The sequence below is a fragment of the Spinacia oleracea genome, chromosome 3 (genome assembly GCF_020520425.1).
Source record: "Spinacia oleracea cultivar Varoflay chromosome 3, BTI_SOV_V1, whole genome shotgun sequence".
In the NCBI taxonomy this organism is placed as follows: domain Eukaryota; kingdom Viridiplantae; phylum Streptophyta; class Magnoliopsida; order Caryophyllales; family Amaranthaceae; genus Spinacia; species Spinacia oleracea.
The window spans coordinates 114,905,544-114,977,632 of record NC_079489.1 but is presented as its reverse complement, the minus strand read 5'-3'; the positions used below and the strand labels follow the sequence as shown (position 1 = coordinate 114,977,632).

At 37.6% G+C, this 72,089-nt stretch overlaps 2 protein-coding genes across 6 annotated transcripts; one reads left to right on the top strand and one right to left on the bottom strand.

The window, feature by feature from the left end:
- Positions 1 to 20,435: 20,435 nt before the first annotated feature.
- On the bottom strand, positions 20,436 to 22,499 carry LOC130469982 (uncharacterized). The gene is made up of 2 exons (XM_056839535.1): positions 21,612 to 22,499; positions 20,436 to 21,545 (listed from the first exon to the last, which is right to left on the bottom strand). The coding sequence occupies exons 1-2, from the start codon at positions 22,497 to 22,499 to the stop codon at positions 20,436 to 20,438; spliced, it is 1,998 nt and encodes a 665-aa protein (XP_056695513.1).
- Positions 22,500 to 27,941: 5,442 nt separating this feature from the next.
- On the top strand, positions 27,942 to 56,791 carry LOC110785675 (2-methoxy-6-polyprenyl-1,4-benzoquinol methylase, mitochondrial). 5 transcript variants are annotated; one of them, XR_008930910.1, is made up of 10 exons: positions 27,946 to 28,127; positions 29,021 to 29,147; positions 29,536 to 29,597; positions 33,005 to 33,154; positions 33,890 to 34,034; positions 41,926 to 41,997; positions 53,576 to 53,684; positions 53,920 to 53,981; positions 56,056 to 56,157; positions 56,318 to 56,791. XR_008930910.1 is itself a non-coding variant. In XM_021990157.2 (9 exons), the coding sequence occupies exons 1-8, from the start codon at positions 28,034 to 28,036 to the stop codon at positions 56,155 to 56,157; spliced, it is 861 nt and encodes a 286-aa protein (XP_021845849.2). In that variant the 5' UTR covers positions 27,942 to 28,033; the 3' UTR covers positions 56,250 to 56,791. The 5 variants fall into 5 exon arrangements, 3 of the variants coding, with proteins under 3 accessions (XP_021845849.2, XP_021845852.2, XP_021845850.2); XM_021990157.2 differs by lacking the exon at positions 53,920 to 53,981 and having other exon boundaries at positions 27,942 to 28,127; positions 56,250 to 56,791; XR_008930911.1 differs by lacking the exon at positions 41,926 to 41,997 and having other exon boundaries at positions 27,943 to 28,127.
- The last annotated feature ends 15,298 nt before the right edge of the window (positions 56,792 to 72,089 follow it).

Below are 72,089 nucleotides of genomic sequence, written 5' to 3'. Positions count from 1 at the left end.
TTCTTCGAGGTCTACTTTTCTCCCACTTGTCATTTTGGAAATGTGATCCTTCTCCAAAAAGACACCATCTCGAGCAACAAACACTTTGTTCTCAGATGTATTGTAGAAGTAATACCCCTTTGTTTCCTTTGGATAGCCCACAAGGATACATTTGTCAGATTTTGGATGAAGTTTGTCTGAAATTAATCGTTTGACGTATACTTCACATCCCCAAATCTTAAGAAAAGACACATTTGGAGGTTTTCCAAACCATAATTCGTATGGAGTCTTTTCGACAGCTTTAGACGGAGCTCTATTTACAGTGAGTGCAGCTGTATTTAGTGCATGTCCCCAAAATTCTAATGGAAGTTCGGCCTGACCCATCATTGACCTGACCATGTCTAGCAAGGTTCTGTTCCTCCGTTCTGACACACCGTTCCATTGTGGTGTTCCAGGAGGAGTCAATTCTGATAGAATTCCACATTCTTTCAGATGGTCATCAAATTCATAGCTCAGATATTCACCGCCTCTATCAGACCGCAGTGCCTTAATCTTCTTGCCTAATTGATTCTCTACTTCACTCTGAAATTCCTTGAATTTGTCAAAGGATTCAGACTTATGCTTCATTAGGTAGACATAACCATACCTACTGAAGTCATCAGTGAAAGTGATAAAGTAGCTGAAACCACCTCTAGCATTTGTACTCATTGGTCCACATACATCTGTATGGATTAAACCCAATAGTTCATTTGCTCTTTCTCCAACTTTAGAGAAAGGTTGCTTTGTCATTTTGCCAAGTAAACATGATTCGCATTTACCATAATCCTCTAAGTCAAATGGTTCTAGAATTCCTTCCCTTTGAAGTCTTTCTAAGCGTTTCAAGTTTATATGGCCTAATCGACAATGCCACAGATAGGTGAGATCTGAATCATCCTTTTTGGCCTTTTTGGTATTTATGTTATATACTTGTTTGTCGTGATCTAATAAATAAAGTCCATTGACTAATCTAGCAGATCCATAAAACATCTCTTTAAAATAAAACGAACAACTATTGTCTTTTATTATAAAGGAAAATCCCTTAGCATCTAAGCAAGAAACTGAAATGATGTTTTTAGTAAGACTTGGAACATGGAAACATTCTTCCAGTTCCAAAACTAGCCCGGAGGGCAACGACAAATAGTAAGTTCCTACGGCTAATGCAGCAATCCGTGCTCCATTTCCCACTCGTAGGTCGACTTCACCCTTGCTTAACTTTCTACTTCTTCTTAGTCCCTGTGGATTGGAACATAAGTGTGAGCCACAACCTGTATCTAATACCCAAGAAGTTGAATTAGCAAGTATACAGTCTATAACGAAAATACCTGAAGATGGAACGACTGTTCCGTTCTTCTGATCTTCCTTTAGCTTTGGACATTCTCTTTTGTAATGGCCTATTCCATCACAATAAAGACAGCTTGATGTGGACTTGTCCTGCTTTGATTTAGCATTGCCCTTGGACTTTCCACCTTTCTTGAATGGTCTCTTTCTAGCCTTGAGTAAATCTTTGGCTTCACAGTCCAGTACTATTTCAGCCTTTCTGACAAGGTGAATAAATTCTGCAACTGTTTCTTCTCTTGGTTCACTTAGGTATTGTTGCTTGAAGCGACCAAACCCACCGTGTAGTGAATTGAGCAAGACAGAGACTGCCATCCTTTCGCTTATTGGTGTTCCTAGTAGACTTAGGCGATCAAAATATGAACACATAAGATCCACATGGAACCTCAGTGGGACGCCTACCCTCTGTTTAGTGCGAAGGAGCTGAACATGTGTTTCTTGGACCTCCATCCTATAACACCTGTTGGGAGAACTAACCTTTAGCCCAGACATTGATTCAATCAACTCATGGACGTTCAGGTCCCTGTCCTCCGTACTTCCACGACAGATATCCCTCAGATTCTTGATGAGCGTAAAAGGTTCATAGGCTACAAACCTTCTAGCCCAATCATCAGGGATATTGTTCAGCATGAGACTCATAACCTTTTTGAGATCCGCATCCCAGGCGTAAAATCTCTCAGGGGTCATGTCTCTGGCATAGTAGCTTGGCATGGGATGTGATAGTACATACTCAAGTCCATTGAGTTTGACTATTTCAACTAGCTTAGCTTCCCATTCAAGAAAATTTGTCAGGTTCAGCTTGACCATAAGCTCAGAACCCAAGATGATGTTTTGATTGTTGTTTGCCATATTAAAACTACAATTGAAAAGAATAAACAAATAAATAACCATTCACAGTTTCTCTTAATAAACTTAAATTCTAGCATACATGCATAATTCAATGTTTATTAAGCATTTTATTCAAGTTATGTGTTCCGGCAGGTGTGAATAAAATGATTCCAAGATCCTAAAATCATTGAAGAACTAAGCACAGTTTGTCGACTTAATCCTAGAACATCTTAGGTAAGCAAAAGCCTTTTGCTAATAGTCTAGAAACTATTCTTGGTTGATAGGTACGTCTAAGAACTTATTAGGTAAACCTATCGAATTTGCCACGACATAAAAGGACTCCTTACTTATATCGTTGAGTTTCACCAAAACTAACATGTACTCACAATTATTTGTGTACCTTGCCCCTTTAGGACCAATAAGTAACACCTCGCTGAGCGAAAACTATTACTAGATTGATGTAAAGGATATCCAAGCAAGTGTATATTTTGGCATGGCACCTTTTAACTCAATTTTTAAGTTTGGAACTAAAGGCTCTTACTATGTTGGTTAGATTTTAAGTGAACTAAAATCCTTAATCATGCAACATAATCAAGCTTTTGATCTCATGCATTTTAAGACATATTTAAAGCAATAAATAACTTAAAACATGCATAAGATATTTGTGATCTAGTATGGCCCGACTTCATCTTGAAGCTTTGACTTCAAAGTCCGTCTTGAAAATCTCCGTGGGAGGCACCATTTTCTTCAAATAGGATAAGCTATAACTAATTACAACTATTTGATGGTACGCAGACCATATTTGAATTGAAAAACAACTTTGGTACTTTAGACCAATTACATTCAAATTAATGGTACGCAGACCATATTTTCTATCCTATTTGGGCCATACTAGTCACTTCATAACCTGCAAAACAGTACATATACAATATATACCATTCACCCATTCATTATCATGAATGGCCCACATAGCTGGTTAGTAAAACACATTATGCATCACGTAAACATTTGCAGCAATTAATCAAGGTCACCAATAATCTACCAATTATTCAGTCCTTATTAATTCTAATCGAGTTGTTTTAACCTTAAGGATTTGTAGACCTAATCAAGAGTTTATGACTAAAAAGCGCTCCCACTCAAACCAATAAATTCATATGCTTTACTAATTTTAAACATAAAATTGTATTTCTAGTCTAACCGGAAACATACAAATTTAATTAAAATTTAAAGCTCATATAAATTTATAATTGAATCCAAAAATTTAATTTAATTTCAGTCGCATTTAAATTAATTCATGATTTTAATTTTAGTAAAATAATTAGAATAAATTCCATTTATTATAATTATAATATTCAAAATTAAAATCCAAGAAATTAATTCAAATTATTAATTTTAAAATTAATTAAAATTACGTGAACTGAAATTTTCAAATTAAACATTCAAAACGATCTAATCGAAACGCAAACACCCTACGCGTTGCACGTCCATGGGCTGTACGCACACAGCCATTGCTGGCCATGTGCGCGCAGCCCATGCGCTCGTTGCATAGCTGCTGCTGTCCCATACGCAAGCCTCCGCACAGCGCCCACCGCACGCGAGCTATCGCTCGCAGCGCGCGCGCGTTACCGCGCTCGCTGGTGCGCGAGATCGCTCGCTGGTGCGCGCGAGCCATCGCTCGCTGGGGCGCTGCATCGCTCGCTGGTGCGCGCGAGCCATCGCTCGCTGGTGCGCGCGAGCCATCGCTCGCTGGCGCGCGAGATGCTCGCTGGTGCGCGCGAGTGATGCTGTGCGCAGCGCTCGTGGCACGCGAGCTTGCGCTCGCTGCGCACGAGGCTGCGCGCTGTTATGCGAGGCAGTGCGCGCTGTGGCGCAGCTCGCTTGCTGCCCACACGCGACTGCCTTGGCTCGCCTCTCGCCCATGCCCATCCGTTCATTGCTCGTGGCACACGACACAAGGCAGGGCTGTTGCCTTGCGCTCGTGCACTACGCCCTTGCTCATTGCATTCGTGCCGCACGGGCGACGAGCTCCCTTGCTCGTTGTCGCATGCCCGCATTATACAACACCCCTTAAGGGTAACACGAAGCGTCCATTGCTTCGTGCGTGCAAGTTATTTGAACGAATCGCATAAAAATTTAAAATTTATATTTAAAATTAATGACAAATTAATAAATAATATTAATTTCATAATTTTAGGGCGAAAAATCGAAAATTTATTATCCAATTGATTTCCGATTGATATGGATTCAAGTCTAGGTCATAAAAATTTAAAATTTATCGTAAATTTACAATTTTTATGGTGGTTTTTAATCATAGGTTTCTAATTAAATTACAATTAATTATGAAAATCAAATTAGTTCTAAATTATTCTAATTTTCAACAAATTAATCATAATTACAAATTAGATTGCATAATTAACAAGACTAGGCATTCAAACTTGTTAAACATATGCAGTAGGTCAATCAAAAATTCAAGATTTATCAACAAGAATCGCAAATATTTAATTTAACATCTTAAATTTACGAAATTTTGCATCCGAAAAACTAAAACCTTCGAAAAGTCATAGTTAGGCTTCGAATTTGAGAATTCTGGGTTCGGCAGAAAAATACTATTTTTGTCAAAATTTTAGAATGCCTTTTACATGCGGAATTGACACAAAAATCACTCAATTCGGATGAGTAATGAAGAAACTGCCGAAAAACTGCGTACATATAATTAAATAAACGCAATTTGCAATTAATTAACAATTACGAAAATTAATCACCCCTTTTAATTCTTGCAAATTTGTAATATTTAACCATGTTCATGCAATTTAGATTATGAAAATAATAAGGGGCTCTGATACCACTGTTAGGTTATGATACATATGACATTACATAGATCATGCGGAAACAACCATTAACCCAGGAAACATATTATTTACACATAATCATTTAGCATAGTTTAGATGCATACTCTTTGTTGCGTGCCTTCCCTAGCTGCGCCCGAACCGAACAAGAACAAGTCTTTTAGGACTCCAAGTGTCGTCCCTCCGTAGAAAGTCCACAGCACGTCCGGATCCGCCTTAAGATTGACCAACTAGAATCGCCCTTAAGGTACTCAGAAAATTCGGCACTTTTGGGGCAAGATGGGTGTTTGAATTTTCTCTCAAAAAACTCACTTTTGAATACTTTGAAACTTGTATATAAATTATGACCCCTAGGCCTTTATTTATAGAGTTATGGAAAAGGAATCGTAATCCTAGTAGGATGCGAATTAATTGGAATTAGAATTCTACATGAATTCTACTTAATCAATTTATCCAATAGGAATAGACATTTAATCATACACTGACTCTTGCAGATTCAGGAATCTCGCATGAGCTCAAACTCACACACACACGGCAGCCACAAGGGCTGCCCATGCGCGTGCGAGCAGCCCACGCAGCAAGGCCCACGCATCCGTGGCCCTTGGCGCGCGCTGGGCTTGTGGCGTGCGTGCTTGCTGGGCGATGGCCTGGCTTCGTGCTGGGCCTTCGTCCGGCAGGCCTCGTCCGATGCTAATTCGTACGATACGCTTCCGATTAAATTTCCATTTCCGGAATCTATTTCCGATACGAACAATATTCAATATTTCCGATTCCGGAATTAATTTCCGTTTCGAACAAATATTTAATATTTCCGTTTCCGGAATTATTTTCCGATTCCGGTAATATTTCCGATTCTGACAATATTTCCGTTTCCGGCAATATTTCCGATTCTGGTAATATTTCCATTTCCAACAATATTTTCCGATACGTACCATGTTTCCGTTTCCGGCAACATCTACGACTTGGATAATATTCATATTTCCGATACGATCCATATTTCCGTTTCCGGCAATATCATCGTTTCCGGAGTATTCATTTCTTGCCTGTGACGATCTTAGCTCCCACTGAAACCAAGATCCGTCGGTTCCGAATATTCATAGATGGAGTATTTAATGCCATTAAATACTTGATCCGTTTACGTACTATTTGTGTGACCCTACGGGTTCAGTCAAGAGTAAGCTGTGGATTAATATCATTAATTCCACTTGAACTGAAGCGGCCTCTAGCTAGGCATTCAGCTCACTTGATCTCACTGAATTATTAACTTGTTAATTAATACTGAACCGCATTTATTAGACTTTAACATAGAATGCATACTTGGACCAAGGGCATTATTTCCTTCAAGAATCTCATAGTTTTAGTGACTTGAATTCTATGCCTACTTGGGTATAGAACATCAAACAATAGAATATCAATAGCCACTTGAAAGTCCTTTGAATATTCTGTTCTCCTTGAAGCACTTGTAAAGTCTTCTAAGAGATGTCTATTCTTTAAAGCCACTTTCTAAAGTCCTTAAAGAATACATGATCGGATTTTCTAAAGAACTTCGAAAAGCCTCCTGAATGTCCGTTTATGTTTGTTGTTCGCCTCGAAGACTTTCGAGGTCTATTTTCTCCCACTTGTCATTTTGGAAACGAATCTCCAAAAGGACATCATTTCGAGCAAACAAACATTATGTTCTCAAAAATTCGTGGTAGAAACAATACCCTTGTGTCTCATTTGAATAAATCACAATGAAACATATATCTATACTTGGGCCTTAGTTTGTCGAATGACAAACACTAAGCTCCCACTGAGTTTTGCAACTCTCTAGATATATTTTATGAAAAGTTATTCTGAAATTACTTTTCAATAGCTTTGACGAATTTGGTTTAGTTTGGTGGTAGTTGAGCATTTTGTTTTAGAAATTATAGGAAAATCCTTTATGATTCATCATTGATCGAATCAAGTGCTAATTGACTTCGATTATTCCAACTAAGATATGCCATATCTTATGGACCTAGATTGTGAAATTACAACACACAATCATTGATGATCATATTTGGTCTCAAGTAATCATCAACATGATCTAACCTAGATCTTTATGATTTCTTGCCAAGTGGATTTTATACTTCTGAATCTTTGAACTAGCCAAACAGATTCAACTTATATCACATTTGAGTAAATAAACCTATATTCACTCAAATCCATGTGAAATAATAAAGTCATAAAACCTTTCTTTAGCTTTGAACTCTATCGTCTAGGCGTTCTAACAATAGTTCATATTCTTTGTTACTTTCAACAAGTAAGACTAGCTTGTCTTAAGTTGATCTAGAAATCAACCAACTTTCAAAAGTCCATTAAAATAGAGCTTGTGAATGTTAACTTGTTGATATGGTCTAAGCAACAATGCCAAAGATTAGTGGAACTCAAATCAAGGGGTTGATTTGAACCTAGTAAAGTTCTTTAAAGAGTTGTTTGTTTTAATCAAGCATATTGACTCAACCTGTAATTGACCATTTCATTCAAATAAACAAACAAACATTGTTTTTGTTTTTCTTGAATGTGAGTCTTTCTGTGTTTGAAGCAGAAATTTAGGTATGCTGATTATGGAACAAAATAGCCATTAAGTTCCAGCCTTTGAAAGGACTTAAAACAAACTTAGATGACCCTACAATTAATGTAGCAATGCCATGCTTCATTTCCCACTTGTAGGTCATTAGTGTATCCTAGCTTCCATTGTTTGAGTTATTACCGAAGTAAGAACCTCAAGCGGTATATGATACCAAGGAAGTTTGATTGCTAGGTCACTTCTCTTTAAACATAAACTTATAGGTAGAAACGGAATCGTAATTCATTTCATTTGTTCCTCGTTTTCCTATTTCTTGTACCCTTTCTTATAGTCTTAAGAATTGAATTCTTTAGTGTTGACTTTTATACTTTGTTAGACATGTCCAATGTCACCCCAACAAGGTTCTTTACCATTTTAATTTATGTTGAATATTTTGCTTCAACTAGATGATCTTACCAGAAGCTTCTAAAGTTCTCTAAGCATCGATCTATTCGAATGTCTAGGGACTAGACTCATTCGAGAATTAAATGGACAAAGATATTAGGTTGTTAACCATTGGTAAAGCTGAGCGTTTTAAGCTCAATGCTTTATGATCTCAAAACTACATTGTATTTTGAATTCACAAGCACCAATTGGTTTGCCATTCGACTTTGATGTTCGAAAACAACCATAAAAGTCGCTATAAGAAACGTACATTTTAAATTGCTCACTTTCTCTCATTTCCGTGAATCGTTCTTGGATTCACTACCAATCGAGGAAATTTACTGTTACCTTTCTAAAAGGATTTACTGCAGTGCAAGATATTTAATTATAAACAATAATTAAAACATACATTGAAGCATGCAAAGTCTAAACATTTATCATGAATAATAACTTGAAAATGAAAGCAATCATGCAATTTAAACAAGTCATTAGCATTTTATTCGAATTATGTGTTCCGGCAGGTGTGAATAAAATGATTCCAAGATCCTAAAATCATTGAAGAACTAAGCACAGTTTGTCGACTTAATCCTAGAACATCTTAGGTAAGCAAAAGCCTTTTGCTAATAGTCTAGAAACTATTCTTGGTTGATAGGTACGTCTAAGAACTTATTAGGTAAACCTATCGATTTTGCCACGACATAAAAGGACTCCTTACTTATATCGTTGAGTTTCACCAAAACTAACATGTACTCACAATTATTTGTGTACCTTGCCCCTTTAGGACCAATAAGTAACACCTCGCTGAGCGAAAACTATTACTAGATTGATGTAAAGGATATCCAAGCAAGTGTATATTTTGGCATGGCACCTTTTAACTCAATTTTTAAGTTTGGAACTTAAGGCTCTTACTATGATGGTTAGATTTTAAGTGAACTAAAATCCTTAATCATGCAACATAATCAAGCCACAATCTTATGCATAATTAAGACATATTTAAAGCAATAAATAACTTAAAGCATGCATAAGATAAATGTGATCTAGTATGGCCCGACTTCATCTTGAAGCTTTGACTTCAAAGTCCGTCTTGAAAATCTCCGTGGGAGGCACCATTTTCTTCAAATAGGATAAGCTATAATTAAAACTAATTACAACTATTTGATGGTACGCAGACCATATTTGAATTTGAAAAACAACTTTGGTACTTTAGACCAATTACATTCAAATTAATGGTACGCAGACCATATTTTCTATCCTATTTGGGCCATACTAGTCACTTCATAACCTGCAAAACAGTACATATACTATATATACCATTCACCCATTCATAATCATGAATGGCCCACATAGCTGGTTAGTAAACACATTATGCATCACGTAAACATTTGCAGCAATTAATCAAGGGTACCAATAATCTACCAATTATTCAGTCCTTATTAATTCTAATCAAGTTGTTTTAACCTTAAGGATTTGTAGACCTAATCAAGAGTTTTATGACTAAAAGGGCTCCCACTTAAACCAATAAATTCATATGCTTTACTAATTTTAAACATAGAAATGTATTTCAAGTCTAACCGGAAACATACAAATTTAATTAAAATTTAAAGCTCATATAAATTTATAATTGAATCCAAAAGTTTAATTTAATTTCAGTCGTATTTAAATTAATTCATGATTTTAATTTTAGTAAAATAATTAGAATAAATAAAATTTATTATAATTACAATATTCAAAATTAAAATCCAAGAAAATAATTTAAATTATTAATTTTAAAATTAATTAAAATTACGTAAACTGAAAATTTCAAATTAAACATTCAAAACGATCTAATCGCAACGCAAACACCCTACGCATCGCACGCCCATGGGCCGCACGCACACAGCCATCGCTGGCCATGTGCGCGCAGCCCATGCGCTCGTCGCATAGCTGCTGCATCTACCATCGCAAGCCATCGCACGCTTGGTGCTCGCTGCGCGCGCTCCATCGCTCGCTGTGCGCGCGAGCCATTGCTCGTTGTGCGCGCGACATCGCTCGTTGTGCGCGCGAGCCATTGCTCGCTGTGCGCGCGACATCGCTCGCTGTGCGCGCGAGCCATTGCTCGCTTTGCGCGCGACATCGCTCGCTGTGCGCGCGAGCCATTGCTTGCTGTGCGCGCGACATCGCTCGCTGTGCGCGCGAGCCATCGCGCGCGATCAACGCTGGGCGCAGCGCTCGTGGCACGCGAGCTTGCGCTCGCTGCGCGCGAGGCTGCGCGCTCTTGCGCGAGGCAGTGCGCGTCGTGGCGCAGCTCGCTTGCTGCCCACACGCGACTGCCATGGCTCGCCTTTCGCCCATGCCCATTCGTCCATAGCTCGTGGCCCACGGCACAAGGCAGGGCGCTGCCTTGTGCTCGTGCACCATGCCTTGCTCATTGCATTCGTGCCGCACGGGCGACGAGCTCCCTTGCTCGTCGTCGCATGCCCGCACTATACAACACCCCTTAAGGGTAACACGAAGCGTCCATTGCTTTGTGCGTGCAAGTTATATGAACGAATCGCATAAAAATTTAAAATTTATATTTAAAATTAATGACAAATTAATAAATAATATTAATTTCATAATTTTAGGGCGAAAAATCGAAAATTTATTATTCAATTGATTTCCGATTGTCTTGGATTCAAGTCTAGGTCATAAAAATTTAAAATTTATCATAAATTTACAATTTTTATGGTGGTTTTTAATAATAGGTTTCTAATTAAATTATAATTAATTATGAAAATCAAATTAATTCTAAATTATTCTAATTTTCAACAAATTAATCATAATTACAAATTAGATTGCATAATTAACAAGGCTAGGCATTCAAACTTGTTAAACATATACAGTAGGTCAATCAAAAATTCAAGATTTATCAACAAGAATCGCAAATATTTAATTTAACATCTTAAATTTACGAAATTTTGCATTCGAAAAACTAAAACCTTCGAAAAGTCATAGTTAGGCTTCGAATTTGAGAATTCTGGGTTCGGAAGAAAAATACTCTTTTTGTCAAAATTTTAGAATGCCTTTTACATGCGTAATTGACACAAAAATCACTCGATTTGGATGAGTAACGAAGAAACTGCCGAAAAATTGCGTACGTATAATTAAATAAACGCAATTTGCAATTAATTAACAATTACGAAAATTAATCACCCCTTTTAATTCATGCAAATTTGTAATATTTAACCATGTTCATGCAATTTAGATTATGAAAATAATAAGGGGCTCGTGATACCACTGTTAGGTTATGATACATATGACAATTCATAAATCATGCGGAAACAACCATTTAGCCAGGAATACATATTATTTACACATAATCATTTAGCATAGTTTAGATGCATACTCTTTGTTGCGTGCCTTCCCTAGCTGCGCCCGAACCGAACAAGAACAAGTCTTTAGGACTCCAAGTGTCGTCCCTCCGTAGATAGTCCACAGCACGTCCGGATCCGCCTTAAGATTGACCAACTAGAATCGCCCTTAAGGTACTAGAATTTTCGGCACTATTGAGCAAGGAATGTGGCTGAATTTTTCTCTTAAAACTCACTTTTAATACTTGAATTAATCTATGAAAATATGTGACCCTAGGCACGTATTTATAGAGTTATGGAAAGAGAATTAGAATCCTAGTAGGATACGAATTAATTAAACTTAGAATCCTATAAGAACTCTAATTAATTAATTTATCCTTTTAGGAATAGGAATTTAATCATATACTAATTCTAATAGTTTTAGGAATCGTGCATGAACACAAACTCACACACACACACGGCAGCCACGAGGGCCGCCCATGCGTGCGTGCGAGCAGCAGCCCACGCAGCGAGGCCCATGGCCTTAGGCGCGCGCTGGGCCTGCCTTGCGGTGGGCCTGGGCGCTGCCTTGGCTGGGCGCGCGTTTGGCTTGCTGGGCGATGGCCCGACTTCGTGCTGGGCCTTCGTCCGGTAGGCCTCGTCCGATGCTAATTCGTACGATACGCTTCCGATTAAATTCTCGGTTCCGGAATTCATTTCCGATACGAACAATATTTAATATTTCCGATTCCGGAATCATTTTCCGTTTTGAACAAATATTTAATATTTCCGTTTCCGGAATTATTTTCCGATTTCAATAATATTTCCGATTCTGACAATATTTCCGTTTCCGGCAATATTTCCGATTCTGGTAATATTTCCATTTCCGATAATATTTTCCGATACGTACCATGTTTACGTTTCCGGCAACATCTACGACTTGGATAATATTTATATTTCCGATACGATCCATATTTCCGTTTCCGGCAATATCATCGTTTTCCGGAGTATTCATTTCTTGCCTGTGACGATCTCAGCTCCCACTGAAACCAAGATCCGTCGATTCCGAATATCCATAGATGGAGTATCTAATGCCATTAAATACTTGATCCGTTTACGTACTATTTGTGTGACCCTACGGGTTCAGTCAAGAGTAAGCTGTGGATTAATATTATTAATTCCACTTGAACTGAAGCGGCCTCTAGCTAGGCATTCAGCTCACTTCATCTCACTGAATTATTAACTTGTTAATTAATACTGAACCGCATTTATTAGACTTAACATAGAATGCATACTTGGACCAAGGGCATTATTTCCTTCATATCTAATACCCAAGAAGTTGAATTAGCAAGTATACAGTCTATAACGAAAATACCTGAAGATGGAACGACTGTTCCGTTCTTCTGATCTTCCTTTAGCTTCAAGCAATCTCTTTTCCAATGCCCCTTCTTCTTGCAGTAGAAGCATTCGGATTCAGAAGTGGGTTGACTGACCTTCCTCTTTACAGATTTGGCGCCAGTTTGCTTAATTGGGCTGGCCTTGTTGCCACCTTTCTTAGCATTCCTCTTCTTTCCAGATTTCTTGAACTTGCCCCCACGCACCATAAGCACATCCTGCTTATCACTTTTGAGCGTCTTTTCAGCGGTCTTCAGCATACCGTGAAGCTCAGTGAGCGTTTTGTCCAGACTATTCATACTGTAGTTCAGTTTGAACTGATCATACCCGCTATGAAGAGAATGGAGGATGGTGTCTATAGCCATTTCCTGAGAAAATTGCTGATCCAGCCGACTCATATTCTCAATGAGTCCAATCATTTTGAGAACATGTGGACTTACGGGCTCGCCTTTCTTAAGCTTGGTCTCAAGAATTTGCCTATGAGTCTCGAATCTTTCGACTCGAGCCAGATCTTGGAACATGTTCTTCAACTCACTGATGATTGTGAAAGCATCTGAGTTGATGAACGTTTTCTGCAGATCCGTACTCATGGTGGCGAGCATTAGACATTTCACATCCTTGTTGGCATCAATCCAACGATTGAGGGCTGCCTGAGTGACCCCGTCGCCTGCAGCTTCGGGCATCGCCTCATCTAGGACATACTCCTTTTCTTCCTGCATAAGAACTATTTGCAAGTTCCTTTGCCAGTCAAGGAAGTTTTTCCCGTTCAACTTCTCCTTTTCGAGAATTGATCGAATGTTGAATGAATTGTTGTTTGCCATATTAAAAACTACAATTGAAAAGAATAAAAAATAAATAACCATTCACAGTTTCTCTTAATAAACTTAAATTCTAGCATACATGCATAATTCAATGTTTATTAAGCATTTTATTCAAGTTATGTGTTCCGGCAGGTGTGAATAAAATGATTCCAAGATCCTAAAATCATTGAAGAACTAAGCACAGTTTGTCGAATTAATCCTAGAACATCTTAGGTAAGCAAAAGCCTTTTGCTAATAGTCTAGAAACTATTCTTGGTTGATAGGTACGTCTAAGAACTTATTAGGTAAACCTATCGATTTTGCCACGACATAAAAGGACTCCTTACTTATATCGTTGAGTTTCACCAAAACTAACATGTACTCACAATTATTTGTGTACCTTGCCCCTTTAGGACAAATAAGTAACACCTCGCTGAGCGAAAACTATTACTAGATTGATGTAAAGGATATCCAAGCAAGTGTATATTTTGGCATGGCACCTTTTAACTCAATTTTTAAGTTTGGAACTTAAGGCTCTTACTATGTTGGTTAGATTTTAAGTGAACTAAAATCCTTAATCATGCAACGTAATCAAGCCACAATCTTACGCATAATTAAGACATATTTAAAGCAATAAATAACTTAAAGCATGCATAAGATAAATGTGATCTAGTATGGCCCGACTTCATCTTGAAGCTTTGACTTCAAAGTCCGTCTTGAAAATTTCCGTGGGAGGCACCATTTTCTTCAAATAGGATAAGCTATAACTAATTACAACTATTTGATGGTTCGCAGACCATATTTGAATTGAAAAATAACTTTGGTACTTTAGACCAATTACATTCAAATTAATGGTACGCAGACCATATTTTCTATCCTATTTGGGCCATACTAGTCACTTCATAACCTGCAAAACAGTACATATACAATATATACCATTCACCCATTCATTATCATGAATGGCCCACATAGCTGGTTAGTAAAAAACATTATGCATCACGTAAACATTTGCAGCAATTAATCAAGGGCACCAATAATCTACCAATTATTCAGTCCTTATTAATTCTAATCAAGTTGTTTTAACCTTAAGGATTTGTAGACCTAATCAAGAGTTTTATGACTAAAAGGGCTCCCACTTAAACCAATAAATTCATATGCTTTACTAATTTTAAACATAAAAATGTATTTCAAGTCTAACCGGAAACATAAAAATTTAATTAAAATTTAAAGCTCATATAAATTTATAATTGAATCCAAAAAGTTTTTAATTTAATTTCAGTCGTATTTAAATTAATTCATGATTTTAATTTTAGTAAAATAATTAGAATAAATAAAATTTATTATAATTACAATATTCAAAATTAAAATCCTAGAAAATAATTTAAATTATTAATTTTAAAATTAATTAAAATTACGTAAACTGAAAATTTTCAAATTAAACATTCAAAACGATCTAATCGTAACGCAAACACCCTACGCATCGCACGCCCATGGGCCGCACGCACACATCCATCGCTGGCCATGTGCGCGCAGCCCATGCGCTCGTCGCATAGCTGCTGCGTCTACCATCGCAAGCCATCGCACGCTTTGGTGCTCGCTGCGCGCGCTCCATCGCTCGCTGAGCGCGCGAGCCATTGCTCGCTGTGCGCGCGACATCGCTCGCTGTGCGCGCGACATCGCTCGCTGTGCGCGCGACATCGCTCGCTGTGCGCGCGAGCCATTGCTCGCTGTGCGCGCGAGCCATTGCTCGCTGTGCGCGCGACATCGCTCGCTGTGCGCGCGAGCCATTGCTCGCTGTGCGCGCGACATCGCTCGCTGTGCGCGCGAGCCATTGCTCGCTGTGCGCGCGACATCGCTCGCTGTGCGCGCGAGCCATTGCTCGCGATCAACGCTGGGTGCAGCGCTCGTGGCACGCGAGCTTGCGCTCGCTGCGCGCGAGGCTGCGCGCTCTTGCGCGAGGCAGTGCGCGTCGTGGCGCAGCTCGCTTGCTGCCCACACGCGACTGCCATGGCTCGCCTTTCGCCCATGCCCATTCGTCCATAGCTCGTGGCCCACGACACAAGGCAGGGCTGCTGCCTTGTGCTCGTGCACCATGCCTTGCTCATTGCATTCGTGCCGCACGGGCGACGAGCTCCCTTGCTCGTCGTCGCATGCCCGCACTATACAACACCCCTTAAGGGTAACACGAAGCGTCCATTGCTTTGTGCGTGCAAGTTATATGAACGAATCGCATAAAAATTTAAAATTTATATTTAAAATTAATGACAAATTAATAAATAATATTAATTTCATAATTTTAGGGCGAAAAATCAAAAATTTATTATTCAATTGATTTCCGATTATCATGGATTCAAGTCTAGGTCATAAAAAATTTAAAATTTATCATAAATTTACAATTTTTATGGTGGTTTTTAATCATAGGTTTCTAATTAAATTATAATTAATTATGAAAATCAATTAATTCTAAATTATTCTAATTTTCAACAAATTAATCATAATTACAAATTAGATTGCATAATTAACAAGGCTAGGCATTCAAACTTGTTAAACATATATAGTAGGTCAATCAAAAATTCAAGATTTATCAACAAGAATCGCAAATATTTAATTTAACATCTTAAATTTACGAAATTTTGCATTCGAAAAACTAAAACCTTCGAAAAGTCATAGTTAGGCTTCGAATTTGAGAATTCTGGGTTCGGCAGAAAAATACTCTTTTTGGTCAAAATTTTAGAACGCCTTTTACATGCGGAATTGACACAAAAATCACTCAATTTGGATGAGTAACGAAGAAACTGCCGAAGAACTGCGTACGTATAATTAAATAAACGCAATTTGCAATTAATTAACAATTACGAAAATTAATCACCCCTTCTAATTCATGCAAATTTGTAATATTTAACCATGTTCATGCAATTTAGATTATGAAAATAATAAGGGGCTCGTGATACCACTGTTAGGTTATGATACATATGACAATTCATAAATCATGCGGAAACAACCATTTAGCCAGGAATACATATTATTTACACATAATCATTTAGCATAGTTTAGATGCATACTCTTTGTTGCGTGCCTTCCCTAGCTGCGCCCGAACCGAACAAGAACAAGTCTTTAGGACTCCAAGTGTCGTCCCTCCGTAGATAGTCCACAGCACGTCCGGATCCGCCTTAAGATTGACCAACTAGAATCGCCCTTAAGGTACTAGAACTTTCGGCACTATTGAGCAAGGAATGTGGCTGAATTTTTCTCTCAAAACTCACTTTGAATACTTGAATTAATCTCAGAAAATATGTGACCCTAGGCACGTATTTATAGAGTTATGGAAAGGGAATTGGAATCCTAGTAGGATACGAATTAATTAAACTTAGAATCCTATAAGAACTCTAATTAATTAATTTATCCTTTTAGGAATAGGAATTTAATCATATACTAATTCTAATAGTTTTAGGAATCGTGCATGAACACAAACTCACACACACACACGGCAGCCACGAGGGTCGCCCATGCGTGCGTGCGAGCAGCAGCCCACGCAGCGAGGCCCATGGCCTTAGGCGCGCGCTGGGCCTGCCTTGCGGTGGGCCTGGGCGCTGCCTTGGCTGGGCGCGTGTTTGGCTTGCTGGGCGATGGCCCGACTTCGTGCTGGGCCTTCGTCCGGTAGGCCTCGTCCGATGCTAATTCGTACGATACGCTTCCGATTAAATTCCCGGTTCCGGAATTCATTTCCGATACGAACAATATTTAATATTTCCGATTCCGGAATCATTTTCCGTTTCGAACAAATATTTAATATTTCCGTTTCCGGAATTATTTTCCGATTCCGATAATATTTCCGATTCTGACAATATTTCCGTTTCCGGCAATATTTCCGATTCTGGTAATATTTCCATTTCCGATAATATTTTCCGATACGTACCATGTTTCCGTTTCCGGCAACATCTACGACTTGGATAATATTTATATTTCCGATACGATCCATATTTCCGTTTCCGGCAATATCATCGTTTTCCGGAGTATTCATTTCTTGCCTGTGACGATCTCAGCTCCCACTGAAACCAAGATCCGTCGATTCCGAATATCCATAGATGGAGTATCTAATGCCATTAAATACTTGATTCGTTTACGTACTATTTGTGTGACCCTACGGGTTCAGTCAAGAGTAAGTTGTGGATTAATATTATTAATTCCACTTGAACTGAAGCGACCTCTAGCTAGGCATTCAGCTCACTTGATCTCACTGAATTATTAACTTGTTAATTAATACTGAACCGCATTTATTAGACTTAACATAGAATGCATACTTGGACCAAGGGCATTATTTCCTTCACGAATCTGCATATAATGTTAGTCCATATGAACGAACGAACCTCTTTGTCTCTTACCTGTTGGAACGCACCTGCTTCTATCCACTTAGAAAAATAATCTGTTAGAGCTAGCATGAAGACCTTTTGTCCTGGGGCGACGGGTAATTTACCGACGATGTCCATTCCCCATTTCATGAAAGGCCACGGAGTTAAGGTGGGGTGTAAGAATTCAGATGGTTTATGTGTCATACCTGCGTGTCGTTGACATTTGTCGCACTTAGCTACGTACCTCATTGCGTCTTTGAGCATCGTTGGCCAATAGTATCCGTTTCTTTTGATTCTGGTTGACAGGCTTCGTCCTCCTTCATGTCCGCCACATTCTCCTTCGTGGTATTGCTTTTGTAGTCTTTCCCATTCTGTTTTTTCTGCGCATCGCATCAACATTCCGTTCGCTGATCTTTTAAATAGTATACCCTGCAAAATAACATATCGTGAAGCTTTGAAAAGTATTTTCCTGGCCTCGAGCTTGTCGTCGGGTAGGGTTTCATGTGTTAGGTAGTCGAGGATGGGCTTGGTCCAGCTGTCAGTGTTTGTGGCTGATAGGACGAGGCTGGCATCTTGTGGTATGTCTTTTTCAATAGCGGGTGACAATAGGTGTACTAGAGGTATGGTCGAGAATGGTGACTTTCTGAGTGCGGATCCTAGATTGGCAAGGGCGTCGGCTTGCGTGTTCAAGTCTCGTGGCACTTGTTTAATGGAGAGGGGTTTGAATTTGGAGGCTAGCTTTTTTGCTTTTTCGAGGTATAAGGTCATTTTCAGGTCTTTAGCCTCATAGTCGCCGTTGATCTGGTTGACGATTAATTGTGAGTCGCTAAAGATGTTGAGTCCGCTTGCCCCCAATTCTTCAGCTAGCGTCAATCCGGCGATTAACGCCTCGTATTCTGCTTCGTTGTTTGTCGCTTTGAAATCGCAGCATATGGCTTGTGCTATCATGTCCCCTTGTGGTGACTTTAGCACGACGCCTAGACCTGCACCGCGAAAGTTAGACGAACCGTCGACGAAGAGTGTCCATACCTCTTCTACGTTATTGATGAGTTTGACTTCGTCGTCCGCTATTTTCTCCAAGTCGGGGCTAAAGTCTGCCACAAAGTCTGCTAGGGCCTGCGATTTCACCGCCGTTCTTGGTTGGTATTTGATGTCGAAGCTTCCTAGCGCCATCGTCCATTTCTCCATTCGACCTGTTAGTTCTGGTCTACGCATCACAGACTTGATTGGATAATTAGTCATCACCACTATTTGGTGAGTTTCGAAATAATGCCTTAGTTTTCTAGCTGCAGTAACGAGTGCTAAAACGAGTTTTTCAAGGGAGGAATACCTGGTTTCCGCTTCTAGTAGCGACTTACTTATGGAGTAAATAGGTAGCTGTTGCGTTTTGTCTTCTCGAGCTAGGACCGCGCTGACTGCTGTGGAGCTGACGGCAAGGTACAGTTGTAGGACTTCGCCTTCTTTGGGCTTGGACAAGAGGGTGGCGACATCATGTATTTTTTGAGGTTTTGCAAGGCTGTTTCATGGTCGTCGGACCAGCTAAAACCTTTGTTTTTGCGCTAGACGTCGTAGAATAGACGACACTTGTCCGACGACCGCGAGATAAAACGATTTAGCGCCGCCACTCTTCCTGTCAAGCGCTGTACCTCTTTTATGTTCCTGGGGGATTGAATGTTGATGATTGCGCGCACCTGGTCGAGGCTGGCCTCGATTCCTCTTTGGGTGACGATGTAACCTAAGAATTTCCCTGCAGACACTCCGAAAGAACATTTAGTTGGGTTAAGTTTCATACTGTATTTCCTTAATATGTCGAAGGATTGTCGTAGGTGTTCGACATGGTCGTCAGCTTTCCTTGATTTTACGAGCATATCGTCGATGTAGACCTCCATCGTGTCTCCAAGTTGGTCTTTGAACATTTTGTTGACCAATCGTTGGTACGTCGCACCTGCATTTTTAAGACCAAAAGGCATGACTTTATAACAATAAATTCCTCTGTCTGTTACAAAAGATGTTTTCTCCTGGTCGTCTGGGTGCATAAGGATCTGGTTGTATCCGGAGTAGGCGTCCATAAATGTTAGTAGCTCGTGTCCAGCAGTGGCGTCGACCAGGGCGTCGATGTGCGGCAGTGGGAATGGGTCTTTAGGGCATGCTTTGTTGATGTCTATGAAATCGATACAGACTCTCCACTTTCCATTCTTTTTACTGACGACGACGACGTTTGCTAACCAATCTGGATACTTGACTTCTCTGACTTTCCCGGAGTCTATCAGTTTTTGGACCTCTTCGTCTATGATTTTATTTCTCTCAGGTGCGAATTTTCGTCGTTTCTGCTTCACTGGCTTAAAGTTGGGGTCGACATTGAGTTTGTGGGTGATGACGTCCGGACTGATTCCTGTCATGTCCTCGTGCGACCAAGCAAAGCAGTCCGAGTTTTCTCTTAGGAATAACACTATCTGACTTTTGATGTTGTCAGGCAGCGACGCTCCGATCCTTACTACTTGGTCTGGCTTTATCTGATCTAGTATTATCTCATCGATCTGTTGGTCGTCGGGGTCGTCTACCGTCGACCCTGGCTGTAATTGCTAGATGGATGACTTTGATGGTTTCAGCGCCGTTTCATAACATTTCTTTGCGTCCCTTTGTTGTCCTTTGATTTCCATGACTCCCCATTTGGTTGGGAACTTGATTGACTGGTGGTATGTCGACGGCACCGCCTTCATTTTGTGGATCCATGGTCGTCCCAAAATGACGTTGTATGCTGATGGGCAGTCGACGACGTTGAACTTGGTCAACACATTAGTACCTTCTGCGTATGTAGGCAGTGATATCTCTCCTACTGTTCGTAGCGATTCTCCACTGAATCCTACTAGGACTGTCGACCTTCTGATTATACTCTTTTCGTCTAGTCCCATTTCTTGCAGAGCCTCTAGGAACAATACGTTTGCTGAACTGCCGTTGTCGATCAATATCCTTTTGATGAGAGCGTTGCCTATTGGGAGCGATATGACTAGACCGTCATGATGTTCCTGTTGTGTGTCGGTTGAATCTGAGTCGTCGAAGGTTATTATCATCGCTGCTAATGACTTGTCGAGTGCTACTTCGTCTTCTGTCTGCCCCTCTTTGACGGCTTCAGATTCGCCTCTGTTGATTTTTTTAGCTGCAGAAGAAGTTAGTCCACATATATCTGAACCACCAGAAATAACGTTTACCACTTTTTCGAACGTGGGCGGGGCCGGTCGGTCGCCGCTTGGTGCTGGGTTGGGTTGGGAGTTGCTATCCTTGTTGTACGTCTCCTTTCCTTTGTCGCTCAGTAGGTCCTTCAGGTGGCCTCTTTTCAGTAGATACGCTACCTCCTTTTTGAGGGAGATGCATTCCTCGGTTGTGTGGCCATTGTCGCGGTGGAAGTCGCACCACCTGCTCATGTCCTTCGTAGAGTCTGGTATGTCTCTCTTCTTAGGCCATCTGACGGTACCACCTACACTTTGAAGGTCGTTCACCACGCCTCCGATGTCGACGTTGAAGCCATACTCAGAGATGGGGAGATAAACGACCCGTTCATTCCTGTAAACACTGTTAGTATCATCATATTGATTGACATTTTGTACTTGATTCTGGCGGTTGTATGGTTGGTGTCTCCAGCTGTTGTTCCTTGGGGTGTACGACCTCCTGTCGCTGCTGCCCCCTGTTGGTCGCTAAGAAGCCATTCGTGTAATCTCGTCGTCTTCAATCCGCATCTGGGCAGTAGCCCTCGATCTGACCTCTTCGAAGGTTGCACAGGGATATTTGGTTAGTTCCCGGTACAGCTCCGAGTTGGGGACGAGACCTCTCTTGAATGCTTCGATGGCTGTCCTCACATCACAGTTTTTTATACTAATTTTCTCACAATTAAAACGGTTAAAATAATCGCGTACCGACTCGGTAGGTCCTTGGACCAACCAATAGAGGTCACTTGTTTGTTTCTCCAACTGGCGACTGCTGGCGAATTGTTGGTAGAAGGCGTTGATGAGGTCGGACAGGCAGAAGATGGATCCAGGTGTTATGTTCATGAGCCATTCCAGGGCTGCTCCGTCGAGGGTTCCTCCGAAGGATTTGCACATGACCGGCTCGACCAGGTCGTAGGGGATCCCGATCTGCCACATTCGCTGCTTGTAGAAGTTGACGTGTCTGTATGGATCAGACGTTCCATCGTACAGGGTGGTCCAGGTAGGGAGTCGGAGCTGGTGTGGTACCGTCACCCTAGCAATCGCTTCACAGAACGGCGACGCTGCATATCCATCGGTCGGTTCGGTTTCCACGGGCGTGGGTGCCCCTGGCAGTTTGGTCATCAGCTTCATCATCAACGAGCATCGCTTCTTCATGTGATTTTCCATCTTATTTAGGCGCTTGGTGACGGGATCCAGTGTTGCTTCATCCTCTTCCCCCTGTGGCTCCTCGCCGTCGGTCAGGTCCTCGGAGTCGTCGGTCATCTCGAATATCAACTTCTTCGGTTTTGCACCTGGCTTGTAACGTGATTGATACTTGGTGCTTTTCACAGATTCGAGCTCCTTCTGGAGGTTTTCAATGGAGGCCCTTTCTTGGGCCAGCTCTGCTTGGGCCTTCTCGTAGGCCGCTTTCATCTCTGCGAGCGTCATCTCTTCAGTAGTCATGGTGTGTAGGGTGATTTTGTGTGAAACCTAGTTAATGTCCCCACAGACGGCGCCAAACTGTTTATGCCAAATTTTGTCTAGGGGCGACCTTTGGCTTGGGTCGACACTAACTAAGCAAGAATCAAATAAAGGAAGACAATAGAGACACGACACAGAGAAGTGTTGACGCGGAAAACCCAGGAATAAGGTAAAAAACCGCGGATAGCTATGAGGCTATCAATCCACTAAGTTTCCTATATGATTGTTTATGTATTATTCTAGAAATCAACGTAGAAAAACTAAAGAACGAATACAAGAGTAATATGAATGCTTAAATGGCTTGAGAGTATGAGAGCTTGAGTTAACGTCCTCCTCGCTTGTCTTCGTCTTCGTCCTTTTATAGGAAATTTCCAACGGTCTAGTTGGTTGAGAGAATCCCACAAAGATAGGGATATCTTTGTCACACGTCTCTTTGGTCTTCAACTACCTCCACGTTTCTTGCGCATGTCTTGGACTCGTTCCTGCTATCATGACGGCGCTGCCCATCATGGGCTTTAGGTTAACTTATCTTTATCGGCCTGCTCAGAGATGACGCGTCTCTGTTGCTTGCGCGTTGTCGCCTGTCCTTCGTCGTCTATGCCTCGTCATACGACGCTACGTCGGACGTATCTCCCTGGAACGATGTTTACCTGCGACACGACAGAACCTGGTTGACACGACATGATCAAACGTTAGTGCAGTTATGTCGTTAGTCCAAAAAGTGGGATAACAACCTTCTTGGAGACGGTCGCTCAATCCCCAGACCAGGTCCTTCTTTCAGGAGAATGTCCCCAAGATTGGTGTTGTAAACGAACAAGCTACTATACGATGGCCGCCTTCGCTTTATCTGAATTCTGGGGTCAGTGGTGCCATTGCAGGTTTCCTTGTAAGAAAGCTCTATATTGGACTCTTTAGGTGCAGGCATGATGGTGGCATAGGACGAGAAGGGACGACCTTGGTGCTTGGACAGGGACCCTTGTTGTGCTGAGTTCATCCGCCGCCTGGGGCATTCTTCCCTGATGTGGTAGCTTAGTATCTTCTGTGGACGGGCTTCCTTGGGTGTGCCGCTTTCTCCTACCATATCACCTGCGGTCTAATTCCCCTTTGGTGTGGCCGTCTTGCCTTGCTCCTTCACCGGGATGACTTCGTTGAAGGACTTTGTGATTTCTTTTTGAAAGGTATGTTGAAGTTGTTCCTGCCATCCGGCTGCAATGTCCTGATGGAGACCATGTAACATGCGCCGTAGAGATCTTGCGGAGGCCAGTTGGCTTGCTGATGCGTCGAAAGGCACCTCAACTTCTTGCCTTATGGAAAATGTCCCTACTTTGGTGGTAGGTCGTCTTCTGGCATCATCCTTATGTTCCTCAGATTGCGGTTCCGCCATGATATTATACCTCCCCACAGACGGCGGTGGGAACTTTGTTGGTGCTGACGTGTCACCCTTTCCTCGGAGGTATCAAGTATGCGCTGACACGATCTTCCTGCAACCTGCAAAACAAGAATATTCCCGTAGGAATATTCCCTCCGATGCCTAAGTAAGTATTGGCTAGAGAGAGAAGTGATTTGTAGAGAGAAGGCAGAGCAGAATAGTTGAAGGTAGGTGAGAATGAATTGAATGCCCCTTTACCTTGGGATCTGAACTATTTATAGGGCTAGGGCTTTTGGGAATTGGTCCCAAACCCTAGCTATATGATTGGCTGACCTCAGAGATAAGGACATGTGTCCTTATCTGGCATGTTTGGAATAAAGGGCTTAGGGTGCCTTTTTAGGATTTGGGCCAGTCCAAACAAGTTGGGCCTCTTTTTTCTAAACAACAAGGAGAGATGCGTTCGAGCATTTTGTGTTAGGTTATGAATAATACAACAATATAGTTCATGCGAAAAAACAATAAAGCCAGAATCCAAATTAATTGCCACATAGTCAATTAGCATAATTTAGGTGACATACAATGTGATGCGTGCCTGATATGTGTGTTTTATATAGTGTTTCACCCCCGTCCCTTAGTACTTTTATGCGTCAAATGAGCTCTTACGAGCCATTTTTAGTACTAATATGTGTTATTAAGTGTGCCTTGAGTTTCAGGTTTGATTTTGAGAAATTGATCTTTTTAGACCAGTTTCATGTTGAATTAGGCCACTACACGAGCCCGAGGAAGTTCGGGACCTTTATCGTCGACTTTCGGGAGCCTTAGATGCTTATGGTTGAGCCACGAGAGTTAGACTCGGTGATATGGGCGAAGGATATTGAGGATTGCAAATCGCCCTGTGAGCTGAGGGCGAAGTGCGACCATCGGGCGGAATTAAAAGAGAATTGAAGCCATCTACACGCGCCCGATCGGGCGCAGTTCGCCCGGTCCGGATCGGGCGCCCATCAGAAGGCAAATATTGACTCTTCGCAAACCGCCCCATCGGGCGGAATTTGGCCCGATCGGGCCGACTTTCGAGCACATCGCCCGATCGGGCGACGCCAACCTCTGCAGCTTTTTCGCGTGGCTTCTTTTCCGTTTTTTAGTTTTATTTTAGGCAAACTATATAAACCAGCCTTTATTATTTTGAAGGACATCTATTATTCTAGTTTCTAATTACTTAGTTTATTTTAGTTCTCTCTATTTTCTCCAAACACTTAGTTTTAAGTTTAATCAAAGATTCAAGCTTTATTATTCCATTGTCCTTTAATTCGGTATTATTTCTTACTCTAATTTAATTCATTGCTTTAATCATGTTTTCCGTTATGTTAATTGCGTTGTTATTTATTATCATGAGTGAGTAGTTTAATTTCTAGGGTTTAGGGGATCCATGAATGCATGATTGAGATTATATGTGGACTTGATTATTGATTGATTGATTATAATTTCTATAGCTTATTATTATTGCTCGTCAATTCTGTTCGGCCGGACTATTTTGATTTGAGTTTGATTAACCTTAGATTATGCGCCGAGAGGTATAAGTCTGATGTTTTTGGTCTGTGGCTATTTGATAGGAATTATTTCTAGTACGTAGCGAGAGCCAGCTAGTTGTTCTATCCTAAGGAATTCATAAGATTCGAGAGATGCATGTTTTCCTAGTTATGACTGTTAATTGATTGTTATTGTCCGTTGTCCAATCCCGGTCTGCATTTATGGTGAACCGCTGCCCTAGATTCCTTTAATATTGTTATTTTCCGATTTGATTATTTGCTTTAGTTTAATATACAAACCAATCCAATTCTTGTTACCAGTAGTCTAGATTAGTCTATTAATAGTAGAAGAACACTGTTTCCCTGTGGATACGATCCCTGCTTCCCTTGCTATATTTTTAGTTGGTGAACGTTAGGTTTATCTTTGATAGGAGTGCGATTCAGCCTGTCAGTGCCTTCCCTAGCTGCTCCCGAACCGAACAAGAACAAGTCTTTAGAGCACCAAACGTTGCCCATCCGTAGAAAGTCCACAGCACGTTCAGATCCGCCTTAGGTTCAACCAACTAGGATTTTACTTAAGGTTTTATGTATTCGGGTTAGGCTTGTATTATGTTCTCCCTTGAACACAATGAGAATAAAGAATATGATTTTCAATCCAATTGATGTGTATTGATGTGTATAATTATGAGGGCCTAGCCTCATATTTATAGTGTAGGAAATAAGGAATTTGATCTTGTTAGAATTACCAACCCTACTAGGATTGAAATTCTTATTCAATTAGAATTGCAACATTAATTAAACTCTTAATTATTTGAATTCTAGTAACACTATGAATACTTAATTTAAGGTTACTTGGGAATTAAGCAATCGGATATTTCTTGGAGCCCAAGACAAAACAACCCAACGCAGCCACAACGGGCCACGTTTGTTTGCGTGCTGCCTCGGCCCAGTGCGTTGTGGCCCTCGCCTCGGCAGGCCTTGCACTCGCTGCTCGCTGGCTGGGCGCAGCCCATGAGCTGCTGCCTTGCCACAGGCTTGGCACGGCCCATGAGCTGCTGCCTTGCTTGCAGCTTGGCGCGGCCCATGAGGCTGCTGCCTTGCTTGTAGCTTGGCGCGGCCCACGGCTGCTGCCTTGCTCGCAGGGCGCGGCCCATGGTGCTGCCTTGCTTGTCGAGCGATGGGTCGGCTCGCTTGCCGACTTGTCGCTCGTCGAGCTTCCGATTCGTTTTCCGATTCCGGAATTCATTTCCGTTTCGAACAAATATTTACGTTTCCGTTAATATTTCCGATTCCGGGAATAATTTCCTTTTCAGACAATATTTCTGATTCCGATAATATTTCCGTTTCCGGCTATATTTCCGATCCAGCAATATTTCCGATTCCTGCAATATTTCTATTTCCGATAATATTTTCCGATGCGAGCCATGTTTCCGTTTCCGGCAACATCTACGACTTGGATAATATTTATATTTCCGTTTCCGGCAATATCATCATTTCCAGAGTATTATTTATTTTGCCTTTTGACGATTTCAGCTCCCACTGGAACCGAGATCCGTCATTTCCGAATGTTCATAAATGGAGTACTTAATGAATAATATATTCACTTAAATACTTGATCCGTTCACGTACTCTTTGTGTGACCCTACGGGTTCAGTCAAGAGTAAGTTGTGGATTAATATTATTAATTCCACCTGAACTGAAGCGACCTCTAGCTAGGCATTCAGTTCACTTGATCTCATTGAATTATTAACTTGTTAATTAATACTGAACCGCATTTATTAGACTTAGTATTAAATGTATACTTGGAACAAGGGCATTATTTCCTTCATTTTGTATACCTGGTGGAGCGAGTTTGGAGATGCCACGTGTCATTCTGCGAGAGGTCCATGGTGGATTCCAACAAGGCCACACCACTGAGTATTTACAAAATAAAATTAAATACTTTTTTTTTTATCATTTATTCAAAAGATAAAAGCAATACTCCCTCTGTCCCTTAATACTTGCACCGCTTTCCTTTTCGGGCCGTCCCTTAATACTTGCACCGCTTCTATAAATGGAAATTTATACCAATATTATATTATTTCTCACACTTACTTACTAACCCCACTACACCCCTATTCCCTAAAAAATCATTTAAAAATTCTCACCCCACTCACCACTTTCCACCTCTTACACATTTCCCACTAACTATATTAAAAAATACCCCACTATCAACTAACACCCATTAAATTAATAAGTCAATTCAAATGTCTTAAACTCCGCACCGGTCAAACCGGTGCGAGTATTAAGGGACGGAGGGAGTATATGTTAATAGAACTTCATATCCAATTTATGCCAACATAATGCATTAGCTCCAATAAAAAACATCTGAAACAATGAAAGTTTGGATTATAAATTTAGATGGTTATAGGCTAATAATGGATGGATAAAAAAGGTGAAAAATCAAATAATAGTGTAACATATGTAAACTCGTGCATTACACGGGCTTCAATATAGTATTACGTATTGGTACTAAATTTTCTGTATACTCACTCATGTCGATATCGCCACTTGAGACCAACACTTTCTCTGCATATTAGCGGCATTTGAACATCCAACTGAACGCCTGGCAACACACCAACATGGCGTCGCTAGCTTTTGTCAGGGCGTCACGCTCTAAGCTTTTGCCCCTCCTCTCTTCCCCTTCTCGCCTGCATTCTCATGCCACTAGCTTCGGTATTTTCTATCATTTCATGTCCAACCAACGTCAATTTCATGTTTTTCTTAATTATTCTTTTTTTCCCCGATCAATTGTGCGTTAATTTTCCATTTCTGTTTTTTTTTTTTGATTGATCTCGGTGTTGGCTAATTGCTAAATACAGGTTATAAGGGCAAATAAATCGAATTATAGTGATGTTAATTTGGAATCAGTAGCTTCTGTTGACGTTAGTTATCAATTTTCGCTCGTATGCCGCTATCGTTCGTTGGACAGGCATTGAATATACATATGTACAACTTACCGATAATCCCCCATCCGGAATTAATACTTTAAATTTGGACAGGGTTTATTTAAATAAATAGTGGTATTTTCTTTCTACAGGAGTTAGTTTCTCTATTGAATGTGATTGAATTTTTGGATTGGAATTGTTTTAAAGGGGAGTTGTTACTTATTGGTTAATTATGTTCTATCACTGGGTTGTTTGAAATTTGTGGATTCCTGCTTAAAAGATGTCTTGACTAAAGAGGCATGCAAGTGTGATTTGCAAGTAAGTTTAAGTTGTCGCTTTTGTGATGATCTTTTATTCGACTGCAGTCTTTCTATGCTTTCTCGAAATTACTAGTAGCGCAGCCTTATCAAATTGGTATTTCAAACATTATGAAATTTTAGGGGACACTATATTTCATAGTGCATCCTTTTATTTCTGTGCATTTTTCATAGGGGATGAAGAGTTTTTAGTGGTGCATTGTCTTTCTAGGGTGCCTGCAGTGGTAGCTGCATGGTTCTCTACAGGGAGAGCTTCATGTGTTCGATTATTGTTGTTGTTCACTTTGTAGTTTGTACAGCCTACACTTAGGTGATGCTGCATTCACATTAGTACGCCAAACCATATTGTGTCTCTTATTTTCAGGTTTTAAGGAGGTGCGGGAAGAGGAAAAAAGTCAGATGGTTGGAAATGTCTTTTCAAGTGTGGCTTCAAATTATGATGTGATGAATGATGTAATGAGCGCTGGTCTGCACAGATTATGGAAGGATAGGTTTGTTTCTGTTTTAAGTGGACTAGTCACTTAAGTTTCTTATTTTGTTTACATTGTGATTGAAATATTGAATTAACGAATATAGAGGGCAGGGTCATTAACGGGTTCATTTTCCCTGGTTTGGGTGTGGAATGGGGAACGAAGGGAAACAGCGGGATTAATCCCCCTTCTCCCCTTCCCTGCCCTAATGGTGGAATTAATAAATCAAATCTTCTAATGTTGTAATGATTTGGAAGAAAAGTACGAGTCAACCTTTCCCTTCCTCCCTTCCCTTTCCTTCCCTCTTACCCTCACCCACCTTTCCTCTATGATTGCTGACGAGACACATTATTAACTGTCATAGTTTTCTTTTCATTCGTATACATCATGCTGTGTCTTATGCTGTCAGATTGGTAGAAGAACTGAATCCATTCCCTGGAATGAAGCATCTGGATGTGGCTGGTGGAACAGGTTGATGGTCTGACTTTGAGCTACTTTTGTATACAGTACTTCCTCCATTTTTTTTTAATTGCACCATCTGTGATTTCACGCTTGCCAATGCACTATTTTAACTACTAATATCTCTCATTATACATTTTAAAAAATTATAACAATTTGATAATTTGAAAGTATATTTCGAGACGAATCTAACAAGATCCCACATGAGTATATTTTTCCTTACATATAAATCACAAAAAATAACTATATAAGAATAAGCGAATAGTGCTAAAACCAAGATGGTGCAATTATAAAAAAATGGAGGAAGTATATTGTAATTCAATGCAAGTGTTGTAAAAGGCATGAGAGAAAGTATGATGATAAATGTCGAGCATGTATAAATTAAAGAGAATAATTCTCCAAGAATCCGTTTTGTGGAATTAGGAACTTTTTGAACTGCTGACTTCCTAACTGGTTAGATTATCTCATAGCTTTCTTCCTGGTATGTTCAAAAGGTATAAACTTGGACAATACAAATATACGAAATACCTTACTCAATTCTTTTGGTATGTTTTCATGAAGACATTTTTGTTTTCGTCTATTGATCATAAAAAACACCGTCTTCTGCATATCTTGTCACTTAAAAGAATCAGATTAAGATTTAGGCTGTTTTCTTTTCAACTGACTATATATTCTAGATTATTATTAGCATTTTTTTCGAAAGTAAGTGCCACTTTAGTACTCCCAACTCTGTATTCCATATTAGTGATAAATAATTGTCTTATTTAATCATTCAGTCTTGTATGTGAAGAATACCTCTGTATTATCTTTCTTTTGTTCAAAATCTTGGTTGCTCTTGCACATACAACTGACTACTTAGAGTTTGATGTGGGTTTTCTTATGGTGTATTTGGAGGAGGTACAGAAGGCTCTGATAGAGTATAAAACTAATCTTGGGGCTTCAACCATCAGCTTAAGCTTTTGGTTGAGGTGGTCCTTTGACATGGTATCAGAGCCAACGTGACGCAAAGGTCACGGGTTCGAATCTCATCCACCCCTCATTTCAAAGTGGAATATTTCGCGCTAGGTATGAGGAGGCCTACGCTGCATCCACACTTTAAGCCCAAAGGGCTTTCATGTTAGGGGGCGTGATAGAGTATAAAACTAATCTTGGGGCTTCAACCATCAGCTTAAGCTTTTGGTTGAGTTGGTCCTTTGACAGGCTCATCTTGAAAATTGGGATTTTCCGATTTTGTGTTTTGTTCAAAGATAGAAGGTGGCTTGGGGTTCAATTGGGTGATCTAATAAAATATTGCTTTGATAGAGAAGTGGTGATGAAGGTTTCCTCTTGAGCGGTCATTGTGGTATAATGCCGTTAACATGAGATTCTAAAGATAGGCGACTCACATTTTTCCAGTGTAAAGTTATTTGATTTATTTCACATGTTTCTTCATTAGTTAGCCTGTAAGTGATGTTCAAGATAGGGGATAAGTAAAAGAATTCTAATTTTGGGAAGACATTTGGACAAGGGAGCAACCACTTTGTGCCCGATACCCACATTTGCTGTTTATCTACTCTACATTCCAGATTACCAGTACCGGCTTTTTATTGCAGAAATGTGCGGGACTTGCACTTTAGGTGTCCCCCCCTTGACCGAGAGAAAGATGTGCTCATTTCTATGTGTGGCAGTTTGGATATTCAGTTAAAGAATGTGGAGGATTCTAGAGTGTATGTGAGATTCTCTAGTTCTAGGGATTTTCTTGCTAATCATTACTTGATCATTAGAATCACTCCCTTAAATATGATGATTTCCCTGTAGCAAACTTTATATGGAAGGCAAGGGTTCCTTTAAAGGTGAGATCTTTTTTGTGGACGTTAGCTTTGGGAAGAATCAATACAAATCACATGCTTCAAAAGCGGAGGCCGGGGATGACAATCTCACCTGACATTTGCTTGCTTTGCCAAGCTAATAGTGAGTCACGTTTACATGATTTCCTTCATTGTGATATGGCTTAAGTCATTCCTTCGAATAAACAGGAGTGGTTTAGGATTTGTTTGGTGGGGTCTGGTAGGAAGAAAGAGAAGAACTTGCTTTAGCAAAATGCACCGATGGCTATTTTGTGGGTCTTTTTTTTGAGCAGAGTCCATGTACTATTGACGGCATAGCCACCGAATTTGATATACTATGGCATAAAGTCACTTTGTGAGCTTCTCTATGGGCTAATGGCATTGTTGTCCAGCTTGATATACATTGAAAGATACAAAGGACTAGACTAATTTGTAGCTGTATTTTACTGTTATAAGGAGACATTGTCATCATGTTATACATTTATGCATACGGTTTTAATTAAAAATTCTTATATAAATAAAGTTGTATAGTAATTGCAAATAAATGTGAAGCTTTGCTTTTCTGAACTCAACTGATTTGTGTCTGACTAAAGTGTTCTGATGAACTCAGCTGAAAGCTGTAACCACAACTTATCACATATTTAGTTTGTTATCTCCTAGTCTTTCAACATGCAATGTTTACATGATTTACCCCTTGCAAATTAGCTTTGCTGCCTATACTTGATGTATGTAATGTGGTTGATAAGATGATAACATCTAATAACAAAAGAAAACACGCTAGCTTAACTTAGCCACCTGTATTGGGAAGTTGAAGGCCCCCAAGACACCTGGGGTCTTCCTTAACAAAGTGTCTCAAAAGGATTAATATTTCCAGGAATCCAGGTTAAGTGAGCCTATAATGTGTTTTCCTGGATGTTTATATCCTGTGCTTAGCACATTGTGACTTGTGAGACTAACTTCTTGGGCACTATGAGGTGTCTAGAGCTCTCTGGATGAAGTGCTTTGAAATTGTGGGCTGGATGAGAGACATGTAATGAATGTGCACACCAGGAACCAAACTACGAATAATTTTTGCGTGCTGAGGTTAGTGGAAGAATTCCATTTGTTTTCTTTAGCTTGAGGTCTCTGTTAACACTTGTACTTTAGTAATCAGATGAGGTGGCTAGAGCCTAGATTAAAGTTAGTAAGTGGTCTACTTTTTTCTTATCTAAAAAATTGCGATTAGGAATCTCAAAGGAGACCTAGGAGTGGCATCTAAATTGTTATTTGAATTCATGTAACTTGATGCCATGAATGGGTATTTGTTTCTCATCCCAATTAAAACTGGTTTAAGAACGATTTCTGTTGTAAGCTACCTGAAATAAAGCCTAGATTAAAGTCTAGTAAGAGGTCTGCTTTTTCTTATTATCTAAACAAATTTGTGACTAGGGTATGCAAAAAGGAGGCCTGGGAGTGGCATCTAAATTGTTATTTTTGAATTTATGTAATTTGATGCCATGAATGGGTATTTGTTTCTCATCCTGAAGAAAACTAGTTTAAGAACGATTTCTGTTGTAAGCTATCTGAAATAGTGGCCTTTTCTTATTATTACAGGCGATGTTGCTTTCAGGGTTCTGGATTCAATTAAGCGCAGAGCATTGCGAGATGCACCTGAACATTATCTACAGGAAGAAACTACTATTTATGTTTGTGACATCAATCCAAAGATGCTAGATGTTGGTAAAAAGAGGGCTTCAGAAAGAGGTAAAATAATGATCTCCGTGAAAAGTTTGTCATATGTTTCTATCTGTTTCTTCTCTTTCGAAATTATACTTCTTTTCTACTCAAACTGCTGGGAATATCGGACAGTCTTGAATGTTTTCTTATCGTTGAACACGTCATATCTGGTTCGACCAAGTAATTGTTGAAGCTTATAAGTGCAATGGACATGTGCTGTATCAAAGAGCTGCGTGGACAAACGTGCTTTTAAGTTATGCTTGCTTAGGGAGATCCATGTACCCGAGCGTTAGTCCTGTTCAATTTTAACTAATTTGAAAATTTTAGTGAAACTGGCATTCAGCATCCTTGGTGAGCTAGCCTTGCGTAAATCACAGCTTTTCTATTTACAAAGATGTTTCATATGGCTTATTTCTTGTTTATTGTTATTTTGAGTATCAGTGTTTTAATATACATGAAGTCATGAACTGGGTATTTTTAATATACATGAACTTGCACCTGGGTATGTCCAGCTTATTTATCAACAAAATTGGAAGACCTATCAAGATCGGGAATCTTGGATCTTTTCTAAATAAACTAACATATAATGTAGCTATGCTCAAACCCAATTTTTAAAAGTTGTCTACTATTGCACTTACATGGTTCCACCCTATTATGGGGTTGTCTGGTTTCTTCCTTGTTACTCTCTAACTTTTCCTCTCTGCCCCGTTTTTTCCTTAAGAGTTTCTATGCTTACTGATGTAATTTTTGCCAATGGTATAGGTCTTGGAGGAGACAGGTCTCTAATATGGGTGGAAGGAGATGCAGAAGCTTTGACGTTTGAAGATAATTCAATGGATGGCTACACTATTGCATTTGGGATCAGGAATGTTACGCACATCGAAAAAGCTCTGGCAGAAGCCTACAGGTAAGTGATGAAAATGAACGCGTATGAATGTTAGTAGACTAAAAATGTCTGTAGTAGCCCATTGATTTATTGAAGAAATTGACTTCATGTACTATTTATATTTGGTTGTACGATTCCATTTTAAGGGTCATGAGCATAAAGAACATAGGTAGTTTTGGCCAAGCTCCGCAAAATGTTTCTCAACTTGAGAAACTGAAATTTGGCCAAACAAGGTGTTTTATAGAAGTAGAAACACTTTTTATAGAAGCTAAAATTGTCCCAAAATAGCTCTTAGAGGGTGTAGAAGTAGAAGCTCCTATTGTAGCTTCTGAAGACAGCTTGTCGTGGAGCTTATTTTGCTCATTTAATGAATTTTCTTTTGGATACAATTATACAAATACCCTGACATATAGAAAAATGACCCCCTCGTCCTACCTAATTCACCCACCCTTCTCGTTCAACCCCTTTCTCTCTCTCCATCATCATGATGTCTCCTCTTTCTTGGTCATTTTTTTTAGTTTCTCTTTGGGTTTGATTTTTCGATTTTTTTATGTTAAATAAATTAATTACAAAAATTCAGTATAGATCTCCTTTTAGAAGACGAGGTTATTGGAGTTATTAAAAGAAATTCGAAAATTTTCCATCTGGGTAACTTTAATTACATAATCACGATTTTATAAAAGATGTGGATTTTGGGAGTAATTGGTAAAATATCAAATTTGGAGAATAGTACGAATGCATTCAAGCTTCATCTGCTGTGTCTCCTTCATCAATACTTGTAACTCGATTACTCAGAAGGTTTGTCTGGTTTTTGTTGGGTTCAATAACCTGCACCTAGTAGTAGTATTTGCTAAATTCCAATTCAAGTATTTTATTTTTGGTTTCTAGAATATGTGCTACTTAAATTAGAAATGGGCCAAACAACGTAAAATCGTTTCGGTTTCTCAAAAGTATTTCTCGAATTTTTCGGCCAACCAATTTTGTTTCTCACAAGTGTTCCTCTAGAAACAACTTCTGCAGAAGTACTTCTAAGAAACATAAGTTGTTTTCTAAAAGTTTGGCCAAACAGACCCTTAGGCCCTTTTCGGTTTATTTTCAGTTTGTTCAGCTTATTATTATTTTTATTAGTATTATTATTTTATTATTATCATCAATATAATAATATACTTCCTCCGTTCCGGATTTATCGCACCATATACTTTTGGCTAGATATTTTGTAGTGGGAAAAGGGGGGTAAAATTACTTCAATGCCCATGTATTAATTTGTTTAAAGTAAAATTAGGAAGTGTGGTGGGGATCTGATATATCCTGTTTCCACATGGGTGGAAAGTGGGGATGGTGCTACTTTTACTGACATTTTAGGAAAAAGGTGATAAAATATAACCATTACAATTTATAATTAATTTGTTTAGAGTAATTTCAGTTATGAATATTCAAAACCCCAAAAAAGAAAGTGGGGAGCCAATTTATATGGTATGAGTTTCCTTAACCATGGCCCATAGATTGCGGAAAAGAACTACCAAAACCGAATAAAGTATGAAGCAACTTGTACACCCGGATCAACGATGATGAGGATGCCGGCGATGGTGATGATGACGATGATGAAAACTGATGATACGACCAATGGTGGTGGGAGGAAGCGACGATGACGCTTAATCATTTGCCCACCGTGCAACCAATTGAATTTAAACCTCTCTAGCTTTTGTTCTTGACTTTCTCTTTTATTTTGAACCTCCGATCTGAACCTAACTCCACCGATTTCAACCTTCGATCTATGATCTAAACCTCAAGAACCCTAGATTTTCGTCTCTTTTTTTTAGAAGAAAAAGGAATTTTACTGATTGTGTAATCTTGGTTGTTTTTGTGGGATGAGAGAGATGAATTGAGAAAAAAAAAATTGGGATAAAATGAAAGAAATAATCTGGGCATCATGATTTTGTGAAGGATGAACTAGAAAGATGAGAGAGGTAGAGCAGAGGAGAGGGATGGTAGAGATGAGAGAGGTGAGAGAGTGGAAGGAAAGTTGGGGTAAAAAGTTGTCTCTGATTTTCAGGGGGAAGGAATTGGCCTAAGTTTAATTAGGGAAAGGGAAGTTTAGAGGTAGATTATGTGTGTTGAGTAAGGGTAAAAGAGTCAATTTACAAGGTAAAAGTTTCCAAAAAAGGAAATGGTGTAATATTTGTGAAATTTCCTAAAGAGGTATAAGGTGCAATAAATCCGGAACAGAGGAAGTATTATTATTATACTTATAATTATTTAAAAAATAATTTTTATTGTATTTTTATTATATTTTATTTTAATTTGTTATATATTTATTATTATTATTATTATTGAGTGTGACTCGTTTGCAAATTTTGCGAGGTGTAAATAAATATTAATATTGTACGTTACAATGCTCTACACAATTAATAGCCTTCTACTATTACATTTAAATTTTCTAATAATCTTCTTCTATATGATCCATGACTTCGTCATTTTCTTCAACTTCATCATCATCGCCATTCTCCGCTTGCTTTGATTGCCAAATTTGTTGCGCCTATAACATATGGCCGTTTTACCATTATGCGTATATAAATTTTAATTTTCCATTTTACTACGGAGTACTCCCTCCGTCCCACATTACTCGTTACACTTTCTTTTTTCATCTGTCCCACATTACTTTTTACACTTCCAAATTAGGAATGGTCCCACAATTATTATATTGTCTCCTTCGATCCCACTAACAAAAGTTTAGTCAACCATACCCACTCTCATTCAATTAAAAATATATCCCACTAACTCCTATCATATCTACTTTTTCAATAAAATAACAATTGATAACCAAACAACCACTTATCACCTAAAACATGGTGCAAAGGTAAGTGTAACGAGTAATGTGGGACGGAGGGATTATTGTTATTTGTATAATTATCATTATTGTCCAACCTAGTCTAGTTCAATAAAATTCAGCTCAGAGGGAGGCCTATTTAGCTTTGTCTAGTACATTTTAAGGTTGGTAACTAGCGACACGTGTCCTGCTATATCTTCAGATAATTGTTAAGGTTGTACTTGTCACAATTGACACATAGCAGTTTGAACCATTGAATGGAAGTACTTTGGTTTTGATTTGCTGGTTGGTTTGTTATTTCATACTCCCTCAGTTCCAAATTACTTGTTACACTTACCTTTGCACAAAGTTTTAGGTGATAAATGGTTGTTTGGTTATCAATTGTTATTTTATTGAAAACGTAGATGTGATAACTGATACTCCCTCCGTATTTATTTAAGAGATATACTTGGCCGGGCACGGGTATTAAGAAAAATAATTGAATGAAATAAAGTAATAAAACAAGTGGGGTTGAGGATGGAGTGTAGATATATTATTTAATTAGATTGTGGGGTTGATAAGTTACTAAAAATGGCAAGTGTATCTCTTAAATAAATACGACCGAAAAAGGCAAGTGTATCCCTTAAATAAATACAGAGGGAGTAAGAGTTAGTGGCTTATTTTTTAATAAAATGAGAGAGCGTGTGGGGACCAAATTGTGGGATGAGAGAGACAGTATAATAATTGTGACGCCATTCCTAATTTGGAAGTGTAACATGTAATGTGGGACGGATGAAAAAGGAAAGTGTAACGAGTAATGTGGGATGGAGGGAGTATTAAGAACAATAAGAAGTAACCACAAGCTGCATTAGTCGAGGCTAGAGAGAGAACATTGAAGAAGGAGTTAATTATATTGGCGTACTGATGTGGTATAGAAATTAATGCCTGTGAACTTATCATGCTTGTCAAAAGTTAATAATGAAATTTGTTGTCACTAGAGAATTGTAATCCTTCAAGGATTGAGAAGTTTTCTCCTCGAACAATTACATTTTGACTAGAATAGAAAGCCTTGATTTCAACTAGCCGTTTTAACAAAGTCTTAGACGGTTAGACCTCAAATAACTCATTAAATAGCTCTAATAACATTGGCATTAGTACTTCCTCCATTTCAACAAAATTCAACACTTACAATTGACACATTTCTTAATGAATGTGTAATTAAAATAGATTCATGTCCCCACTCCCCCCTAATTACACCACCCTTTTTTCTCCTCCGGTAGACCCCAACTCTTTATTTCCAACGCCTTCTATGTCTCCTCTAGTTCTTATCCCCAACCGCCTATATCCCCATTCTCCGACATTCACTCTTGTATCCCTTGGGCTTTGCTAGGATCTCCACCAAGTTGTGTCTCTATTTCACTCTTTCTCTTTCCTCCGACCTCCACCAACCCTCTCCATCTTCCATTTCCCTACCAATCTCTGCCACCCTTTCCCTTAGCCCCTAACGTTCAGGCCCGACCCTGGGCATAGGCCAAGAGTGCGACCGCCTAGGGCCCAAGGCCAGGAGGGGGCCAATATTACTGACTATCTACTAATTGGTTTCTACATATATTTTACACCGCACATTTCTAAGAGATAATAGTAATGAGGTGTAGTGGTTGTTTTTGTCTTCACATTTCCCCGTCAACGTGGGTTCGAAACATGCTTGTTGATTTTTTTTTATTTATCTTTTTTGACTTTTAATTTCTTTGTATGTTTTTATTTAATTTTTTTTATTGGCAAGTGTTTCTCACCCAGAAGATAGGTGTGCCCCATTTTTTATCTGAATCTCCTCTACGTCCTCTACTAACACATTTTTTTTTCCGGTGCGTATATATAGATTTCAACATTATAAAAATAACCAAAAATCAAAACATATACTAGTAGTACATATTTTTCTTGAATAAAATATTATGACTACATTAGTTGTTACTCCCTCCATCCCGGAATACTCGAAACGGTTTGACCGGCACAGGGTTGCATTGTAATTGACTTATTATTTAATTAGATGGTAGTGGATAGTGGGGTTTTTTTTTTTAGTATAGGTAGTGAGATGTGTGTCAAACTTTTAAAGGGGTAAGGGGGTGGGGGTGGGGGTAGTGGAATATTAATTTTTTTTTTAGGGAGTAGGGATGTAGGTGGGTCATTGGGTAAGTGAGAAATTGATATAATATTAATAAAAAATTTCATTTTTAGAACGTTGCTAGTAATATAGGACGACCTTATAAGGAAAACGTTTTGAGTATTCCGGGACGGAGAGAGTAATACTCTTTAACCTTAATCATATGAATGTGTTAATAGAAGAGACTCAACTAATACATACTAAGAGTAAATTGATAGTAAAAGTAAAATATAATTTAGCTTACTCTTTTTGTGTTCAGCACTTAGGTATTTCCTATTAATGTTTTTGAGGGAATCGTACTTCCTATTATTTGGTTGATTAACGTAATTAATCATAGTACGAAATATTGTTATTGGAAAATAAATTAATATTTAACGAAATTCACTTCGGTAGCAATGATATCTTGCAATTTTAGTAGATATTTTTAACAAGGGACCCTTTTTTTCTTGTTTCGCCTAGGGCCCATAAAATACCAGGACCGGGCTTGCTAACGTTCCTTTCATGCCCTCCCTTATTTTCTTAGATCATCGGGTTTTTTTAGCGCACCTGCGCACGACGACTAGTGAGCCTTTCTACTCTTAGTCGTCATTTGCCTCGACCTTCCATCTCCCTTCCCTCGGCGAACCACCAAACTTCCTACGGTTGTTGTTCGACCCCTATAGTAGTCGAATTTGGCTGGAGGTTTTATACATGTTTCAACTAAATCCGACTATTGTCTGATTGTAGCAAGGATTGGCTAAAACATTGGTGGCTTTGTTATCAAGATGGTGGTTGTTATTCGGATAACGACAAGATAATCCTATGTTATGGTGGTTAGCTAGTAGCGGCAAGATAAGGAGCGAAGGTGGTGGTTTGTTGGCGGTTATATTACTTCATTTTACTCTCGACATTCCAATAGGGGCATGGACACTCCAACTCTTCATTTTGGGCAAAAATCATGTAAAATTTTCATAATTTAGCCGAGAAGACTCACAAGTACTTGAGCCCGAGTAAATAGTGTTTGCAATAGTGTGGCAGTGAGAGGTTGTGGTTGTCGACGGGATTTGGTGGTGTTGAGGGGTGGTGGGGATGGAGGTGAGGGTGGTGGTATGGTAGGGACATGAGGGACACGGGATGGTTTTTCTTAACTTGATTGATTGTTTAAGTGATATTCATTATTTGTTTAAGTAAGAACATAACATGTGTTTGAATTTTAATAACCTTCCCAAAATAAATGTTGCATTCTTTTTTCAAACATCACAAAATGGCAAGTGTTATAATTTTAGTGAAACTGAATAAGTATATTAAAGTGGAAAATTATGGGTTCTACATGATACTAAGCATGGATCGGATATCGGTATCCGAAATTTCTATTATTTAATATCCGAAGTACGAACCCAATCTGAAAACTTCGGATATCCATTATCTGATACCAAAATTTTCCGGATTTGATATTACTGGAATATTTGAGATCCAGTATTCCTTCTTTTCGTGCTTTTTTGGTTTTTCGTTTTTCCTTCTGTTTAGCGGCTGTTTTTTTTAAAAAAAGAATAAAGGGAATGAATAAATTTGATGTCAACAGAGAGGGTAATCCATAAAATTAATTTGCATCTACATGGGTATTTGAATAAAATAAATAAATATAGATATTTGAAAATCAGTCTATCAGATCTAATGATAGAGCTAAATCAAAACGCAAGAACAACTACCTAGAACAGATTAAATAAAAATCTAAGATCTAATAATTTTACAAACAAGAAGAAAATAAAATTAGAAAAAACACAGATCTATATATTCGATGAAATTTCTTCGTGATCTTGGTGAAAATCTGGTTGCATATAGGTGCGGTTGTTGTGGATTGATTTTGTTGGATAAGTATAACACTTACAGGAAGGGGTAGGTGAGACGATGGGTAAGCATGTGGGGTTTTTAATCTCTTGATTGTCTAAAATATAGGAGAGAGAAAGAGAAGTAGAAGATGTGGGTGGGAATGTGGGATAATGAGTGAAGAAGCGTGGGATTTGGCTGGGCAAGTTAGTACTCATTAGGTGGGCTTCATTAATAGGGTAACTCTGCAAGTCACAAGTGGGAGGGGGGGGGGGGGGGGGTAAAACTCTTCTGTAACTGATCCAAAATACTTTGATACCGAAAATTCAAAATTTGATATCTGAATTGGTATCCGATGTCTGAAAATTCGGATCAGGTATCTGATCCAGAATCAAAATTCGGATCTGGTATCTGAATAGAAATCCAGATTCGGATCATCATTATCATTATCATTACCCCATTGCCTCAAAGAGGCTCCCGCAAGAAGCGGGGTAAGGGGGGGTCGGACGTACGCAACCTTACCCCTGGAAATTACAGAGAGGTTGTTTCCAATTGACCCAAAAGCAATACCGGGACGACCATCTTCTACTTCATGGAAAGGAAGCGAAGAGGTATTAAGATTTAAGAGCCATTTTGATTTAGTCCATTACATCCCACAACCAAAAGAACAAAGGAATCTTTGGCTCCATCGGAAATGGACAAAAATCCTTATTCGGATCATATATCGAAAAAATTAGATCATACATGGATCGGTTTGTCGGATTTTCGGATAATCAGATAGTTTTGCTCAGCCCTAGGTCCACAATAAAGTATGGATTTTTTTTCACGGTTGTAGAAATTTCCTTCTGCTACCATTTTAATTCAAATGTTTCATTGGATACTTGTATGATTGGGTGTTCGTAGAACTGAGATTACCTTGAATTTGTTAGCATAAGCAGCAATGTAATATGATGTATGATGTTTACTGCATGGTTCATGCAAAGGGTCTTCTTTAGGAAACTTGACGTTTCTTGATTGGACCTTTTGGATTTTGCATATATTTTTCCTTTCTTTCTTTTTTTTTTTTCAAATTTGAAATGTCCATTTGTGTACTTTACTCAACTTGCTCCTAAGTTAGCTTTTCTATGTTTATCTACCAGGGTACTTAGACGAGGAGGGCGATTTGTTTGTCTTGAATTAAGTCATGTTGAGACTCCAGTTTTCAAGCAATTGTGAGCATATTTTGACCTTTTGACTTATTATCTGCCTGAGAATAGTAAATGCAATTCTTGCTGCCATGTTCTTACCGTCTTTGTCGCCATATTTTTTTGGATGTAATGCTTGGGACTGCTCCCTTCTTCATGCATCACGGGCCTTAGGTTTCTGATTGTGATCGGTGGTAACTTCCTTAATTGGCTTGTTATGTTACAATTGTTGCGAAGGTAAACCATATTGTTAAATGCCTAGGTATAAGGAAGGCATTTTGCATGCCTTTGACGAGATAGAAAACGGAATGATTGTTATGTCCTTTTAGTAAAGCAGTAGTGATAGAAAACGGAATGATTGTTAACACTAAATATATGCTCCAAAGGAGAAGACCTGGGTTGGCTATTTGCCAGATATGTGCACGTGTCGTGTCATGTCTATAGTGAGTCTTGCTTGCATGACTTCCATCATATTGAGATGGCAAGTAATATTTGTATGTACGAGGAGCCCTTGGGTTTTTACTTTTTACGTTCAGTACTACATTAGCCCAAGCAGCCCCATACGTACCTCGTATAATCCAGGCACATTAACGGAAGGGTTATTCAGCTAGCACAAGGATGAATCTGTTTTGGAGCATTTGATGCATGAGTAGTTAGTTATGGAGAGAGAAAGGGAGTCTCAATTTTGTAAGGAATAGATTATGAGGTGAAAGAGGGGAAATTTATCAGAGTATTGCGAATTTACTTGTGATTTTTCTCTCTGTTTATTATCAATACAATAGTAGGTCTCCCCTTATTCTTCACTTCCCCCGCTTCCCTTTCCTGTCAATCTTCTCTCACGTCAGTGTTATACATTTTCCCTCATACTGTTTTGAGCGGTTGCAAGTTCGTTTTGTGTGTTTTAGAAGGGAAAAGGAGAAGTTGTGGTGGTGTAATGCCTTATTTGGTGATTCTGTGGTGTCTTGTGTTAGAATGAGTTGCACAGTTCTTGGGAACCATTTTAATTAGTGTTATGTGAATAGAATTTGTATATTTGTCATCTTCGTGGGCTTAGGAGGTTGAGGCTTCTAACAGTTGCTGTAAGAAGGGAAATTTAAGTACTTTTTTCTCTGCTCTGAGCACACTGTGTCTGTATTCTCTGTGTGCCATTCATACATAGCAAGTTTCTTTATCGTAAAAAAAGTGCAAACTGGTAGTATGCTGACTTGGGTAAGTCATGTTACTTGAACAGCTGAAAAAATTGGATCTCTGGAAACATCAAGCAATATTTTCTGTATGTCTCACTCCCTTCCACAAAAAAATATTGGATTGGCATTTTTGTGCCTCGTATTCCCTGAAAATAATAAAGGATGGGTGGGCAACAACTTGGCCCTCAGCAAAGATTTGCATCTCAAAGTTCTTTGCATTTTGTTTAGTAAATTGAAAGACTTGTAGAATTGTAGATTCGTTCTAGTGATATGGTTTGACGAGAAACAAGTTCTTGCTTTCTTATTTACGTGTGTGCAAAAATATTAAGTGGAGCGGTTCAGACTAGATCTGCTGCCTAAATCTGGAACTCTTCAGCCGTCACTAATGGGCAATGACAATATATATACTAGGTGTTTTCTTGTTGTGTGAGCAAAAGGGATGAGCAGGTTTTGAAAAGGCCTAGTGCACCTGCAAGTGATTTGTGGAGGAATTCCGTGGCGAGTGATTGAAAAGATGATTTGTGCTGCCACTTGGCTTGTGTTGCGACGGAGCTTACATGCGATGAGAAAGGAATTGGTGAAACTTGGTCCAAAGGGAGCTAAAGGTGTAACAGTTTGATGATCTATTGTGGGTCAATTCAAATCTTATTTAAGTTTAATGTTAAATAAGGGGTCGCACCCGTCATCAATAGAGAGAGTCCATTTCACAAGTCCAAGGAGGTTCTACCTTAAACTCATACAACGATAAGGGGATTAGCCCCTTCAACACTCCCCTCTAGAGGTTGTTTTTTTTTCGACACTCCCCCCCCCCCCCCCAATGGGCCATTTTCAATTTCGCTCAGAGTATTAACGGTCCAAGGTCCAAGGTCCTAGTCGTGGGGCTGACTCTGATACCATGTTAAATACGAGCTTTGACCCGCCATCAAGAGAAAGAGTCCACATCACAAGTCCAAGGAGAAATATTCCGCCATAGTTAGGGCAGTCAACCCAACTCTCATACGCGCTCCTGGCGGTTCATTCATTTGCCCATAAACTAAAGCCACCTTTGATTCTGCGATATTTTGTTCATTGATAACTCCGGATTCTTTCATTTCCATGTAAAGATCATTTCCTTCACGAGTACGTTCACCTACTCCGCCAAATACGGATTTAAAACCATATGGCGATAAGGGAAGCACCCCTTTGCCTTATAAAGTGATTAACTCTTTCAGCTTTATCAATGTGGGACAATCACATGTGTTGTTTGGGAAGTTTATGCTTCAACATTTAAAGGCAGTGTTTTTTAATGAAAAAGGCCTGTAAGGTTGTATCTTAATAAAAATTATGTAAGGTATTTATTTCTAGTTGTTATGAATGAAGGATCCTTTTGGGATTGAATGTTGATTTGTTTGACAAATTTGATGTTGGAATAATGAGAAGAAATAAATAAAGAAATTAAAACACACACAAAGATTTAAGGTGGTTCACTCTTCAATGAGCTACATCCACCACGTGGGAGGGTTTGAAGCTTGTATTACTCTTCAATGGAAAAAGATTACAAAAAGGAATTCTCAAAGGTGAAGACTAGAGAATTCTATGTATGCTTAGATCTAGGGTTTCAATCTCACTTGTGTTTCTCTCTCTTGATTCTAAAAATCTCATTACATTTGGTAATTATAGTGTTAGACATAAAAACAATCTAATGGACAAGAAAAGGCCACGTCCTGAACCTCCAGAATCTCTAAGCTACTGATTTTTTTCTTGTTCGGTCAAACCATCAAAGGGTTCGGGCGAACTTCCAGCAGGTTTGGCCGAACCTCAAACATGTTCGGTCGAACCTCCAAAATCTCCAAGCTACGAACTCTTTTCATGTTCGGTTGAACCATCAAAGGGTTCGGGTTTGGCCGAACTTCCGGCAGGTTTGGTCGAGCCTCCCATACTTTAGGACAACTTCCCGTAAAATAGTCATAACTTCCTCGTTTCCCATCCAAAATGAGCTTATGACCATGTGTTGGAAAGCTATTGAACCAAGCTTTCACCTCCAACTTGAATCAACTCAATATAATGAGTAGATTATGAAATATGTCCATTCGAAGTCAATTCTTTCACTATAACAACCTAACATCCTTCATGGAGGATTCGAGGCACACGTAACAATTCTCCACCTTGAATTGAATCCTCCACACTTCCTCATAATGTGATACGAAACTATGCTCCAAACACACTTCCACCAACCCCTTATGGGCTTACATCGACCCTAGAGAAAGACCAACTAAGTCCACACACAAGGTGAACTTAGTTGTCGTCAAAGGCTTTGTCAACATGTTTGCGGGATTCTCCTCTGTACCAATCTTCTTCAAGAGCAATTCTTTCTTAGCTATCACATCTCGAACGAAGTTGTACTTGATGTCAATGTGCTTGGTTCTCTTGTAGAATGTGTTTTGATTCTTAGCCAAATGTATTACACTTTGACTATCACAAAACACGGACACCAAACTTGAACATGGACTAAACTCTCCCACCAGACCCTTGAGCCACTTTACATCTTTGAATGCTTCGGTAATGGCCATAAACTCGGCCTCCGTAGTTGAAAGAGCTACAACATCTTGTAGCGTTGATTGCCAACTCACGGCCGTACCACCCAAAGTAAAGATATGACTGGAAGTAGATTTCTGGTTATCCAAATCACATCCATAATCCGGATCATAAAAGCCTTCAAATCCGTTTGCATTTCTACCAAACTCAAGGTAAACATTTGAGGTCAACTACTTCACGGCTTCCCAATGGACCTTTCCTGGTCTTGACATATACCGACTAACCATGCTCACCACATGAGCTATATCCGGTCTTGAACACACCATGGCATATGTTGTGGGAACTTTGTTGGTGCTGACGTGTCACCCTTTCCACGGAGGTATCAAGTATGCGATGGCACGATCTTCCTACAACCTGCAAAACGAGAATATTCCCGTAGAAATATTCCCTCCGATGCTTAAGTATTTGCCGGAGAGGGAAAGTAATGTCTAGAGAGAGAGAAAATAGGGAAAGTTTAGGGAGAAGGCAGAGCTATGTTGCTTTGTAATGTGTAATCTATTGAGGAGAAAGAAAACCTGCCCCCTTTTTCCTTGAAAATTTTTATAAGGCTTTAAACTAGGGGAAACCCTAATGGAGAAAGCCTATGATTGGCTGATCATTCTTGGAATGACAAGTGTCACATCAGATGTGATACATAGTATTTGTTGGGCCTTGGGCCAATTAATAAGTGATTACTCTACTATGTTTGGAAAACGTGTAAGAGTAGTACTGAATGGTGCCACATTGGCAAGACAACTTGATTGTTCGCTGATTTGGCATTATAGAGGACACGTGTCAAGCTATCCAACTATTTTTTGCCACATCATTTGCCCCTCAAAGGGGTCTTATCTTTTTACAAGGTAAATCGCCTTTGAAAATATCCTGAGTGACTCAACTAGTCCCTGGGAGGCATAAGATGTATACTGAGAGGTATCACGTCATAAGTTGTGGCGAGTTAAGGCACAACATAGTTTTTAACAAGAAGTATTGGTGAACATTCGATGTCAAGGATGTGTACGAACAGGTTTTGAGTTCCTTCATGGAAAATATTCAAGTTTATTTGATGTTGTTGATTGACGAGAGTCAATCAATCAGTGTTGTGTGACGTCACTAATGGTGATGGTAGACTATGTTTTCCCCAATTGGAGTCTTAACGACATTGTTGATGTTGTTACATATGTTAGGCAACGAGCCTAAAGTACGTGTGCCTCAATTGAGGTGTCTGCGGCATTGTTAATGCCGTTAGATAAGTTAGCCGGCGAGCTTAAAGTATGTGTGCCCCAACCTGGGGTCAAAGGGGGTCGCCGCCTAACTTATCTAACGGCATCAACAATGCCGCTAAGACCCCAGTTGGGGCACACTTACTTTAGGCTCGCCGCCTAACTTATCTAACGGCATTAACAATGCCGCAGACACCTCAATTGAGGCACACATACTTTAGGCTCGTTGCCTAACATATCTAACAACATCAACAATGCCGTTAAGACTCCAACTGGGGAAAACATAGTCTACCATCACCATTAGTGACGTCACACAACACTGATTGACTCAACAACATCAAATAAACTTGAATATTTTCCATGAAGGAACTCAAAACCTATTCGTACACATCCTTGACATCGAATGTCCACCAATACTTCTTGTTAAAAACTGTATTGTGCCTTAACTCGCCACAACTTATGACGTGATACTTCTCAGTATACGTCTTATGCCTCCCAGGGACTAGTTGAGTCACTCGGGATATTTTCAAAGGCGATTTACCTTGTAAAAAGATAAAACCCCCTTTGAGGGGAAAATGATGTGGCAAAAAAGCTGGACATCGTGTCCCAATGATAGCTTGACACGTGTCCTCCATAATGCCAAATCAGCGAACAATCAAGTTGTCTTGCCAATGTGGCACTTGCCACATTCAATACTACTCTTACACGTTTTCCAAACATAGTAGAGTAATCACTTATTAATTGGCCCAAGGCCCAACAAATACTATGTATCACATCTGATGTGACACTTGTCATTCCAAGAATGATCAACCAATCATAGGCTTTCTCCACTAGGGTTTCCCCTTGTTTAAAGCCTTACAAATACACCCATTTTTCAGGTAAAAAGGGGGCATGTTTTCTTTCTCCTCAATAGATTACACATTACAAAGCAACATAGCTCTGCCTTCTCTCTAAACTTTCCCTATTTCTCTCTCTAGACATTACTTTCCCTCTCCAGCAAATACTTACTTAAGCATCGGAGGGAATATTTATACGGGAATATTCTTGTTTTGCAGGTTGTAGGAAGATCGTGCCATCGCATACTTGATACCTCCGTGGAAAGGGTGACACGTCAACACCAACAAAGTTCCCACAACAGCATACATAACACTTCCAACCGCACTAGCGTATGGGAATGTGAGCCATAGACTTTTCTTCTTCCTTGGATTGAGGACTAAGCTCATTTGAGAGCTTAAAGTGAGAACTCAATGGAGTGGAAACGGGTTTTGCATGCACCATAGAGAAGTGCTCAAGCACCTTCTTCATGTATCTCCTTTGACTAAGATACAAAACACCCGCATTCCTATGACAGATGATCTCTATACCAAGAATCTTCTTGGCTTCACCAAGATCTTTCATATCAAACTCACTTGCCAACAACTTTTTCAAGTTGTCAATCTCAATCATATTCTTGCAAGCCACCAACATATCATCTACATATAAGAGCAAGTACATGAAGGAACCACTCACAAGTTCTTTGTAATAGACACAACTATCATAAGAGCTCCTTGTGAAATCATGTGCCAACATGAACGAATCAAATCGTTTATACCATTGCATTGGAAATTGCTTCAAGCCATACAAGGACTTTAAAAGATGACACACATGATTTTCCTTCCCTTTCTCAAAACCTTCTGGTTGCTATCTCCTCCTCCAAATCCCAATGGAGGAATGCGGTCTTCACATCAAGTTGGTGTAACTCCAAGTCTTCCATAGCTACCAAGGCAAGCAACACCCTTATGGATGAGTGTTTCACAACCGGAGAAAATACTTCATGAAAGTCAACGCCTTCAATTTGTGTGAAACCTCTTGCAACAACTCTTGACTTGTAGACGGGAACGCCTGATTCCGGTGTAACTTCCTTCTTCTTATACACCCACTTGCACCCAACAATTCTTTTGCCTTTCGGTGCAATGCATAGGCTCCAAGTATTCTTCTTGTGCAAGGACTCCATTTCTCGCTCCATGGCCATCAACCACTTGCCGGTATCGTTTAGAGACATTGCTTTCTTGAATGAACAAGGATCATCATTATCGGTCTCCACTTGACTTGCAACGGAGAGAGCATATTGGACATAATCACACTCCTCAATGTATCTACTTGGAGGCTCCTCAATGTATCTCTTTCCTCTTTCTTCGGAAATAGATTTCTTTTGAGCTTGTGGTGTCGCTTCACGAGGTCTCCTTGATAAGGGACCATCTTCATGTGAATGCTCATCTAGCTCCACCTCCTCCTCGGTATCATGGTGTGAACCTACATCATTGCAAATAGAAAGCTCCTTTCCCGAAGTAATCATACAATTTTCATCAAAAACAATATCTCTAGAAGTTATGACTCTTATAGATTGGCTACACCATACTCTATAACCTTTAACTCCTAAACCATCACTAACATGAATATAAGCCGGTCAACCAAATACTCTCAAACTAGAATAATCAACGGGGTTTCCGTACCATACCTCAAGAGTTGACTTGAACCTAAGAGCGAGTGAGGAGAGCGATTCACCAAGTAACAAGCCATTGCAACGGCTTTCGCCCAAAAAGATTTCCCCAAATTTGCTTGTGAAAGCATGCATCTAGCACTTTCTAAGAGAGTTCTATTCATTCGCTACGCAACCCCATTTTGTTGAGGTCTACCCGCACAAGTTCGATGCCGCACAATGCCATGCTTGAGACAATACTTCAAGAACTTTTTCTCTACAAACTCTAGACCATTATCGGTCTTCAAGGTTTTGATCTTTTTCTCGGTCTTCTTTTCAATCATGGCCTTCCAATCATGGAACACATCAAAGACATCATCTTTATGCTTTATAAAGAACATCCAAACCTTCCTAGAGAAGTCATCAATCATAATGAGCAAATAATTACAACCACCAATCGAAGGAACTCTAGAGGGGACCCCACAAATCCGAATGGATGTATTCAAGTATCCCCCTTTCGTGATGTGTACCGCGGGTTTAAAGATAACCCTCTTGTGTTTACCAAACACACAATGCTCACAAAAGCCAAGGCTTCCAAGCTTCAAGCTTTCAAAACAACCTTGCTTGCTAAGCTCTGACATACCATGCTCTCTCATATGGCCAAGTCTCAAATGCCATAACTTGGTCTCTCTATCACTCATAGTACCCGTGGAAACATTTGCCGAGCCTACCATGGTGGATCCTTGCAATGAGTACAAGCTACGCACTTTGGCACCCTTCATCAACACAAGAGCACCTTTCACAACCTTCATTACTCCACCTTCCGCTTTGCACTTACAACCGTTAGTGTCAAGAGTTCCAAGAGAGATCAAATTCTTCTTTAGCTCCGGAACAAGACGAACTTTAGTTAAGGTTCTTACAATACCATCAAACATTTTAATGGTTACCGTCCCAATTCCAATAACCTTGCACATTGCATTGTTTCCCATGGTGACATTACCTCCATTATACTCCTCATAGGAGCTAAAGAGATCCTTGTTGGGGGTCATATGAAACGAGCAACCCTAATCCAAAATTCATTCATCCTTACCCTTGATCCTTCCATGAGTGGCAACCAATGCGCCACTATCACTATCGGTATCTACATAGCTCTCCTCGGCGGTAGCATGAGGTTCTTTACCCTTTATGGACTTACCATCACCTCCCGATTGTTTCTTTTGCCACTTCTAACATCCCGACTTAATGTGACCTTTATTGTGACAATAATTGCAAGACTTGTTACGGTTAGGATTCAGTTTCTTTGACTTGGACCTTCCCCTATTCTTTGCCTCATTATCACCACTACTAGTAGAAGTCTTCTCATGATTTCTACCCCTCACAAACAAGCTATCATTGGAGTTATTTGATGATTTAGAAATTAATTGATTATCAATTAAGTCCTTTGGGTCAAAGCATCTCTAACATCATAAATACTCAAGTCATCTCTACCGTACAAGATAGTTTCACGAAAATGTTTATAGGATGGTGGTAATGAACCTCACAAGTTAATTGCAAGATCCTCATCATCTAAAACAGCATCAATATTTTGAAAATCCATAACAATCAAAAAGAACTCATCTAAACACTTAAAAGAATTACCTTCCTCAAGCCGAAGATCATAGACTCTACTCTTGAGTAGTAGACGATTTGTGACACTTTTAGCCATATAAAGAGCCTCCAACTTCGACCATAGATCATCGGCGGTTTCCTCCTTGGCAACTTCCCTCAATACTTCATTCGAGAGGCAAAGTTGTATCGCCGACAAAGCTTTCAAATCAATCTCCTCCCTCTTCTCATCCGTCATGGTTTTATCCTTCCCTTCAATAGCCTCGTGCACACCATTTTGTATCAAAATAGCTTTCATTTTCAATTGCCAAAGGCCAAAGTTGATTGACCTATCAAACTTCTCAATATCCAACTTCATTGTCGACATGAGTATTCAATACTCCCCAAGAAATCAAACAAACAACCCAAACACAACCTTAGCTCTTGATACCAATTGTTATGAATGAAGGACCCTTTTGGGATTGAATGTTGATTTTTTTGACAAATTGATGTTGGAATAATGAGAAGAAACAAATGAAGAAATTAAAACATACACAAAGATTTAAGGTGGTTCACTCTTCAATGAGCTACATCCACCATGGGGGAGGGTTTGGAGCTTATATTACTTTTCAATGGAAAAAGTACAAAGAAGAATTCTCAAAGGTGAAGAAGAGAGAATTCTATGTATGCTTAGATCTAGGGTTTCAATCTGACTTGTGTTTCTCTCTCTTAATTCTGCAAATCTCATTACATTTGGTATTTTTAGTGTTAGACATCAAAACAATCTAACGGACAAGAAAAGGCCATGTCGATTGACGCTTGCGGAGAAGAAAACAGTTCACCCGTAGGGTTCGTTCGAACCTTTAACGTGTTCGGCCGAACTAAGATCAGGTTTGGCTGAACCAACCCAAAGTTTGGCCGAACCTCTAGAATCTCCAAGCTACTGATTGTTTTTTGTTCGGTCGAACCATCAAAGGTTCGGGCGAACTTCCAGCAGGTTTGGCCGAACCTCAAACATGTTCGGTCGAACCTCCAAAATCTCCAAGCTACTAACTCTTTTCATGTTCGGTCGGACCATCAAAAGGTTCTGGCGAACTTCCAGCAGGTTTGGTCGAACCTCAAACAGGTTCGGCCGAACCTCCCCTGCTTCTCATAAAATAGTCATAACTCCCTCATTTCCCATCCAAAATGAGCTTATGACCATGTGTTGGTAAGCTATTGAACCAAGCTTTCACCTCCAACTTGAATCAACTCAATCTAATGAGTAGATCATGAGATATGTCCATTTAAAGTCAATTCTTTCACTATAACAACCTAACAGTCTTCATGGAGGATTCGAGGCACACATAACACTAGTGTTATTAAAAGGTAATTTTGAACCAAAAATTTCACTTTTATCTATTAACTGACAGCCTACCGACTGGCATTTGGTCGCTGATGTGAAAACCGCAATTCATTACATTTAAATCTTTTGAAAGTTTAGATAGCATACTACAAGGTATGAGCGTATGACGTCTACTATATAGGGGAACTGGCATTAAAAGCTGTTTATTTTCATAACAAAGAACGTAAACCTGGCCCCAAATGTTTGCAGACAAGATATTACACTTTGATTAGCAGCATTCTGCTGTCAGTCAAAAGATCAGAATGCTGGGTATTTAGGAAGAGCATGTTAAGAAGATGGTTTAGCAGAAAGAGATGGATTTATGGGATCACCCTTGAGGGATAGAATTAAGAACGTAGATATTCAAAGGAAAGTTGGATATAAGATAAGGGAGAATTGGCTACGTTGGTTTGGCAGTGTGATGTCGACCAAAGGATGCACTGTAACTCTGTAAGGAAGGTGTATAATTTAGGACTTGGGAAATTGGAGATTTCAATAGGAGTCTAGGGAGTCCAAGGATGACTTCGAGAGAGGGAGTTAAAATGACATGAGTAGAATGGGTTTGCAAGAACATGTAGCACTCGGTTGAAGCGAATGGAGGATCCTTTTGGTTGACCACCAGAATTACTCTTGGTTCATTCAGCCGACCCCATTCTTTTGGGAATAAGGCTATGATTTTGATGTTGTTGTATAACATTATGCTAAATGTGAAACATATCTTGAAGTTCAGGATATGATTCTTGGCCTACTCTATCAGTTTATGGATGACACTGCCTTACTCTAGATATGTGGAAAACAGGGGCAGCCCTAGATATACCTCAAAGGTAGCTCCTCTCTGTACATTAAACAGCTTAAAATATGTTTAAGCTTCACTGTGATCCTGAGCTGGTGTAGTGAGATTTTCTTGGGATTGGCTGACAATCCAGTAGCTACAGAGAACTGCTTGAAGGATTCATATTAAAGCGGGAATCTGGGGATGGAGCTCAGCATAAATCCTTTTCAAAATACAGAGGGAATAAATACTCAGTGAGAAAATAATATTTTAGACAAGGAAGAAGCAAAAAAGACTAACCTGGTTGATTCTCAACGATCAGGAATAGGCTCATCAATAATAACGTGTTTTATGTTTCACACCTTTAAAAAAAAATAGAAATCAGTGTTATGATTTGTCATTCATAATGCCATTATGATTATTAATAAGTTCACGTCTTCTGTGCAGGTATGATTACTACTCGTTTTTTGTCATTCCAGCCGTTGGAGAGGTGGTTGCAGGAGATAGAGAGTCTTACCAATATTTGGTTGAAAGTATTCGCCGCTTCCCTTCTCAGGTGATATTAGCTTGCCATCCTATATTTTAAACAGTTGAAATATGAAGGAGGAGTATTTGTTTGCCTTTTCTCTCTATTAATGAGTAATCAATCATTGTAAGAATTGGAGTCTTGCAAGATTTTTTTACTTTTTATTTTTCTATGGGGTGCCACAAAGGGTAATGATGTAGACAATTTCAATTTAGGTCTTGGGTACCACCTCCAAGACTATGACCAACTAACTTGGCATTTATAGGGGTCTTGCAGGTTGATAAAGTAGTAAGATTGATAATCGGAGAAGCGTGAAAAATATATGAGGTATAGTAAAATGTTCTTAAAAAAAGGAAAAGAATGATATGCGTATCAAACTTGATGAGCATGTGTTAACCATTGAGACTAAAATTAGTGATGAGAGTTTTCATTGAGGTGTTGTCATTAGTTGAGATTTTGATGGCTTCCTTCCTAGAAGCGGCCAAGCGGGGTCTCATCCCTATGTCTTTTTGGAATCAATTTGTTGTTTATGGAAGAATTATAGGTGATAAGATTCCTCAAATCAGTGATGAGGCAGTGACAATTTGAAAATTTGGTAATATGTAAATATTTCAAATGCATCTGCAGTTCCATACATGGATAAGTATCGTGTATATCATGTATACTTTCTGTAATCCGCTGTGTTTCATCCTGTTTGATTCTTCGTGGTCAAAGTTTAATTTTTTTAACAATTGATATGTTAAAAACTGCAGTGATATTTGTAAATGTAACACTGTTTTATGAGTTTAGCCTGAGCAAGCTGCTATTAAGACTTACCAGCATTACATGCGATTCTACTTAAAATCAGAAGGGCATGTAAGAGTCGGATTGTAAAATCGAGTCGTAAAATTATAAGATTCTATGAATTTGCGGAAGAGAGATTCTACCATAAAATTTGTAAATTGTTTACCCATTTTCAATAGACAACACTTAAGTTTGTCGTAGATTTGAGTCGGTCGCGTATTTTAGGATCGAGAGTCATAAGAATCTAAGATTCAAATCATGATTTTAACAACCATGGTTACAAGCGTTGTAGCCTTCCATTGCTACATGAGCGAGTCAAGGAAGTTTCCTTTTGGGTTAGACCAATCTCCAGTGGCATGCTAGATTTAATGTAGTAATGTACCCTGGATGTCCCCTCTAACTTATACAAGTACATAGTAATTGTAAGTTGAAAAAAGAAAAAGAGAAACTCAGACAAGCAAAATTGGTTTAATCTGACATTATTTTCCGGATTTTTTGCCATTTAACACCTTAAAAAAACCAATTTTTATAATTTAACACCTTACTTAATGTTTATTATATTTGAACACCTTAAAAAACCGAAAAAAAAAAAAGAAAAGAAATCGACACCACTTAACGTTTTCTATTAGGAAAAACGTTTGTAGATCCCTAGCCAACGACTACTTATGTTTCTTCTTCTATCTCTTCGATTTCCTCATCATCCACCATTAATTCCACTCTTCAAAGATACAATTTCTCAAACAAATTGTCTATATATCATTTACTGAACTTATTTCCTAAGTAATGTTGCTATTACATATCATCTGATGCTCTATAATGCATTTGTCGGTGCTCTTATGTTGTTCAATGTAGCAGTACAATAACAACAGCAGCAACATAATACTTAGCAACAACAGAATAAACAACAATAGGGATTAACAGCAGATAGTATAAACAGCAACATAATAGCAGTAGCAGTAACTGGGAAGAGTGAAATTGATGGTGGAGGATTAGAAGATCGAAGGGATGGAAGAGAAAATATAAGTAACCGCTGGTTAGGTGTCGATTTCTAACTCTTTTGGTTTGTTAGGTAAACTAATATAATAAAAATTAAGGTGTTTAATTACAAAGCTTGTTTTTTAAGGTGTTAAATGACGAAAAATCCTTATTTTCCCTTACCTGTCTGGCATCTAACGAGGTCTTTTTGTAAAATTATATGGTCACTTATTAAATATGCAAATTAATTTGAGTGATTTGCTTATCCATCTGCAGAAGGTTTTGTCACAACTCACAGGAATGCATCTTTATAGCTTTGCCTAGGATTTCCAGTATCTCCACTCTTAACATCGTGCATTGAAAATTAGAATTTCTTAAGCATCTGGACGAGTTTGTTTTATTAGCATGAAGCCATCACGTTGCAGGGTCATTAAAATATGAACCATAGACCTACGAGTAAATGTTGCTGTGTTATGCAAAACTTGTGGGCAAATCTGGTACATGCAAGAAAAGTGACTTAACCAATAATATACAGCCCTTGTAGCCATGCCTGTTACTCTGTTATGCAGCTGTCAGACTCAGTTTTGTTAACTGTTATTGCTTTGTCTCTGCATTGCTAAGTCTCCCTTGATCACCTTTTCAGGACATATTTGCATCAATGATTGCAGAAGCAGGTTTTCAGAAGGTAGAATATGAAAATCTTATTGGTGGAGTGGTTGCCATCCATTCAGGGATGAAAATTTAGGTAGTTTCAATCTCCTCTCTGATTTTCGAGTGGTTCAGCTAATCAAAGTGTGTGTTAGTCGCTTGCATTTGAAATATTCTTCATTCTCTCAGCTGTCTTGATCACTTGAATTCTGAGGCAAAATTTGAGAATTCTTGTACGCTGCTTGGTAACAAAACAGTTGGAGCGTTGGAGCTAACCTTGGTGCCAGTTACAGGGAATCCAGAACTCAAAATTAATTACAGTAGTCTGTGTTTCTTTTTGATGGTCACGCAGGACGAAGCTACATTGGGGCCCAAGGGGACCTGGCCCCTGTCAACATTCTGGAAGTCGATATATAATTAATAAAAGTAGTTACTGACTATGAATTGAGGTGTGTTGTAGTGGTTGAGCATTGGTCTTAGAAACAGGTCAACCCGCGTTCGATCCCTTTTCACCCAAAATTTTAGTGTTTTGCCTTGTTTTTTTTGCCGTTTGCCTTTTTCCTTCCTCTCCTTTCTCCTTTCGTTTGTTGCTGACTTGCTGTGCACAAACATTTCTTATTTATTTATTTTCTTTTCAATTTTCCATTTCAGTTTTTTTTAATGGAGATAACATGGGTATTTGTATAAATCGTCGGTAAATTTTATGAATAAAACTTTTTTTTAAAAATAAATCCGGCCCCCGTCAAGATAGAAAATGTTATGCACTCTGTGTGCTATGTATTTGTAATACTAATCCCAGTAGAAAAGTAAAAGGCTCGCGAAATGACTGATTGATTTATTTGATTTTTGATTATTAGGTTAAGGTCAACAAACTTTCTTATGGCTGAACAAACATTGTGTTAATACAATAAAATTAAATAGTCCACTTGGGAAAAACTAGGTAAAGATGTGTTGACGACTAAGCCTGAAGCGGTGAGTTTAATGATGAAACCAAACACTGCTTGTCAACACCAATGAACTTGTCAACACCAATGAACGACAAGCGGCTGATTGACGTGATTCTGGAACCTACATTTCCATTTTTAGTAACTGTCATTTATAGTAATTGTTATGCTTAACAGCTACCAGATATAGTAACCGTACAACATAGATATTCAAAGTGATTACATTGTACCACAATTGATCTTTGAAAAAGATAAGAGTTGCACTCCAACAGATATCACTAAGGGATAAAATCGTGAAAGATATAAGAATACGGAATAAACCGAAAGGATCTGGAAAACCCGCGGATAGATTTTACTGGCGCTAGAATTTTCTAGCGCGTGGCATACACGCGTCGCTAATTTGCAACGCCTAGACACCAGCACATTAAATAATGGGGCTATAGTTTGGTTCTCAGCCAATCACGACAGAGATAAATTTTCAGAATGAGTTGCCGCTGACTCAGCAGCCAACAAATATGGCGTAGCCTTGTGTCTGTGTACAAAAATGTTGCTATAGGCTACGAGTAACAGGGTCTCGTTTCCTCATTATCACTACATCACTTGAGTTACTAATTACTTGTTATTATTTTGGTTTCTTTTCACCAAAGTTACTAAGATACGGATTGCATTACTATTCTGAAAATATAAAGTTTGAAACCATTTTTCAGTTTTGAGGACACTTATTTCACCAAAAACATGACTTTATGTAGAATAGACCTACTATAATTCAAAAAAGGATGACTATATCTAGAAAGAAGTGATTTGTTTGTTTATGGGTTCTTAAGCATAGAAACAAATCAATGTACAATGTGTAACATGTGAATTGGGGACATGGTTTAGTTGCTTGTTTTCATGCTTGTTTCATTTTTTTCACATTAGCTTGGACTAAGATTCTGTTATCTCATTTTTTATATAAAAAAAATGATAATGCATTTGTAATTGTAAAGTATATTAGGTCAACTGGTAGAGCTAGTATGCAATTCCATAATGGTGTAGGTTCGAATCCTACATAGATTATCAAACTATTATATTGATCTTTGGTTCCTGTTACTCTGTATTTTTTCTTTCACAAAATTAAATGGAAAAGAGGTCAATATATGTTAAAAAGGGTAACTAAAAACAAAAGAAGTATATATTTCAAAAAAGGACACTATATGTTAAAAAGGGTCACTATATGTTTTTGGTAACTAAAATTTAAAGAATGATACATTTCAAAAAGGGGCACTATACGTCAAAAAGGTAACTATATGTTAAAAAAGAGTCACTTGATCTAAAAGAGTAACTACTTGCATATGTTAAAAAGAAAGAGTGATTGTATATTAAACATATGTCACTATAGTTAAAAAGAAAAGGTAAGTTATCGGGTTATTAATAAATGGATTGAGTAAATGTGTATCTATATGAAACAAATAGCCTATGTAGGATTTGAACCTACATTCTCTTTGTATTGGTTTGAAGTGCTCGACCAATTGAGCTAATAGGCTTATAAGGTACCTCACACATTTTTTTGGTTTAAAGGAATCAATAGATTAACTTTAAATGTCTTGGCTCATAGAAACAGAGAAATACAGGTATTGGAGTATTTAGTATTTAGCAGTTAAATTGTGCATAGAAAATTATACAAAAGATAACCCTCCAAAAGCTAAACGCCACAAGATTTAACAAAATTAATTGAATCAAATATCAACTTCAAGGAAAATTATTCACCATATTTTAATATAATTCATTTAAATAAATTGAACTGAAAAAATCACAAATTATGAATTGAATCCAGGTAGAAACTGAATAACAAGCAATAAATCAATTAAGCATGAGGAATGCTAGGAGATCGAAGAATCAGCAAACACCTCCAATATTGCCGAAATTAAAGGACCCAGATTATGTACCGCCTCCTCTGGTGAAATTTCTCTAGTCATATGGTCCTTCTTCTACCATGATTGGTTGAGTTTGATTCACATATTGATCTGTTGAGTTTGATCGACCATTTTCTATGTTGAATTTAGATGAAGAGTTTTCACTCACGGCCATGAGAGATAGGCGAGAAAAGTGAGGAGAGAGAGAGGGGGTATTTTACTGTGGGCTGAAATGTATTCCGTAAGAGATGCATTTGGCACGTGTGGCCTTTTGGTCCACACTAATATTAGGTCCACACAAGAATTTTCCTAAAAAATAAAGAAAGCTTTACTATACAATAGTTTTCCGGATTATGATTACAACTACTTTTATTCTCCCCAAGTAATAAATAAATCAGATTTTTCATGAAATGACCCCGAGGTTTGCGTTAATGCACCAAATACCCTTAATGTTTCCAGAATGCACCAAATACCCCCGAGGTTTAAAACAATAACACAAAATGCCCTTAATGAACATTTTCCGTCCATTCCGTTAAATCTCTGTTAGCGTGAATTTACTTTTTTGCCCTTACTCAACCATTTTCTCTACTAATCCTAATATAACACTTAATTATATTAATTAAACCCAAAAAAATTAATTAACTAATATTATTTTAAAAAAAAACAAATTAAAACCCTAATTAATTTTCATCATCTTCTTCTTCTTCCCTTCACGCCATCAATCTTCTTCTTCTTCATCCTATTTTTCTTCTTCTTCCACCATCATCATCCCTAATTAAAACCCTATCTCATTAACTTTTTCCCTTGATCGGTCATTTCTCTCTCCTCACCGTCACTTTTCTTCAATTCCTTCATCCCTCCCCCAAAAAGAAATCTACCATTTTCTCTCTCCTCAAGCTGCAACAATGGTGGTCTAGATTTGAAAGAGAGGAGAGAAAAACAACCTTCTCGTTGTGTCCATTTAATGTCGGTGACGATTGAAGTAGAAGAGAGAATTTGGGGTTCAATTTGCCCAAAATTTCGTTAATAGCCTATCTTTTTTCCAATCGAATTGGTCTTTCGCGGTTGTGGGTTGCTGATGGCAGTGGTTTACATGGTGGGGATTTGGGTGGAGAGAAAATGGGCTTGAATATTATCGGAACAACTTCACCTTTCGCGTCATCCGTCACCACCTCCACCACTAACTCGAGAAACCTGCGTAACCCACCATTGAGGGCCCAATTGGGCCAAAGTATCAAGGTTGAGCTCATCCATCCACGACCCATATCTCTTCTTGGTCTTCTTAATGAGCTTCATCTCCACTTCCTCTTTCCAATTGAAGGATTTACTCTCTCTCCTCTCATTCTGAAGTTTTCTTCTCTCTTTTGCGGTTAAGTTTTCTTCTTCTTCAAGGGATTTTATGGTTGCTGAGATTAGGGTTATGCGTCTGAATTTGGGGGGGAAATGGGATTGACGAGGAGGGTATGATTGAGGAGAGAGAAAAGGGTGAGAGGGGATTTGGAGAACAGGGATTCCATTGCAGAATTCCTTGGTTCATTTTATCTTTACTGGAAGTCTGGAATAGATGAGTGTTTCATGAGAGCAAAAGATGACACAGATTGAAGACGTTGATAATTTTGAATTTTCCCAATGGTTACTAATTTCCAAATTTCAGAGCGATTTCCTTCAATATTGCATAAAGATCCAATAATTCCCAAAATACGTTACTTTCTAACTTAATTCCCACCATATCGTCCACGTCAGCAAGGGAGAAAGAAATAATTCCCACCATATCGTCCACGTCAGCAAGGGAGAAAGAAAAGTATTTTTTTTTCCGGTTCAGCGTTGAACCGCCATCTGAGATGGCGGTTTTGTTTTAAGTGCAAACCGCTATCTCAGATGGCGGTTCAATGGTTTAAACCTCTATCTGAGATAGAGGTTTCTTTTAAAACAAAGCTTTATAAAACCGCGTGGTTTTATAAGCCGCTATTTCAGATAGCTGTTTACCTCTTTAAACCGCTATTTCAGATAGCGGTTTATTGTAGATTTTATAAAAAAAGTTAGACCGGCTTTCTTGCTGACGTGGACGGTAGAGTGGGAAATAAGTGAAAAAGTAACGTATTTTGTGAATTTACGAATCATCAAACAATATTGAAGGAAATCGCTCCAAATTTCATTCTAAAAACTATACTTCTTTCCTTAATAATCCCACAAATTATTCCATTCCCATTTGCTTAAACACAGAAAAGTTTAGATCTTTGGGATCAAAACCCAGAAATTACCCTACTTTTTTAACTGGGTTTGGTGGAAAATTGCATCAGAAAATCTTGAAGTTTTCAACAATGGCCGCAACTCCTGGTCAGTGCAAAAACCAGAGGAGGAACGGAGTTGGGCTTGCGTTTATGGCGTTCAACGATGATGTCTTTGGGGGTGGAGAAAGAGAAGAGGCGGACGGAGATGGAACATGGTGGTGGGGCATGGTGGTGATATAGCTGGTAGAAGAAAGGCTCCTGGGAAGTATAAATAAAAGAATTACAAAAAAAAATTAGAATTAAAGTTAACAGAAAAGTTAACGGAATTGACGGAAAATGTTCATTAAGGGCATTTTGTGTTATTGTTTTAAACCTCGTGGGTATTTGGTGCATTCTGGAAACATTAGGGGTGTTTGGTGCATTAACGCAAACCTCGGGGTCATTTCATGAAAAATCCGTAAATAAATTGGGTTTTAAAGAAGTTTAAAAATCATATTTTAATCACCTAATATGCTAGGTTATGCTTAACTATTCCAAATCCTGATTAGGAGTCTTAATCTCTAAAGATAATATTTTTATACAAGTTTATAATCTCATTTTTGTGAAGGAAGAAAAAGGTTTACTTATTAAGGGTGCGTTCTGTTCACCTTAAAAAAATAAGTTTCAGGTCCAATAAGTTCAGATAAGTTCCAATAAATTCCAATAAGTTTCAATAAGTTCCAATAAGTTCAGATAAATTCAGATAAGTTCCAATAAGTTCCAATAAGTTCAGATAAGTTCAGATAAGTTGCAATAAGTTCCAATATTATAATTTATTATTATTAATATTATTATTCATATTATTATTTATTATTTATTATTTATTAATTATTATTAATTAATTATTATTAATTGTTTATTTTATTTTAATTATTTAATTGTTTATTATTTTTTTAATTATTTATTTTTTATTAATTATTAACTATTAATTATTAATCATTAATTATTTATTATTTATTATTTATTATTTATTATTTATTATTTATTATTTATTATATATTATTTATTTTAATTAATTTATTATTTATTATTTATTATTCATTATTTATTATTTATTATTTATTATTTATTATTTATTATTTATTATTTACTATTAATATTTATTATTAATTACTTATTATTTATTATTTATTATTTATTATTTATTATTTTAATTTATTATTTATTGTTTATTATTTATTATTTATTTATTATAAGTATGTATTATTTATTATTTTATTATTTATTATAGTTTATATATTATTTATTAGTTATTTTTATTTTATTATTATATTATTAATTATTAATTATTAATTATTAATTATTAATTATTAATTATTAATTATTATTATTAATTATTAATTATTAATTATTAATTATTAATTATTAATTATTAATTATTAATTATTAATTATTAATTATTAATTATAATTATTAATTATTAATTATTAATTATTAATTATTAATTATTAATTATTAATATTAATTATTAATTATTAATTATTAATTATTAATTATTAATTATTAATTATTAATTATTAATTATTAATTATTATTATTAATTATTAATTATTAATTATTAATTATTAATTATTAATTATTAATTATTAATTATTAATTATTAATTATTATTATTATTATTAATTATTAATTACTAATTACTAACTATTAATTACTATTATTACTAATTATTTATTATTATTATTCATTATTAATTATTCATTATTATTATTAATTATTCATTATTAATTATTAATTATTAATTATTAATTATTAATTATTAATTATTAATTATTAATTATTAATTATTAATTATTAATTATTAATTATTAATTATTAATTATTAATTATTAATTATTAATTATTATTATTAATTATTATTATTAATTATTAATTATTGATTATTAATTATTAATTATTGATTATTAATTATTAATTTTAAATTATTAATTATTAATTTTAAATTATAAATTATTAATTATTAATTATTAATTATTAATTATTAATTATTAATTGTTAATTATTAATTATTAATTATTAATTATAAATTATTAATTGTTAATTATAAATTATTAATTATTAATTATAATTATTAATTATTAATTATTAATTATTAATTATTAATTATAAATTATTAATTATTAATTATTAATTATTAATTATTAATTATTAATTATTAATTATTAATTATTAATTATTAATTATTAATTATTAATTATTAATTATTAATTATTAATTATTAATTATTAATTATTAATTATTAATTATTAATTATTAATTATTAATTATTAATTATTAATTATTAATTATTAATTATTAATTATTATTAATTAATAGTTATTAATTATTACTTATTAGTTATTAGTTATTAATTATTACTTATTAGTTATTAATTATTAATTATTAGTTATTAATTATTAATTATTAATTATTAATTATTAATTATTAATTATTAATTATTAGTTATTAATTATTAGTTATTAGTTATTATTAATTAGTTATTAGTTATTAGTTATTAGTTATTAGTTATTAGTTATTAGTTATTAGTTATTAGTTATTAGTTATTAATTATTAGTTATTAGTTATTAGTTATTAGTTATTAGTTATTAATTATTAATTATTAATTATTAATTATTAATTATTAATTATTAATTATTAATTATTAATTATTAATTATTAATTATTAATTATTAATTATTAATTATTAATTATTAATTATTAATTATTAATTATTAATTATTAATTATTAATTACTAATTACTAACTATTAATTATTAATTACTAATTATTTATTATTAGTAATAAGTTTCAAGAAGTTCCAATAAGTTTCAATAAGTTCAGATAAGTTCCAATAAGTTTCAATAAGTTCCAATAAGTTTAGATAAGTTCAGATCAGATAAGTTCAGATAAGTTCAGATAAGTTCAGATAAGATCAGATAAGTTCAGATAAGTTCAGATAAGTTCAGGTCAAATAAGTTGAACATAACGCACCCTAATTGTTAAAACATTTTTTAAAGTACCTAAATGACTATTTTAAATAAGTTTTTACAATGAGATTACAATGTGAACAATAGTAGGTTATTGTTTGTGTATTTGGAGCATTAAGAGTCTAAAAATCAGATTAGTAAGAAATTATATAAATCTGATTTTTAGTACTTTAAATGTTAATTATGTAATCAAGAAACTGATTGTATTATTATACAATGTTTAGGTACCAAGTTCGTAGAAGGGAGATTCTAGCTAGTTTGTTACCCTTAAGCTGTTTTCGTACTTTAAAAGGTACGTACTAGTCCTAGAGTGTACTAGTAGTGTTAGTTGCATGAGTAGGACTTGGAGTTGTTTGTATTTCAATGAATGTGTTGTGATGCGTACACTTGGGAGTATGTCGTTGTTGTTTGTTTATTATAAGAAGCAAGCATGAACTTTAATATTATTTCATGTGTCTTTACAAGTTTTACTATTGTAATTAGACTAAGTTCAGACATAGTATGTTAGGAGGTCTTTTAGAACCTCCGAGCCAAGGACTAAAGGCTTAATGATGAGTGTCCTAATTGTTTGATCACTCGTCCTAAAGGAGCTAAAAGAAAATCGTGTTTCTTATGTTGTTCATATATTAAATATTTTTGTTTAATGTCTAAACAAATTAAGCAACAAGGAAATTAATAAAGCACTTAAAGTGAAAGGAATGGCTTGTAAGCTCTCAGAGATAATTTCTCGAATAGCAGTATGGGTACATGAAACAATTTTTGTATTAGTATCCTGCACTCTTTATTATGCGACAGGGCGCTTTTACCTACAGATTTGAGTTAACTAAGTAGTTAAACTTCCTGGAGAAAGTACGTCAAGGACTCTTCTCGGGGGTATGCATACTGATTCAAGGATTGTTGGTGCTAGAGGACACTCTAGTTAGTTTAAAGTTACATATTCGAAGGTACGTCTAAGAGTCCTCGACACTCTTATAGGGTTGTTAGGTGCGTTTAAGGACGGCCTACGACCAATCTTTTATATTACAATGCCAATTCTAATTCACGTACAACAAGGTTGAGTTGGTAAGTTTAAAGTCGTGTTCTGAGGTTGTATTATTTAATAGTGTCGTGTCTAGGGTATTTGATATTAAATGATTATTGTTTTGGTACATACTCAGCATTAGCTGACTTAAACTTTGTTGTTGTTGGCCATGTCTCTTTATATGATGGCCCTGCGGTGAACCATAAGTTCACTTGGGATTATGGGGAGCAGTCAATCTGTAGGTTTGCGAGTAAGAATGCATGGGGATAGATTTTGAAGTACCCTTCTTCTTAGAATATTTCATATATTGGTTTGAGATTTTAATGTGTTGCAACTGCTTAAGTCAATTTATTCCCTATGTTGGAGTTTGAATTTAATAAGGTGCCTATTGAGGTCTCCACATTGTATTATGAACTATTCGTTTTAAGACTTTCGTTGTTTGTTTTCAAAGTTGGACTATAGAAGTTAAACCGGTTTTTAATTAATAATTTCACCTGCCTTATACGTTCCATCGTGGCAGTAACACCCCTATGTTTCTCTATTCTCAAATATAAGGTGTTCTAAATATGGAGGATTATGGGGGTGTTACATGCCACTCCAGTGCATGCTGGATAGGCCTTTTACGGTAAAATATGCACATGAACCCGACCTACTTCGACCGAGGCCTGTTGGGGAATTGACGATAGGTTTAGTACCATTTGACACCCAACCTATTATACCTTTAGAGTCTCAACATAAACTAGGTGTGCATTATACCTGAATTCATGATTGTTGTTAGTTTCGTGTAGAAATTTGATGTGCTATGTGAAACTAACCAACCAGACGCATAGTTTAAGGTCAACAACGTTAATAAGGTCAATAAAAAAACTTAAAACGTCAAAAAAGCCGAATAAAAGCTACGAACCGTACGACCAGAATTACGTGTTCCGCGGACCTGGACAGGCGCCAGAAAATTTAGCGCCTGCTAGGAGAGCGCTACAAATTTCCAACGCAGCTCTGCTGAGCGCAAGAAATTTGCAGCGCAAACATGCATAATCTGACTATCACTGCCTCGAAATTACAAAACGACAAAAAGCATTCAGGCGCCAGAAATAAATAGCGCATGCCTACCATGCGCCACAAAAGAACAGCGCTGCTATGTCTAGCGCTAGAAAATTCTTGCGCGCGCTCTGCCTTTTTGTGCAATTAATGCTGTATGTTTAAAAGTCTAAAAGTAATTAGGTTTGATATTCGTGCGACTGATTCAAAAGAATGAATACGCATCTGCCTTAAGCATTACGTAAGATTTGGTTGAAAATACCCACCTTAAAGTGCATAAATTGTGCCGGAGGTACTTTCACGAAATTAAGTTCAAACTAATATGGTCATGAACACCAACTCACATAACATTTAAAAGTTAATCCCAAAGGTCAGTACGCGCAAATACATCTTTTTGTGCCGGGACGCTGAGTGTTTGAGTGCACAGACACTCAAACAAAGGGTTTAAACCAGTAAAAATAAGCTACAGGAAAGTCCGGTAGATCAAAATAATAACAAATAAGTGTCCGAACAAACCAAAAAACATCCTGCATGCGCTGGAATATTCCCCTGCACTACAGATTGGCGTTGGATATTATTGGTGCTGCTCATCCCATCGTTAACTCTTTCTAGCGCACCTAGGCTCATGTGAGTTGTTAAAATAAAAAGCACTCCTTTATTGAAATATTAAATACTTGCAATCCAAGTCGAAACAAAATAAATACAAAAACAACATAAAAAAGCTAAAATTAAAGGGCACATACACCCTACTAACACCCTAAAGACTACTCTAATTCTTGAGGGTCGGAAAACAAAGTCTTGTAAAGAGAGGCATTCACAGAAGTTGCGTCAATAGGTTCTCAGGTTATCCATGGAAATAGCAGGTTTTTTCACACCGATTCCCATGGCCGCAAGGGCCTCAGTCACCTTAGCAGCTTGAATGTAAATTACCAATTCAGTCTCAGGTATAGAAATTGGAGCAGGTGCACTAATAGTAGAAGTCTCAGCAACTGTGTCTGCAGAAGCCTTCTTCTTCTTCTTCTTCTTCTTCTTCTTCTTCTTCTTCTTCTTCTTCTTCTTCTTCTTCTCACGACGACGAACTTTGACCAGATCAGTTATGGCCTATTTGGGTGCAACCATGTTATGCTTAACAGGTACCCTTCAGGATCTAGAATCAGTATGTTGATGATAACCCTTCCGCTTAAGATCCGATTTCCTCTTTTGAGGCTTAGAACTGGCATCACGGGACCTCGAAACATTAGTCTTATCATATCTAGCTTTATTCCTCGGACACAGTCTATTCAACAGATTCATCATTACAAGCTTTGGTCCTCTTTGCAACATCATCAGAACTCATCCAGACCTTATAATTCTAAAAAAGAGAAGCATTCCCTTCCGCGGTAACAACCTAACGGGGTAAGTTATCATAATACTCTGCCCACGCAAGGATGCAGTGACGTGGAAACATAGTTGTAAGTGGTGGAGTGGTATCCAAAAAAGGTATAGTCTGCCTCATATCGTACTGCCTTATGATTCGCTACGAAAACAAATATGTAGGATGGGTCAGCCCGAGGAGTCTGATAAAGAGAATAAGTCCTAGATCCGATGGAGCCTCCAAAAGCCTTAGCCACTCCATCAGCCAAATCTGGAAAAAAAATAGGAATTAATCACATGCCATTCGCGAACAATTCCTAAAATAAAAGAGATTACAAAAAAGAACAAAAAACGAAACTGCATAATACCAGCGCTAAAATATTTTGGCGCAGACCACATCAGCGGTAATAAATATAGCGTTGCTCCGTGTCATGCTAGAATTTTCCAGCGCCAAAGCGATTGAATGCAGTATTGAAAGTTTCAGACCAGCGCAATAATTTTACAGCGCCCAGTTTAAGACGTTGTAATATTGTTGCGCTAGCACAGAAGCGTGCCAAAATTTTAGCGCGCGACATAAATAATGAAGGCAAGTAGAATATTTGTTAGTAAACGACAGATAAATAAACGTGATTAATTATCTGAAGCAACAAAGTGCTACCAGTGAAAGTTTCAGACTCTGCATCCTTCTTCAGCGCATCCGCCCAGAATATGGTCTCATCAACGACCATGGACATCATAGAGTATCGGCTTTCGATCTGGCTAACAATTGGTATCAGCTTAAGGTCTCCATACATACTATTGTTATTACAAAATAGATAGCAATTCAATAAACAGAAGCAAAGAGCTCTAATGTTACACTTTTGTTTAGTTATACTAGATTAGAAGCCCATGCAACGCACAAGTTTCTTTATTCACATCACACACTAATAATAAAATTTACACTCCAATATCCGTGCACACAAAAAATCAACATACTCTATTGTAGGGAATACAACCACTTTAAATAATTATAAGAAAAAAAAACTTGTTTACATAGATTTGAAGGATGATAGAGAGAATGGCAGTAGTAAAAAACTACAATATGTGAGAATCATTTTGATTGTGAACGATGTTTGTTATGGATGGTTTAATTTCATAGTTTATACAATAATATATAAGAATAAAATATTTGCGGTGGTTTTGTCAAGTTATAACTTATCATTTAATTAGATAAATTTTGTAAAGCAGTTTGAAAAAGATATTTGTGATAAGTTATCCAACCATATTATTTTATCCCGCATTTGTTTTTATCTTTTACGTACTATTAATTTAATATAGAATAAAATAAAAATTTCGTGATTGTAATCCTATGTGGCGCTCCAAAATCTCTCCAAAAAAAAACTCCCCTTTATATATATATGTTGTACGGCTTCCTTTCCATAGACCAAGAAAAACCGCGTTGCGCCGGTCGAAGTGTGAATTGATGTTCGGTACCCCCACAATGCGAAATGCAGATTTTGTGTCATTTTCATGATGATAGTTTTGACATTCTTGTTTGCCGTTACGACTGCCCCATTTGTCTTTGGGCGATAAGGCGAAGACCGGTGATGCTGAATAGTGTATTGTTTGAATGGATCCTCACACTCACCTTGAAAGTGGGTTCCTTGATCACTGATGAACTCATGAGGAATACCATATTGACATATGATGTTTTCTTTGATAAATTGAGCTACCTGCTTCGAGCCCAGCACTTAGAAAGATCCGGCTTAACCCATTTGGTGAAATATTCAATAGCATCTAGTATGAACTCATTATCCACGATGCCTGTTGGAGTGACTTAACCAATGACGTTGATTTCCTACGTTGAGAAAGGCCAAGGTGAAGAGTGTGAGTATAGCAAAGATGGTGGAATGTGCCTCATATTGGAACACTTTTGGCATGTGGGACACCTCTTGACAAAGAAGTGAAATTCTTGTTCGAGCGTGGTCCAGAAATACCGAGCCCTTATGATCTTGAGATATAACATCCTCCCATTCAAGTGAGAACCGCAGACTCCAACATGCACATTTTGCATGACACTCTATTCTTCATGTTTACTGATACATCGAAGATTAAGGCCGTCTGAAGCTGTTTTGTACAAATTACCACCTTAATGACAAAGTTTGTTGCTTGGAGTGGCAAAGCACTTTAGTTTTTTCTTGAGAAGTGAGGCGGATATTCTAAAGTTTGCAAGTATTTTAGGATGTCCCTGGGAAGGTATGTGTATCGAAGCTCTTCAACTTGCTCTGACATCTTTTCAAGATATGACTGGTATAGAGCCATGCTTTCACTAATAAATGATAGCGCTAATTATAGCGCTGACTGGTATAGACCACATCAGCGCTAATAAATTATAGCGCTGCTCCGTGTCATGCTAGAATTTTCCAGCGCCAAAGCGATTGAATGCAGTATTGAAAGTTTCAAACCAGCGCAATAATTTTACAGCGCCCAGTTTAAGGCGCTGTAATATTGTTGCGCTAGCACAGAAGCGTGCCAAAATTTTAGCGTGCGACATAAATAATGAAGGCAAGTAGAATATTTGTTAGTAAACGACAGATAAATTAAACGTGATGAATTATCTGAAGCAACAAAGTGCTACCACTGAAAGTTTCAGACTCTGCATCCTTCTTCAGCGCATCCGCCCAGAATATGGTCTTATCAACGACCATGGACATCATAGAGTATCGGCTTTCGATCTGGCTAACAATTGGTATCAGCTTATAAGGTATCCATACATACTATTGTTATTACAAAATAGATAGCAATTCAATAAACAGAAGCAAAGAGCTCTAATGTTACACTTTTGTTTAGTTATACTAGATTAGAAGCCCATGCAACGCACAAGTTTCTTTATTTTTTAATTGGCCATGATTTTTAAATATCTGCATCTGTTAAAAAAATACCAAAACCTATATTCGTGTTTAAGTGGAGTAACAAATATTTTTGTGTGCTGGTTGTTATCTTCTTATTTTTCTAACTTTTTGTTTTCTTTTATGCATTTATCTGTTTTTCCTTAAAGGGTTGCACTTATCCTTTAAGTGTTTCTTCATGAATTGATTTACAATTTAAGAAATAAAATTTAAAACTTTAATTAGTATTTGATTAAAATAGAAGAACATATACTAACTTATAAAAATTAGATAATGGGATTACAAATAATGGTTTTCTTTGATATCGAATATTTCTTCTCATGAATTATTTACCATGTTAGTCTCAAAATACTCTTCTCTTATCTCATTGCTTTAAGTTAAATGTATTTCATATCTCTATGGTATTTGTATAAACATTTGTTGTGGATTGCTTTTAAATTTCTTTACCAAATAACACCCATCAATTATATACACGTTGTTCAGTACAAATATAGTACCCACTATGTACTCCTATATCGGTATATGGATAAAGAATTAATTCTACAACCAACAAATACTCCCAATTTTTTTCAATCTAAATTAGTTCATTAAACAATAAATAGGCACGTAGTATAATCTTGAAACATATGTCTATCAAACATTAATTATTTGAATGCTTCGACTACTATATACTTTAGTAGATGCACATAATTTTAATAATTTTAGCAGGATTTCTTTTGATTGTTATACTATAATTTAGTGATTTAGTGTCTGCAACTTAAGTCAATACCTCATTAATAAACGTGTTCCCCTTGTCAGAATAGATATAAAATCGTATGGTCGTACTCCAGATGAAAGTCAATTACGGCTGTTAAAACATGAATGACGGAATAAGACATCTCATCCTTAATTATCCTAATTATAGTTAACTTCTTTGAATGGCACAATGAAATCTCCTTTTAAGCGCGGCAAAATGTGTTTCCCATCGCTGATCAATTCATTTTCCTGAAGATCTATTCACATCACACACTAATAATAAAATTTACACTCCGATATAGAGTGCACAAAAAAAATCAACATACTCTGTTGTAGGGAATACAACCACTTTAAATAATTATAAGAAAAAAAAACTTGTTTACATAGATTTGAAGGATGATAGAGAGAATGGCAGTAGTAAAAAACTACAATATGTGAGAATCATTTTGATTGTGAATGATGTTTGTTATGGACTATACAATAATATATAAGAATGAAATATTTGTGGTGGTTCTTGTTGTGGGGTTTTTCCGGTGAGATAACCTGGAGTTTTTCCGGTAACTAAGATCTTAGCAAGAATGTATTTTTATAGAGAGAGAAAGTAGAGAGAAGGCAGAGCAGTAATTGTTCTTGATTGTATTGATTGTGACCCATTTTTCTTGAAAATGGGGCTTTATATAGTACTAGGTTATTTGGGGAATGACCCAACATTCCCTCTCATGATTGGTTGAAGTGGGAGATGAGGACATGTGTCCTTTCCTTGGCAGTTTTTCTGGCCTTTTGGTCATAAATGGGCTGTTTGGGATTTTGGGCCATCGTATGGTACTGACTGCGTATAATGCTTTCAAATGGACGAGATTACATACATTTATACGTGTTTGAATACAGATACGTATCTTTCGTAATTACTTAGTCATGTATT

What these genes read in the sequence shown, in the direction of transcription:
- LOC130469982 (XM_056839535.1), bottom strand. Translation starts at nt 22,499, where the DNA reads ATGACTACTGAAGAGATGACGCTCGCAGAGATGAAAGCGGCCTACGAG. An exon ending in CCTGTGCAACCTTCGAAGAG is followed by an intron (nt 21,546 to 21,611) that starts GTCAGATCGAGG and finishes ATGGCTTCTTAG; the next exon opens with CGACCAACAGGGGGCAGCAG.
- LOC110785675 (XM_021990157.2), top strand. Translation starts at nt 28,034, where the DNA reads ATGGCGTCGCTAGCTTTTGTCAGGGCGTCACGCTCTAAGCTTTTGCCC. An exon ending in TTCTCATGCCACTAGCTTCG is followed by an intron (nt 28,128 to 29,020) that starts GTATTTTCTATC and finishes TCTTATTTTCAG; the next exon opens with GTTTTAAGGAGGTGCGGGAA. An exon ending in ACTCCAGTTTTCAAGCAATT is followed by an intron (nt 41,998 to 53,575) that starts GTGAGCATATTT and finishes TCTTCTGTGCAG; the next exon opens with GTATGATTACTACTCGTTTT.